This window comes from Euphorbia lathyris, chromosome 4, assembly GCF_963576675.1.
Source record: "Euphorbia lathyris chromosome 4, ddEupLath1.1, whole genome shotgun sequence".
NCBI classification, from domain to species: domain Eukaryota; kingdom Viridiplantae; phylum Streptophyta; class Magnoliopsida; order Malpighiales; family Euphorbiaceae; genus Euphorbia; species Euphorbia lathyris.
In genome coordinates this window covers 43677670-43749758 of record NC_088913.1, presented here as the reverse complement: position 1 = coordinate 43749758, position 72089 = coordinate 43677670, and the positions used below count along the sequence as shown (strand labels likewise).

Below are 72089 nucleotides of genomic sequence, written 5' to 3'. Positions count from 1 at the left end.
TGAAGATCCTCTGCATTTTTTTTTGGTTATACATGTTGATTGAGGAGGGCGAGCCTTGGCGCAACGGTAAACGTTGTTGTCGTTTGACTGAGAGGTCACGGGTTCGAGTCTTAGGAGCAGCCTCTTGCCAAATAAATTGGCATGGGAAGGCTTGCCCCCATTACACCCTTGTGGTGGGACCCCTCCCCAGACCCTCGCTTAGCGGGGACACGTAGTGCACCGGGCCGCAGCATAGGTATATTTATTGATCAAAGTGTAATTTTACATTTCGAGTTTACGTCCTGATGCTTCTGAATATCAGCTGCCAGTTAAATACATAGTTCATTTTTTTTTGGGATCTTCAGCATGCATTCCATAGTTAGTTAGCTATGATTTAGATTTTTTTTTTTTTTTTTTTGTCTGAATCTATTTTCAATCATGTGAGATACTGAAACATATTCATGCATGCTTTTGGTAGCATCGTTTTTCAACTTGATGTCATTTAACTAAAATAAAACCTTTGCAGATTGGTGTAGGCTTGACAAATGTATTGATCAATGCAAGAAAGGTTTTGGATAAATCTTTTGCTGGTGAAGCCGAGGATGTGCCCATATTGTCCACCAGTGCTGCATATGGAGTCTATATGGCAGTTTCTAGCAATCTAAGGTAATCTTCATCCAATTTATTATTCATAATGGTAATATTAGGATTAGAATCTTTATAAGTTTTTGATTAATATCAAACAAATCAAGGAAATATTAAGAGTAAAATTACTGATATGCAAAACTTATCCTTCATCAATGTCATTGACATCTTTGTTTCCCAAAATATATCGAGCAAGATCAATGAGAAATATGCAGTAGTTGATTATAATATACTTCTATTGCAAAAAGAAACTGAAACATACCATTGTTTCAGGATACACTAGTGATAAAGAGACCACTTTTGGAATTATAAAAAAAATATATTGATATATCACCAGCTAGGATTGCATTATGTTGGTACATCTACTGGTAATCGTTGCAGATACGAATCATGGTTCTAAGCAGCAGTTTTTTTCAAAATAAAGAAAAAATAAAAAGAAACAAAATGTAGGATATTTGAATGAGTGAGAATATCTAACAAGGATTGTTGAACAGGTACCAAATACTTGCTGGAGTTATTGAACAAAGAATTTTGGAGCCATTGTTGCACCAGCATAAGTTGTTTCTAAGTGCAATTTGCTTTGCTGTTCGAACGGGCAATACCTTCTTGGGATCATTGATGTAAGATAGAATAGAACTGTTTCTTTTGTGTGTGTTGCATTTGCTGTTATTCTGAAACAGTTTTAGATTGAAACTCTGGATGTGATTTGTTGTAGGTGGGTGGATTATGCACGTTGGATTGGAATTCAGAAGGAAAGAGAGTGAATTTATAGGCTCTGTTGCTTATTATTGTCAATTAATTGTATCTATAATAATTTTAGATGACCTACTGGAATTATGTAATTGATTCATTGTGTTATAGTCAATTGTTGAATATTTCAATTGGTTCGTTTTTGGTATTGTTATAATTTGATTTTTGCAAGTGGACGATGGTTGAATTTGTCATAACTGATAATCAAGTACAAGGCCACTAAGGATTTCGTATCCTAGATATTATCCATTTCAATTTGGCTGGGGATTCAACAAATGTAATCATATTCATTTTTCTATAGAAAGAGGTGTAACTGCACATTCTGACAATAATATTGAGCATGTATTACATTAAGTAAACAATGGTGAAAATATGTATGAACAAAAAACAATGGCGAGAATATCTGGTCATTAACTCAATTTTCCTTGACAAATTTAACCATTCTCGCACAGCTTTAAAACCTACCTTGATGAGCCTTGTCTATGTCATTAGGTTACATTGACTCGTATCAGTTCGAGGTTACTTTGAATCAAAATTTATTATTGTTGTGAAAAAAGGTGTTACATAATATATCTTAAATTAAAGCAACGGCAAACTTTCAATAGTTTCTCAATAGACAGTTTGGTTGAATAGGTTTCCAAACCATATAAAGGTTACTACCTATAATATTCCGGTCGTAGTTAATTGTGATGGTCAATCTATTATTATTTTCATTAAGTATCAGAGATATCATAACAAGACAATTGTACGCAAGGAAGTTAGTATGAAGTATGTATCAACTCATGATATGGTTGTGGATTCGCTTGCCATACATGTCAACAAAGATGTTTATACAAAGCATATTAGATCCCAAAGATTGTGTATGATCTAAGCATATTTCTGTTCTTCATGTATTTTGTGAACATGATTTATGAATAAAGGTTTCATGAATTTTTTCCAATACACGAGTGTGGATATTTTTTTTGTTAATGTTCGTTGTTCTATAATACAATGCATTTCTGATAGAAAATGAGCATTTACTATTGTTTTGTCATATGGTTAAAATATAGAAGGATGAGGCTGTTTTTGAACAATTCGAGAGTGTGTTCAATAACAGAAGTCACCTTGAAGAAGGTATAAAAGCAATTTCATCATGGTGCAAGATGATAACATTAGACCTCGGCATGGGCCGGGCCGGGCCTGTCGGGCTTTTAATAAAATCTGACAAGCTCAAGTCCAGTCCAAGCCCACACTGATTAGAGTCGGGCTCGGGTCTAAAAAAGGAATCCCAAGCCCGCCCGCCCAAGTCCATAACTATATTAAAAAAAATTCAATTAAAATGAAATACTAACTTTTTTTAATAAAAAATAATAAACACAATAGTTAATAAGTCTTAAAAAATTATAATAAACTAATAGTTAATCTCCCCTCAACTCAAAACAGCATTTCTTAGAACCTCATTCAGAATATGATCGACAAAATAATTCCAGCTCCTTTAATACAAATTGATTCTTGTTACTTTTCTTACCAAAAAAACTAATAGGCCGGTCGGTTGAGGGGCGGTTGAGGGGCGGCGATCGGTTGTTGAGGGGCGGCAGTCGGTTGTTGAGGGGAGGGAGTTGTGTGAGATGAGATGAGGAAGTTCAGGGGCGGCGGTCGTTTGGTGAGGGGCGGAGTTGTGTGAGATGAGGGAGTTGATGTGTCTGTGTGTCAAAGATGAAGGAGGGAGGCGTGCATTTAGGGTTAGGAGGAGATGGATTGGAGAGTATATATATGAGGGTAAATAAATATTATATATAATTTATAAATATATATAGAGAGAACGGGCCGGGCGGGGCCAGGCCAGGCGGGTATTTATATAGCCCAAGCCCGCCCATTTTCTAGACGGGTTTATTCGGGCTTGGGTCGGGTCGGGCCTCGCTAATTTTATGTGTCCAGGCCCGGCTAAATGGGCCTGGGCTCAGGCCGAGCAGGCGGGCTCATCGGCTATACCGAGGTCTAGATAACATATACTACATGTGTATGAAATAGATTAAGTGTAATCTAAATGACAAGTTTGAGACAACTTAATACCTTTTGTTTAAACAGTCTGAAGTAATCACTATATGTAGTGAACTAAAGTTAAATGTTTTGATACATTTGAACCTATGCTTCTATATGGTGTTAAGATGAGACATGCTCCTCTTTCCAAGAAAGAATTGAACATTATAACACAAGTTTTATACCATGTGTGCTTTAACGACCACAAGATGGAAGAGAGACGATCTTGCCATTTTCCTAGTGTAAGACTTACATCATGAAATTAGGATTTCTCAATATTTCTTGTCTTTAAGACCCTTAACTTATTCTAGAAATATAGTTTGATGTGGCTACCTTGGAAGGTTCATCTTTAGGTTGATGTGATAATGCCAACCAAAAAGAATCCTACTGGAAACTATGATGGAAGGAATAAAGTAGGAGGGAAAGATGTCCATTAAGTTCACATCTTTAGAGTTTCTATATTTCACTATTCGGACACTTATGCACATGTGCATATTTGTGAAAAACAGAAGAACTATAGAGATCAATGTTATTACAGTGGATATGATGTGGAATCTAGGATAAAGCATACTTGGTAAACACAGAGTAAGTAGAACTTGATTAGCTAGTCTCCTTTGGATGACCTTTTCTGTAACATCCCCAAAACCCTAACATATGAGTCTTACCACATTCATATATGTTTTCATGATTGAATACATACATTTTAGATTCATCCCATTGTCATTAGAAGTTTCATATGCATAATGCGATTATCGTGCGATTAGGAGGTGATTAGTGTGTCGTTAAGATGTAACGATTGGTTAATTGAGTTAGGACTTAAATGAATGAATGAATGCATATGTCCTAAATTGATTAACTTACACTTTAGGAGGGCTGAATTTGATGTTTATGAGCAAGCACCTCAATAAAGCACGAGGTGTCACCCAAGGTAAGACAAACTACACCTCTTCATCTTTAAAAGGATGTACAAGGCTCCATCCTTATTATTTTCAGCCATATTTTCGAAAAGAGCTGCAACAAACCTTCCTTTTTCATATCCTAACACCCTCCAAAGAAAAATTTACCAATTTCTTCCATTTTCAAGCCAAACAAGTCAAGTTAGGAAGCATACTGGGTGATAGACACAAGTTGAAGGAGGGTAAGGTGCAATTGAACGCACACCCGATCGTGTTGAATAGATCGAACCAAGTGCGACGGTAAGCATATTGCTTATACATGTGTATGAATGTATTGTGGCTTGTGACTTGTTGAGTGTGAGATGTGGTTGAATCTGATGTGAATAATGTTTGAGTGTTTGCGATACGTTGTGATAGATATGAAAGTGGTATGATTGAGTATGTTGCAGTGTTATGAGTAAATACGACATGTTGAGCCTTGTGCACATATTGGAACTGGATAATGGTTGGATTATAAATGAATATGAGCTTGCTTAGATGGATATGTGAAATGGTCCAAGTTGAGAGTGCTATCCGAATATTGTGAGCCGGAAGCACATGTGTTGAGATATATGAGTACGTGAGTTGAGTTTAACTCCTCCGTAGCACAGATGATTGTATTCTGAATTTAGTGAGCCGAAATACAGATTGGGCCCAAGGACCATTTTATATATATTGTCTAAGTATAGCAAGGCCTTTCTAAAATAAGTATTACTATACTAAGTGAAACAAGTGAATATCTTTCTATTGAAAATTCTAACTTGGTACTGATGATATATTTTGATTTGTGCTCTTTACATTACTTTTGTATATACATATATGCATAATATGTTTATTGAGTAGGCAACTCACCCCTTGCTAACAGATTTTACAGGTTAAGTGGAGTTCTTCTTGCTTAATGTCGCACCGGCAGTGTCAGTCCATTCTCATCTAGGCATTTTGTAGTCTTGTGATGTACTTTTGTTTTGTAAATCCTCTATGTAGGATAATGACTTAAACGTGTATTGTAAATTGTAAATGCTTTCTCTTATGTATAATACATAAAGTTTATATGAGATTGAAGTTTATATGATTGAGAATTGAAAGCATGTCTATAACTGATATTGTGTGAGATATCATGTGATCCTAGTGAGGGGGTTACATTTAGTGGTATCAGAGCGGGTCTACTTTCCTAGGGATTAGGCTGTGTATGACTTGTTTTGGATTCCTAGGTTAAGACCACATAATCATATTTTCTTATTCTAAAGCATGTTGACATGGTCATGTTTCATGTAGGGTTATGGTTCAGTTGGTCATGTTCATATGTCTGGGGGCACAGAACATATAGGAGCTTCAGGACATGCAGATTATCCTCAGGGTTACAACCAGTTTGAACAGATGATGGGAATCTATTTGGCTCAAGGTCAGCCTCAGCCACGTGTTCAAGCTCGTTGAGATGCGCCAGTCTTTGATAAAAAATTTGAAAGGCTTAAAAAGATGGGTGCAACAGAGTTTGAGGGTAGCACAAATCCTGATATAGCTGATAAATGGTGGGCCGAGATTGAAGATGTACTTGAGAACACAGAATGTCGACTAGACTCAATGGTCAAATATGTTTCTAATCTTTTCACTAGTGAAGCTTTAGAATGGTGGAGATCTATAAAAAGGACAAGAATTAGAACTGAAATAACATGGGATATTTTCAAGAAGTTGTTCACTAATAAATACATGCCAATGATATATAAAGATAGGAAACAAACAGAGTTTTTAACCCTTATGCAGGAGGATATATCTGTGGCTGAATACGAGCTTAAGTTTAACACTTTAGCCAAATATGCACCTGCAAATGTGGCTACAGAAGAAGCAAAATGTCGTAAGTTTGAACATGGTCTACACCCAGATGTTAGAATGGGGATTCATGCATATGAAATGAGCTTTAGATTGTTAGTAGAATCTGCACTCAGAGCTGAGGAAATTGTGAAAGATAGAAAACAACTTTTTGTAACCAAAAGGGCTAGATTTGATACAGAGGGCCAGTCTAGCAGGCCATCAAAGAGAGGTGGATTCTCAATTTCTTCTAGAGGCTATTCTCAACAATTTAGAGGTAGTAGTAGTATCCATCGTGGTGGGACTAGATCGCGGGGCGGATTTGGAGATGTTTTGAGTAGTGCTCCATCTGTTGGTAGTAACAGATTTTCAGGTGGTCAGTTTAATAGTAAAAATTCCAAGAGGACATTCGGAGAAGTCCATTCTTGATGCCGCTGACAACAAGCTGATGATAAGAGATCAGCTTAGAAAGTATCTCGGGAATGTTGCATTCGTCTCAGTAAATAAGCCAAAGAACTTCGCAGATGCTGAGCACGATGAATATTGGATCAATGTTATGCAAGAAGAGCTTGATCAATTCACAAGAAATGAGGTATGGGATTTAGTACCAAAACCTAGGAATCAAAAGACCATAGGAACTAAGCGGGTCTTTAGAAATAAACTAGATGAGCAAGGCAACGTAGTCAGAAACAAAGCCCGACTTGTAGCCCAAGGCTATAGTCAGCAAGAGGGCATCGACTATGGTGAGACCTTTGCTCCTGTTGCTAGGTTAGAGGGTATACGTATATTGTGTGCATATGCTAGCTATATGAACTTTAAACTATATCAAATGGATGTTAAAAGTGCTTTTCTTAATGGCTTTATAAACGAAGAGGTATATGTTAGTCAGCCTCCAGGGTTTGAAGATCCAAAATTTCCAAACCACGTTTATAAACTCAAGAAGGCCCTGTATGGCCTAAAGCAAGCACCATATGCTTGGTATGAGAGGTTGACCAATTTCCTGCTGACCAGGAATTATGTGAGAGGCAAAGCTGACACAACCTTGTTCATTAAGAAAAAGGGTAAAAATACCTTACTAGCACAAATTTACGTAGATGATATAATCTTTGGTGCTACTGACGAATCTATGTGCAAAGAATTTAGTAAACAGATGCAAACTGAGTTCGAGATGTCTATGATGGGCGAACTCAACTTCTTGTTGGGGTTTTAGTGTCCTATAGACAATTGTTCTAGGATACAGACTTAATGTAAATGAAGTGTTCTTTATATCATTTGTTTTAATGAGATATATGTTTTATAACTATATAAAGGCAAACCCTTTTAAGCACTAAATAAAGTCTAATAAAAGGAAATCCGTAAGTTTGTTTAAAGTGATTATAAAGTGTTCATACAAGCATGAAGTGAGACAAAACTTTATAATAAACTAATAAACTTAAAACCACCCCAAGTCAAGCAATATGTTTAGGATTGACATATCGCGGTTGAGACTTGCATGTAACAATGTCTTCTGTCCGACAGAAAGCTGATCTCACAAGCTTCATATATATAGATATCTGGACAGTTACATGGATCCGATGAAAGGTAGTTCATTAGGATTGGGGACCCGACTTGAGATAACAGGATGGGTAGATTCTTCCTTGTCACCTGTTCATCTCATTGGTATTAATAGGTATAAATAATCCTCAGACTCAAAGGAATGTTAATTGGTATTCTGGATTACGGAATGTGACGCTTTGACTCTGGTGTAACACGATCCTTAACAGAGATGACTCTGGGGTGTGAACAGCAGACGTTGGGTATCACAGGAAGTGATTGCGGGATCGTTATACATTGGATTTAACCCTGAAAAAGTAAAGGTGGTGTTAGAAATGAAGCCACCAAAGAACCTTCGAGAGGTGCAGCGCCTGAACGGGCGGATCATTGCTCTGGGAAGATTCATATCTTGCTCCGTTAGACGATGCCTCCCCTTCTATGAAGTGATTAAGAAGCAAAAATCTTTTGATTGGAATGATGATTGCCAACAAGCCTTTGAAGTAATAAAGGAGTTCCTGTCTAAACCACCGCTGATGAGTAGGCCAACTAAAGGTGAGGACTGTTGGTCCCGTGTGATTAGTTCCAAAGGGGGGGGGGGTTAGGAACTAATATAACTTTTTCTCTAATTTAAGCTGAGTTAATATATTTTCTTGAGTTTGTTAACTCGGCTTTGGTCAGCACGGCCAATTGTAGCGTAAGATAGCTTTAGTCAGATGTTGACTAGAACTATTTTACATATGAGTTGGGAGTTGACACTTTTGTGGTCAGCTTCCAACTCAACACTCTTATTTACTCAGTGTCAATTTAAACAATTTATATGCCGAGTAAATATAACAAGCAACATATACATACATATATATATATATATATATATATATATATATATATATATATTGAGAGAGTTAGAGATTACTCAGCACGACTTATCCTGGTTCGGCCTCTCCGCCTACGTCCAGTCCCCAAAATCCCTCCGGGCTTTTTAAATCCAATACTGAGCTCTTTAAAGGTAGAGCACAAACCGTTTACAAGGCAGTTGAATATGCAAGAGTATCGTCCTCTATTCGTCTACTCAACTCCTACTAAGTGCTATAACCAAACACCTAGATTTCTCTACCACTAAGCACTCAACACCGAGTACTCAGCATAACACTCTCTATTTTACAATTGATACAAATTGTTCTTTTTGGATGAAGAACACTTTAGATGATTACAGAAAATCAATCTAGCTTTTACACAAGAATAGAAATTTGGTGTAAGATCTCTTTTGGTTTTTTTGTGTGCTTTGTATGTATGCTATTTTTCTCTTGTTGTATTCGACTAATGATCCAAGAATGATCATGTCCTTTTATAGTTGAGGTCTGAAGCAGAAATGGTTTGAATCTTGGATTTGTCTGTTGATCCAAACGACTCCTTTTTGAGACAAAGCCCTAGTCAGCTTCAGGTTTGCAGGCCAATCCTATCGTCTGAATTTCCACAGTCGTCAGGTTTGTCTTCTTCTTGCAGGTTTCATCTTCTTGTCCCAGTTTGTCTTTTTGCTAACGAACAGTTGACCCATGCATCTCGAAATTGGTTTTTGCGTAATTCCAAGGTTCTGGATTGGTGCAGATAGTTGTCGGATCTTATCTTTTAGCGAACGGATCATTCATGCTGTCCTGAAGATCACTCAGCTTGATTTTAATAGTCGTTGTCTTTGATTGTTGTCAATTCATATACTGAGTTCTCTTTTACTCAGCTTCCATGGTCAGCTTCGTTCTGCAAGACATAGTTCTTAAGAAGACTTTTCTACTTTTGATACTGAGTTTTGTTCCACTCAGCTTCGTTGATTAGCTTGATCTTTAAGCTTCTGTTCTGAAGACAACTTATCTTCTTTCATGCTGAGTTGCACTCTACTTAGCTTGTGCTGCGATCTTATGTTGACTTCGTCATGTCTTACTTTTTATTTCTATTTGTATTTATATTTATACTCAACATTGAACAAACATGTTAGTACAATTAAATCAAAGCACTTAAATTTAATTGTCCCTTAATCATGGATTAATTTAAATAATTTTGTCAAATCAAAATCATGTGAAAAGGTGTTTCAACAAACTCCCCCATTTTGATGTTGGCAAAATATTCAATTGATGGAACTCAGCATTGAGATTCCCCATGATTGAAATTCTTTTTAAGCTTCTGAATTCACTCCCCCATAAGGGTTGCATCTCCTTGGCGATTAATGATATAGCCTAGAAATTTTCCAGATGTGGCACCAAACGTGCATTTTTCCGGGTTAAGCTTAATATTATGAATTTTTAATACATCGAGTACCTCTTTGATGTCCGCCGCATGTTCCTTCATGGTTTTGCTTTTGATGATCATGTCATCAACGTATATGGAGAAGTTATCACCCTTCTTATCCTCCAAGATCTTGTTCATCATGCGTTGATACGTGGCCCCTGCATTTTTTAAGCCAAAAGGCATCACTTTAAAACAATATGTCGCCTGATGTGTGATAAATGATGTCTTGATTCTGTCCTCAGGATGCATAGGTATCTGGTGATAGCTGGATTTCACATCTGTGAAAGAGTAAACCTCGTGCCCTGCCGTTCCATCCACCAAAATATCAATACATGGTAGAGGATAATTGTCCTTCAGGCATGCTTTGTTTAAGTCCGTGAAGTCGACACACATTCTGTATGCTCCGCCAGCTTTCTTAACTAGAACCACATTCGCTAGCCATTCAGTATAAATGACTTCTTCTATCGCATCTGCCTTTTTAAGTTTTGCGATTTCTTCCTCTATCGCCTTCTGTCTCTCTGGCCCATGATTTCTTCTTTTTTGTGTGACCGGTGTAACTTCATCCATTGTATTGAGTTTGTGAGTAATGAGATCCGGGCTTACTCCTCTTAGTATTTCACCATCACCTGCAAAAACCTCTTCGCATTCAACAAGTGTTTGCATAATTGCCTCCTTGATCTCTGGGTGAAGCCCCTTTGCAATTTTTACTCTTTTCCTTCAGGGATGAGGCATGTCTCGGTCTCTCCTAGAGCGGCTGTGTTCATATTCTCCTCCTCTTCTTGTTCATCATTATCTTCTTATGGGCGTATGGTTAGAGATGCCGTATAAGTTTCTTAAGCCGTTTTTTGGCTCCCCTTGACCATTATTCCGCCTCTTTCAGTTGGAACGTACATATTTAAATAGCGTGCCGATATTAGGGCGGCAGCTTCTGAGAGGAAAGTTCTTCCCAAGATAACATTATACGCCAGCCGGCCATCTAGGATGGTAAATTCTTGATCTCCCCTCCAAGTCTAGTTTCCGTCCGTGATCTCACATTCCAGCATTACTTGTCCCTTGGTTTGGACAGTATGCCCCGTCACCCCTAGGATGTCCACAATGGTAGCTTCCACCTGCATTAGATCTATTTTTAATTTGGCTAATGCACTTCTTGTGATTACATTGCACGAACTTCCGGTGTCAATCATGACACGCTTCATATCCCATACTTCAATGTTCATCATGATTACTAGCGCATCGGCGTGAGGCCCATTAGGGATCCAATTTCGGCAAAAGGTTTATTGAGAGCCACCTTATCAGAATCCTGCATCCTTGCCCTTTTAACAAGCGATTGATATCCAGGTCCCCCTGCAATAACGTTGATCACTCCCTTGCCTTTGCTTTTGCCTCCTTCTTTTTCTTTTCCCTCACTTTGTTCATTTTGAACGAACTTGTCGAGCACTCCTCATTCAAATAATTTTTCAATCTCTTTATCCAGCACAAGGCACCTATTAGTATCATGGCCCTGCCTTCTATGGAACTTGCAATATGCCTTTACATTTTTTCCCACCGAGATGTGATGTTTGCCTTTAAAATCAGGGTACGTGACGTCTGTTGAAACACCTTTCCACATGATTTTGATTTGACAAAATTATTTAACAAGAATTAAATCTCCATGATAAAAATATTCCAACATATTAAGTTTAAATGCTTTGATTTATTCATACTAATGTGTTTGTTCAATGTTGAGTTACATAATCTATAAGACATTAAGTTGTAAGGCCCAAAGGCCCACAAGAGAAAGTCAAGCCCAAGTCAACGGATGAAAGCCTCACAGCCCAAGATCAAAACGCAGCCTGTACTGAGTAAAACGCAAGCCCAGCAATGAGAAGGATCGAGAAGCCTTCGACTAAAAGCTCCAAGACGAAGCTGCTGAGTTAAGCGACAAGAAAGTCAGGCCAGCGGCTGACCTGAATAAACTTGAAGACAAAGTATTTCTAGTTTGGGTAAAGTTTAGAAGACGCAGAAAGCTGTCTGTAAGACTTTACCATAAATGTGGAGACATTATGTCTTGTCTGATGGAAAGCTGATGAGCACTGCCGAAGACAGAAGATACAAGAATTTGATTGGCCGAGGACGCTGAGCATGTACTGAGTGAAAGCGAAAGGAAGCCGTTTCCCTCCAACGGTTATTTCAAAATTCGAAATTACCGGTGCATCAAGTGTCACTATAAATAGGCCACTCAAACGCTTCATTCGATGCAGATCTTCAATCAAGTCGAAACGCTGACCAAATTGATATTCGAAGTTCTGTGAGAAAAGCAAAGCAAATCTTACACCAATTCCAATCCTGTGTAAAAGTCTAGAGTGATCTAAATCATCTAAAGTGTCTTATCAATTGTTGTTTAGGACAAACAAACACTTATCATTTCTAGAAGTATAGAAAGGAGAAGCTGAGTACTCGGTCATAGTACTCAGCGGTAGAAATAGGAGTGAGTAGAGGAATAGAGGAAGGTATTCTTGTATACTCAGCTTTCTATTGTAAAAGGTTTGTGCTCTACCTTTAAAGAGCTCAGTAGAGGATTCTGAAAAGCTCGGAAGGAATTCCGGGGACTGGACGTAGGCGGAGAGGCTGAACCAGGATACGTCTGCTGAGTAATATCTTTCTAACCCTTATCTCCTTAAATTATTGCTTGCTATAACATTGCCTAGTTAAACGCTAAAAAGAACATAAGCTGAGTTGAGTGAACTGAGAAGCTGAGTTCAGGAATAGACTCAAGTGCTATCTCCTGACTCAAGGACAGATTCAGACTTAGTCACCTGTTGACTAAGCTTGTATCTAAAACTTACTCAGTTTCACCGTGCTAAAAGACTTCGAGAAAGTCTGAGGTAAAAATTAAGAGTCAGCCATACATGAAATTTTTTAAATAGTTCCTAACCCCCCCCCTTTGGAACTAATATTGTCACGTTACACGGGACCAACAACGTCTCTTTTGAATCTACTCTTCTCTAGCCATAATAGGACCTCACTCTTAGGAGTGTTAGAGGTGTGAAATGAGATCCGCCTTTGGAGGGGCGCTTGGTTCTTTGATCCGTCCATTTGCTATCAGTCCATCTGTTCTCACGTCTACTGGGCCTGGCATCCGCCCATTTATTCTCGCGCCTGCTAGATCCGCCAAAGTCTCTTCTTTCTGGTGAATTATGGCCTGACGATTCATTATTTCTGTTGATGTCATCAATTTCCATAAATCTTTTGCAACGTTCAACTAATTCCACCATCATGTTTGGTTTATGGATAACCAATTTTTCCTGCAGTCTTTTACAACTCATGTTTTTTATTATGGCCTCTACAGCCGTATTTACATCAACGTCTGTTATATCTGTACACAAGTCATTGAATTGATTGATGTAGGTTCTTAGTGGCTCGCCCTCCTTATGCTTTAGATCATATAGTGTTCTGCTAGACACATTGCAGGGGATGCTACCTGCAAACTTCACACAGAATTCTCGGCTTAATTCTTCCCAACTATTTATGGATCCGGCCGCTAGGGATTCGAACCATCCATAGGCTGATCCGCTCAATATTGTAGAAAACATTCTACAAAGGATCCTTTCATTTGCTCCTCCTAGGTCCATCAGTTCCCTGTATTTTCTTACGTGTGCTTCAGGGTTTTCTGCTTTTTTGTACTGTGGCAAGTTGGAGGTTTTGTAGCGTCCATCCGTTTTGAATCCCATAATATAGACGGTGAAAGGTGAATGCCTATTCACTTGATGAGCATATCGTTCCTCATTCTGTTTTTGCTTTCGGGATTCCTCTTGGAATCGCGCCTCTACCGCCGCTGTAAACCTTTCCGGGGAGAGGGATCCGCCATGTCAACACTTATTATTGTTTTCTTGTGGTCTGGGTGAACGTCCGTAACGTGATCTTGATCTATCCCTTGGTTCAAAATTATTCATTGCTGGACCTGCACTAGCGGCGCCTCCTTGGGGTTGTTGTTGCGTAAGCACCCTTCTAGCCCGCTCTGTTACATCGTTTCTATTGAGGATATCACACGCTTTATTAGCCGATTCGTTGCCCAGTTCCCGTCGAACAGATTCCACCATCTGGTCAAGAAATGACTCGGGAGACCATTCATGTGAAGGTTGCACCGTGCCATCAGGATGTGGCACAATTTGTTCAAGGGGGCTATCATTGAGGTCCTCATCAGTAGGGACATTCCTCGTGGGATTATTTGAAGACATGTTTGAATGTTCGTCGTGTAACCCTATTAATATTAGGATTCCACGCTCATCGCACCAATTGATATTGTGTAGATTCTGCAGCACCGTAAAGCATCCCTGGGAGGCGTCGTTGGGATCGGCCGGGGGCACTCCGATGCCTAAGTCAGTAAACTTCTTGAGGGAATAGACTGTAATGACAAAGCAAAGCTTTAAGAAGAGTGTGTAAGCGTACCTCTACTGTCATGTTACAAGGGTATTTATACAAGTTTGAGTGATAACTGTAATAACCTTCTCTTTAATGTCCCTTTAATGAAGAGTAATGCTCTTTCAATGTAGTTTCACTCCATCCTCTAACCTCCAAGCTTTGGCAGGTTCTGAGCTATCATTAATGCTAGTTAAATGATAGTGAGTTACGTCATATAATCCTCTACTTCTTCTGGAGGCGGATTGCCATATGAGGCGAATCCCCTTTTTGCCCCTCTTAGGCAGATCTTTGTAAGAATCCCTGGCACGACACCGTATTTCCAACTAAGGGGTATCATAAGTGGAGCTCTATGAGATGACATCGTATTCCTGTCATGTGCTATGTGGCGGATCGTGAGAAGGAATGCTCAAGACGACACCGTATCTTTGTCTGTACGCCATATATATCTTGGAGGCGGGCCTTTTCTCTCTTTAAGCCCTCTTTGCTAGGGAATATCTCCAGCTTAGTCCTTCATGTTTCATGGCGGATGTTATCACTCTTCATACTAGCCACAATATCAACACTCTTTCTACTCAAAGCATCTGCAACCACATTAGCCTTTCATGGATGGTAATCTATTGTACAATCATAATCTTTTAATAGCTCAATCCATCTCCTTTGTCTTAGGTTCAGCTCCTTTTGTCTAAAGATGTACTTCAAACTCTTGTGATCAGTGAGAATCTGAAATGTCTCCCCATATAGGTAATGTCTCCATACCTTCAATGCATGGATGACTGCTGCCAACTCTAAGTCGTGTGTGGGGTAATTCATCTCATGAGGTCTCAGTTGCCTAGAAGCATATGCAATGACTTTCCCATTTTGCATTAGAACACATCCCAAACCTTGTCTCGAGGTATCTGTATAAACAACAAAGCCACCACCTTTAGAAGGTAACACTAACACTGGTGCAGAAGTCAATCTCTTCTTTAGTTCCTCAAAGCTTTGGTGACATTTATCATTCCATTGGAATACAACTCCTTTTCTTAGCAATTTAGTTAATGGACCTGTAATCAGAGAAAACCCCTCTACAAATCTCCTGTAATAACCAGCTAACCTAAGAAAAATCCTAAGCTCTGTAACGTTCTTTGTCGGTTCCCACTCATCAATAGCTTTAATTTTGGAAGGGTCAAGCTGAACCCCTTCACCTGACACCACATGACCAAGGAATACAACTTCATCCATCCAAAATTCACATTTGCTCAGCTTTGCATACATCTGATTATCTCTTAAAATTTTTAAAACAATTCTCAAATGTTGTTCATGTTCACCCACAGTCCTTGAGTACACTAGGATATCATCAATGAACACCACAACAAACTTATCTAGATATGGCTGAAAAATCTTGTTCATTAATGCCATGAAAGCTGCAATAGCATTAGTCAAGCCAAAAGGCATCACAAGAAACTCAAAATGACCATTTATTATACACTCTATATGCTTTACTGTTAGTTGAGTACCCTAAAAAGATCGCTTCGTCAGCTTTAACATCAAATTTTGCAAGGTTATCTTTTGTATTGAGTATAAAACATTTACACCCAAAGGCATGAAAGTAGCCAATGTTGGGCTTTCGTCCTTTCCAAAGTTCGTATGGGGTTTTCTTAAGAATAGGTCTAACTAAAGGCCTATTGAGCATGTAGCATGCTGTGTGGACAGCTTCACCCCAGAAATACTTTGGAAGCCTATTTTCGCTCAGCATTGTCCTAGCAATTTCGACAATTGTTCTGTTCTTCCTTTCAACCACCCCATTTTGTTGAGGCGTTCTAGGAGCAGAGAAATTGTGGTCAATACCACCAGCTTCACAGAATTCGTCAAACTGTTGGTTTTTGAATTCTCCGCCATTGTCACTTCTAATATGAGCTACTTTTAGGTTTTTGTCATTTTCAAGCTTTTTAATCAATGTTGTGAACATCTCAAAAGTTTCATCCTTGCTACTCAGCAAGATGATCCAAGTATACCGAGAGAAATCGTCTACAATGACTAAGGAGAATTTCTTACCGCCCAAGCTGAGTGGCTGGACAGGTCCAAAAAGGTCCAAATGTAGTAATTCCAATGGTCTCTTGGTTGAGACAATGTTCTTACTTTGAAAAGACTTTTTCGTTTGTTTACCTTGCTGACAAGCATTGCATAATTGATCTTTTTCAAATTTTAATTTGGGCAATCCCTCAACTAGTTGCTTTCTAGCTAATTTGGCTAGGAGGTCCATGCTTACATGACCAAGTCTCCTATGCCATAGCCAAGAGTTATCCTCTTTAGACACTAAGCATATATTTTTGGAAAACTGTTTTTCTAAACTCAACATATATACATTGTCAACACGAGGGGCAGTTAAAATCAATTTGTTTGTTTTTCCCTCGACTATTTGACACTGAGTAGCATTAAATACAACCTGTCTGTCGTTGTCACATAGCTGAGCTACGCTCAATAGATTGTATTTGAGACCCTTAACTAAGGAGACTGACTCAATAGTGGGATTACCTCCGATAGTACCTGATCCTACTATCTTTCCCTTTTTATTGTCTCCAAAGCTTACATTTCCACCTCGTTTAAGCTCAAGTGTGATGAACTGAGTTTCATCACCAGTCATATGCCTCGAGCATGCGCTGTCAATATACCAAAGCTTTGACTTCTCCACACACCTCAGGCTCACCTGTATTTTGAATCATTCATCTTTAGGTACCCAATTCTTTTTGGGTCCTCGTTTGTTAGCATAAACAGGTGCAAAGTCATGTTTTAATTTGTGATGGCATACTTTTATTGTGTGGCCAGCTTTACCACAGAAGTCATAAAATGCTACCCTTTTGGGGTGACTTTGTTTTTGGTCAGCACCATTGTGCTGAGCATGCCAACATACCTTAGTGGTATGTCCTTTCTTTCTGCAGAAGTCACATTGGACAATCCGCTTGTTGTACCAATACACATCTGTTGTGTGTCCCCTTTTTCCACAACAGTCACACTAAGTGACCTGTCTGTGCTGACCAGTACCTGAGTACTCAGCCTGGGATTTGGTTGAACCTTTTATTTGGTTATGTAGGTTTGTGACATCCTTTCTCAGTTTCTTTGAATCTGATTGGACATCCGAGACAAACTTGTTCATAATTTCCATGTTACTATGCAAAGTTGAGTTGTCTTAGAGAAGATATCGAAGGTCACTGAGTTTGACCTCTTCGATCTCGTCATATCGCCTGCTGAGTGCCTTTATTTTCTTGTTACACTTTTTAGTCAGTATATATAAATCACTCAGGGCGTTAATCATTTTATTTCTAAGCAAGTGTAAGGATGTTACCTCATTTGAGTACTCCTCCTATTCAGATTCTTCAGAGAGGTCAGCTTGCTCAGATCGAATGTGGTCAGCAGCGTCATCGGCCATGAAGCATATGTTTGCTGACTCGGTGGCATCAGCTTCAGATGATGTTGACTCATCGCTGTCACTCCATGTGGCCACCATTGCCTTTTTGCTTCCCTTCTTATCTTTCTTTAGATTAGGGCAGCTTGACTTAATGTGCCTAGTTTGATGGCACTCAAAGCACGTGACAGATTTGGAGCTGTCCTTTTTGTATTTGTCACTAGACTCAGCTTTGTACCTATCACCTCTTCTGAATGTCCTCTTGCTGTTCTTTTCATTCTTTCTGAACAGCTTCTTCATCTTCCTCGTGAACATGACCATTTCCTCATCATCTTATGAGTCGGCTTCATTTGAGTCAGCTTTCATGACAAGTAATTTTTGTTTCTTGTCTTCTGACTTTTCTTTTGCTTTAAAATTTTTCATAGAGATCTCATGAGTCAGCAGAGATCTGATCATCTCGTCGTATTTATATGTGGTCAAGTCTTGAGCTTCCTCCACGGCAGTTTTCTTAGCTTGCCAGCTCTTGGGTAAGCTTCTCAGGATTTTCTTCACCTGCTCTTCTTCAGTGAAGTTCTTGCCGAGCCTCTTTAGCTCATTTATGATGTTGGTGAATCTAGCGTTCATTCTAGAGATGTCCTCATTGTCGTTCATCTCGAACAGCTCGTACAATCTCATATGTTGGTTCACCTTTGATTCCTTGACCTTGCTTGTACCTTCATAGGTGACTTCAAGCTTTTTCCAAATCTCCTGTGCTGACTCGCAACCTGAAATCTTATTATATTCTGCAGCATCTAACGCACAGTGAAGCATATTGATAGCTGAAGCATTGTTTTGTAATTTTTTAAGGCCATCTTCTGACCACTCAGTTTCACTCTTAACAATTTTCTCATTGTCAATAGTTTTATAAGGCACATATGGGCCTTGAACTATTGCAAGCCATGCACTCATATTTGTGGCTTGAATAAAGTCCTTCATCCTATTCTTCCAAAATGTATAATTGGATCCAAAGAATAGGGGAGGCCGACTAATTGATAATCCCTCTGGAAGTATCTGTGTTGTTTGGTTCCCTGGAAGGAAACGAGTGCTGTTCTCAGCCATTTATCGGGATCAGCTCAAGATTGTTAAATCTTTGAATAGTGAGATATTAAGCTCTGATACCACTTTTTGGTCCCGTGTGATTAGTTCCAAAGAGGGGGGGGGGGGGGGTTAGGAACTAATATAACTTTTTCTCTAATTTAAACTGACTTAATATATTTTCTTGAGTTTGTTAACTCAGCTTTGGTCAGCACGGCCAATTGTAGCGTAAGATAGATTTAGTCAGATGTTGACTAGAACTATTTTACATATGAGTTGGGAATTGACACTTTTGTGGTCAGTTTCCAACTCAGTACTCTTATTTACTCAGTGTCAATTTAAATTTAAACAATTTATATGCCGAGTAAATATAACAAGCAACACACACACACACACACACACACACACACACACACACACACACACACACATATATATATATATATATATATATATATATATATATATTGAGAGAGTTAGAGATTACTCATCACGACTTATCCTGGTTCGGCCTCTCCGCCTACGTCCAGTCCCCAAAATCCCTCCGGGCTTTTTAAATCCAATACTGAGCTCTTTAAAGGTAGAGCACAAACCGTTTACAAGGCAGTTGAATATGCAAGAGTACCGTCCTCTATTCATCTACTCAACTCCTACTAAGTGCTATAACCAAACACCTAGATTTCTCTACCACTAAGCACTCAACACCGAGTACTCAGCACAACACTCTCTATTTTATAATTGATACAAATTGTTCTTTTTGGATGAAGAACACTTTAGATGATTACAGAAAATCAATCTAGCTTTTACACAAGAATAGAAATTTGGTGTAAGATCTCTTTTGGTTTTTTTTGTGTGCTTTGTATGTATGCTATTTTTCTCTTGTTGTATTCGACTAATGATCCAAGAATGATCATGTCCTTTTATAGTTGAGGTCTGAAGCAGAAATGGTTTGAATCTTGGATTTGTCCGTTGATCCAAACGGCTCCTTTTTGAGACAAAGCCCTAGTCAGCTTCAGGTTTGCAGGCCAATCCTGTCGTCTGAATTTCCACAGTCGTCAGACTTGTCTTCTTCTTGCAGGTTTCGTCTTCTTGTCCCAGTTTGTCTTTTTGCTAACGAACAGTTGACCCATGCATCTCGAAATTGGTTTTTGCGTAATTCCAAGGTTCTGGATTGGTGCATATAGTTGTCGGATCTTGTCTTTTAGCGAACGGATCATTCATGCTGTCCTGAAGATCACTCAGCTTCAATAGTTTTATAAGGCACATATGGGCCTTGAACTATTGCAAGCCATGCACTCATATTTGTGGCTTGAATAAAGTCCTTCATCCTATTCTTCCAAAATGTATAATTGGATCCAAAGAATAGGGGAGGCCGACTAATTGATAATCCCTCTGGAAGTATCTGTGTTGTTTGGTTCCCTGGAAGGAAACGAGTGCTGTTCTCAGCCATTTATCGGGATCAGCTCAAGATTGTTAAATCTTTGAATAGTGAGATATTAAGCTCTGATACCACTTTTTGGTCTCGTGTGATTAGTTCCAAAGAGGGGGGGGGGGTTAGGAACTAATATAACTTTTTCTCTAATTTAAACTGACTTAATATATTTTCTTGAGTTTGTTAACTCAGCTTTGGTCAGCACGGCCAATTGTAGCGTAAGATAGATTTAGTCAGATGTTGACTAGAACTATTTTACATATGAGTTGGGAATTGACACTTTTGTGGTCAGTTTCCAACTCAGTACTCTTATTTACTCAGTGTCAATTTAAATTTAAACAATTTATATGCCGAGTAAATATAACAAGCAACACACACACACACACACACACACACACACACACACACATATATATATATATATATATATATATATATATATAGAGAGTTAGAGATTACTCATCACGACTTATCCTGGTTCGGCCTCTCCGCCTACGTCCAGTCCCCAAAATCCCTCCGGGCTTTTTAAATCCAATACTGAGCTCTTTAAAGGTAGAGCACAAACCGTTTACAAGGCAGTTGAATATGCAAGAGTACCGTCCTCTATTCATCTACTCAACTCCTACTAAGTGCTATAACCAAACACCTAGATTTCTCTACCACTAAGCACTCAACACCGAGTACTCAGCACAACACTCTCTATTTTATAATTGATACAAATTGTTCTTTTTGGATGAAGAACACTTTAGATGATTACAGAAAATCAATCTAGCTTTTACACAAGAATAGAAATTTGGTGTAAGATCTCTTTTGGTTTTTTTTGTGTGCTTTGTATGTATGCTATTTTTCTCTTGTTGTATTCGACTAATGATCCAAGAATGATAATGTCCTTTTATAGTTGAGGTCTGAAGCAGAAATGGTTTGAATCTTGGATTTGTCCGTTGATCCAAACGGCTCCTTTTTGAGACAAAGCCCTGGTCAGCTTCAGGTTTGCAGGCCAATCCTGTCGTCTGAATTTCCACAGTCGTCAGACTTGTCTTCTTCTTGCAGGTTTCGTCTTCTTGTCCCAGTTTGTCTTTTTGCTAACGAACAGTTGACCCATGCATCTCGAAATTGGTTTTTGCGTAATTCCAAGGTTCTGGATTGGTGCATATAGTTGTCGGATCTTGTCTTTTAGCGAACGGATCATTCATGCTGTCCTGAAGATCACTCAGCTTGATTTTAATAGTCGTTGTCTTTGATTGTTGTCAATTCATATACTGAGTTCTCTTTTACTCAGCTTCCATGGTCAGCTTCGTTCTGCAAGACATAGTTCTTAAGAAGACTTTTCTACTTTTGATACTGAGTTTCGTTCCACTCAGCTTCGTTGATTAGCTTGATCTTTAAGCTTCTGTTCTGAAGACAACTTATCTTCTTTCATGCTGAGTTGCACTCTACTCAGCTTGTGTTGTGATCTTATGCTGACTTCGTCCAATCTTACTTTTTATTTCTATTTGTATTTATATTTATACTCAACATTGAACAAACATGTTAGTACAATTAAATCAAAGCACTTAAATTTAATTATCCCTTAATCATGGATTAACTTAAATAATTTTGTCAAATCAAAATCATGTGGAAAGGTGTTTCAACATTGAAAACATCACAGTAACGGACCCAAATTCCTGAACCTTAGAGCTAGTTAATCACCTTAAGTTTGTGCAACTCAGATTAAGTCATCTTCAATATGGTAGCGCCACTGACAAATCAGGATGATTCCATTATTTGGCATTTCACTTCTAACGGCATATATACTGCAAAATCGGGCTACTACCGGCTCGATTTGATTCATTTAGTGAAAGCACATCATATGAGATGGAAGCGGATTTGGGCATTGGAAATTCCCCAAAAACGGTGTATATTTTTATGGAGTCTTTGCACAAAGTTCCTTCCCTTGCGTATTCGACTCGCACAACGACGTATCCTTGTACCACTTGAGTGCATGGTTTACTATAGGGACGTTGAGCATGGGCGGCACCTTTTTGCTAGGTGCGAGTTCGCGACTTCATGATGGCAGAATGCAGGGTTGGATGCTCTGGGAATTGTGTGGGAGTGGATCGAAGAATGGCCCCTTAATATGCTGGCAATGGTTTCAACTGATATTGTAGGAAAGTATGCTACTGTACTTTGGTCTATATGGAATTACATGAATAAAAAATTGTGGAATGGCCAGGGAGGGGATGTAGGAGTTGCAGTCGAGCAAGTCGGGAAGTTGGTAAATGAATGGAAGGAAGAGACTTGCGGTCCGAAGAGATGCAGCGAGGTGCCAAGAACTCAGGCTAGGGTGAAATGGAAAAAGCCAGCTGACGGAAAACTCAAATGTAATGTCGACGCCTCCCTGTTTTCTGAAACGGACCAATTCGGAGCAGAGGCAGTAGTGAGGAATCATTCCGGGAATTTATTGGCGTGTTATAGTAAGTTTGGGTTAAGAAGTGTTTCGGTTCCGCTGGCTGAGGCACTATCAATCAGGCAGGCTATGGAGTGGTGTATTTCTATGTCGTATACCAATGTGATTTTTGAGTCTGATGCAAAGCTCATTACGGACAGGATACTTTTACCACATATTGATTGTTCGGAGATTAGGGGTGTTATTGAAGATATCTGTAGGGTATTACTTGAACATCTAGATTTTATAGTGACTTTTGTCCCGCGATTAGCGAACGGTGCGGCTCACGCTATGGTTAGGCATGCTCGTTCCAATGCTAATTGTTATAGTGATTTTTTTGCACTAAGCTATTTGGCTCCAATTCTTTGTAATGATTTAATTTCGAGTTAATAAGATTCTTGCTTTTGTTTCAACAAAAAAAAAAAAAAATTAAATGTTTTAATTTTTAATTTTTTTTGGTAATCGGAGGAGGGTGAAAACCCAAACAAAATAAAGAAAAGAAAACTAATTAACGATATGAAAATAATTATTTTATTTATGTTTGGTTAAATTGGCAACTTATTTAATTTGTGTTGATTTTTTACAAATAAGATCATAAATATCCACGAATTAAATGAAAGGGGACCAAAATTCAAAATATATGCCGATAATATAATAGAATGAATAATTCTAAAAATAAAAGCCCATGTGGAATTATGACTCATGTGGATACCAACACATTCGCAATTTCTAGTTTTAATTTAAAATTAAGAAATAAATGTATATTTAGTTCTGTGGTATTTAAGATCTTACTTCTCTAGTACTATTTGATAATATTTATTTCTTGTGACATTTAATCCATTTTGAATGAAAATATAATTGATTTGTTAGTTATTTTCATATAACATAATTTTTGAAATGTGATATGTATACGTAACAATTGTTTAATTTTTTTCCTATAGACTTTGTATATGGATAAATAAGAAAACAATTAATTTCTTACTTATCTACGTATTAAGTCTATATGGAAAGAAAATTAAAACAATTGCTATATTTAGATGTCATATGGAAAGAAAATATAGACTTCATATGTCAAAAATTAATAAATCAGTTAATTTTTCATCCAAAATGAGTTAATGTCATAAATTCAAATATGCAAGAGAGCAAACGCTACCAAATGATACCACCATAAATAAATTTTGGAAATCATATAGGCCAAATGAAGGTTTAATTCTAAAATTAAGGGTGAATATAAGAGTTTGGAAAGAACAATAAAGACTTAGTATCTCTTCAACCTTTTCAATTTGTCTTTTCTTGTCACTTAGTCCTATATTTAAGGGTGTTGTTAAACCCAGCCCCATTTTCCCACCCCTAGCCCCGTGAAAGGACGAAAATGCCCTTTCATGGGTTTTGGGAGGAAAAAAGCTATTTTTTTTTTGCCAATTCGACACGCGGACGTGTGGCCATCACGCCTCACCTCGCGGTCGGACGTGATAGCCTCACGCCTCACCGCGCGGTCGACCGTGACAGCCACATGAATAATATAAGTTAATTAATAAATATTATTAATCACAACATATAAAACTAATATAATCTAGTCCAAGCCTCTCTCCTTTCAGCGTATAGATTCTCCAAGTGACGAACACTCTGATGACAAAATAATCGCCATTGGGTGGCAATGGGAGGCACTGGAAACGAAGGATGTAAATAAAGACGTATCTAGTGACGATAACTCCCCAAATGACAAATCACAATCTCTCGCTCAGGTGGTCTTCCATCGTCCGAACGCATCGGCAGTATAGTGCAACATCCTAATTGTTCTGTAGTAAAGAGGAAAATTACTGCGGTCAATACAGATGCAGTAGCAAATAAGTCATCCGGACTCACCATCCAGTGGGACTCACCACAACCCGCTCCTGCCCATTTAATACGTGCGAGGGCAGCATCAAATCCGTTCTCGTACACTGGCGCATACAGATCACGGTTTGCCCGCATCTCAATCTCTATAAGCACTCTCATCAGCTTCCACTCCTCTTGGTTATAGGTGATTGCATCGGCTAAAACACGAAATCCACAGTTACCATCTGCTACAACATCATGAAATCCAGTAATAAATGGTACGATGAGACCTTGAACCCGATGTAAATGGTGATAACTGGCGATATCCTCATCAAATCTGACTGAAAATATTAATATATGAAATTTATCAATAAAAATATATTTACTTTAACTTCAACATATATATAAATGAAATAAAATATACCCGGCATCTAGCTGTTATGCACAGATGAGGATGAAGAACGGCCTCGACTACGACTACTCCTCGAACCTGAGGACCGTGCTCGACCTCGTGGTGACTGATTGTACTCCCATGCACTCGGATTTCGTTTTGTTGATGAATTTCCCTTTGGTCTACCCCTAACAGTGTCTTTGACCTCAGGTTCTTTAAAGCCACTTTGTTCCGGGTTTATCTGATCATGAATGTACATCGATATGCTACGCACCATTGAAGGATCTAATTTTTCAACATTTTCCACAAGAGATTGAAAAAATCGGTGATCCTCAGACCCGTCAGCATATACTGGAGCAGTAATTGGTATGTCACTCAACCCTTCAAACGCAAGAGATCTCCAAAAAGGATGGATACGGTCAACACGGACCGATTCATTTGTGTCAATATATGTTTTAAGCTCACATGCACACGGAATGCCATGAGTCATGGGCAACACGCATCCGCATTCAGTTACCACATCCATACTCAATCCGTGCATACGCTTGAGCTCATCATTTAGTACAGCCAAGCAGTAATGTGAAACGTGTGAGTCGAGATACGTGAAAGGTTCTCCATAGTGATTCACCGCAGATCTTCTTCTCGAGTCCTCGAGTGAGTATCTGATTATATACAATGACGGATTACAAAACTAATGTATTAAATTTTAAAAGATTAAAGCAAATAACAGAATAAATGTCTTACTTGATCGCCTCGATCTGAGCCTCAATGTCCTTGTGCACCTTCGCCCACACTGTATCAAGTGCACCAGTAGATGAATTCAACCACTGTTTCAACTGTGCATGTGAACTCTCCACTCGACAAGTTGTGGTGTTTCCTAAGAGCAACACCTTGTTCGTCCATGCTCGACAAAACTTCTCTTTATGCACTAGCCACGTGGTCTCCACGTACTGAATCACACCAGGCCAGTTGCCAGTAGTATTCTTCATGGCTACCATTGCCGCCTCATATTCAGCTTCTGTCGGGGCTTCAATTATACGTTTCCATTTGGAATTTTTAAAAATTTCACCAAACTTCTTCATTCCACTCAACTTGCCAACTCTATCCTCCACATCTTTATTAATATGCCATGTGTACAATAAATGATGAGAATGAGGAAATACCTCACGAACCGGCTGCATCAGTCCTAACTCCCGGTCTGTAGCAATGACTGTCGGATGCACATCAGGTTGGAGCAAAAGCTTCAATTTTTGTAACACCCACATGTAACTACCCTCGGTTTCATCCTTCATGATTGCATAGGCGATCAAGAAGTTTTTGTTAGAAGGCGTCATTCCAATGATTTCAAAGAATGACATCTTATACTTGTTTGTTTTATATGTTGAATCCATACCAACAAACAAGTAATAAGATCGAAATAGTGTGATCGATGTTGGATGTGCCATAAATAAGTGAGTCACGACATTGCTGCCCGGCACCGCTTGCGTCCAATGTATATAGTCCTTATCTATAGCAAGCCGATAAAACTGACCGATTACATCCCGACCCTCAAAGCTCTCAGTCCTGATTTTCTCCCTGTAGTTATAGATATGTCTTTGTGTCGGGCAATCCTCCGGATGTTTTTCTTTGATTGCAGCAAAAATAGCACAAGGCTTAGCTTGAGCTGAACTCATTTCACGAACAAGTTTTTTGGAAGCCGGGCTTAGTCCGCTCATCTGTCTGTAGCCCTGACGATATACAACCAACTGATGACAGTGCTGTCCTCTATCTCCAGGAATCCCATTCACCACCCAACCGCCCAATTCGCCGATTTCCATAACCTTTATCTGGAATTTGCAACCACAGTACTTTGTTTTTTTATTCTTCCGCAGTATAACATCCATATCCACATCCTTTGTCCTTTTATAATTCTTAACACCACGAGCACATTTAACCAATATCCACTTTGACTTGCGCCCCGTCTTGTGCGACGATGTGGTTAACTCAAACCCGATCCCAATTGCCGTATGTTTTGCCCAGTTAACAGCTTCATGATATGTTTGAAATGTTTGTTTGGGAAAAAACTGCGAGCTGTAATCTATGCCGTTTCCGTCAAATTCTTCCCACGAAACCTCCTGTAAATGATTAATAACGAACATTACATTCCAAAACGTGATATTTCTATAGCGTTTCGGTGTCTAAACCCGAAAAACAGCCACAAATATGCTCGGGCGTGTGAGCATCACGCCCCACCACATGGTGGGGCGTATGAACATCACGCCCCACCTCATGGTGGGGCGTATGAGCATCACGTCCCACCTCATGGTGAGACGTGTGGCTATCACGCCCCACCACATGGTGGGACGTGATTCTCATACGCCCCACCATGTGGTGGGGCGTGATGCTCACACGCCCGAGTGCCAAACCAGATTTTTTTTTCCAATTCAAATTACAAAAATGCAAGGAAGTTAAATCGGAAAAATACCTCGAATTCGGACGTAGCATCACTCCCGTCTACTCTCGGTGATAACGGATTGTCTTCCATCAAACGTGTTGTCTTTGATTCGGATGAAAATGACTTTGAGAGAGTTTGGGAGGGATTCAAATTTTCAGTTTTTGTTCAAAGAGCGGTTAGGTCTTTTTTCGGACCTGGAAGTGTGAATATGGGGCTGGGTTTAGTAACCCACATATTTAATGGTCAACCTTTTAACCTCCTAAACTCAATAATTGTGATACATTTTAACTTTTTTTCCTTACATAGCAGTGACATCGCATATATGTTAAACTCAATCATTGTAATACATTTTAGTTTTTTTCCCTCCATGATAATGTCGTGGTACATGTTAGGGGCTGAAATATTAGGTATACTTAGGGGCTGAAAGATAGGGTACTAAGTATACGAAAATTAAGTGATAAAAATGGTATGGGAGATATTAAGCCAACAATAAACTATTATTCTCTAGGCTTAATACACAAATAACCTCCTAAAATACAAAAACTGCAATATTCGTGGAGTGTGATAATCAGATCTTTGGTGTGATACGAATTTGGAGAAACGTTTTTACGGTTGCTTCAAGTACAGGGTAAAAAAATTTCCAATTTGGGGTTATGTTTTATAATTGGACAAGTTTAAGGGATAAGTTGTTACAATTGAAAGTTGGAAGGGGCAGTTGCAATATTTAGACAAGTTTAGGGGTTATTTGTGTATTAGGTCTATTCTCTATAGTATGAGCCGCTTGAGAAAAACCACAACGTTTTGGAGCTTTTGTTTTGTGAAGAAACAAATTAGTTCAGCAAATACAAAACCCTAAAACTAGAACTGGGGTAGCAGCGAAGGTGAAAAGGCAGTAACAATGACGCAGAAGGGAAATCTATTCAAAGGAAAACAAAAAAACAAAACAATTCCTCTTAATCGGCATGGCAAAGCCCCTGTTACCCGGAAAGGTATATTATTTTCTCCCTCCTAATTTTGAATTTGTTTGTTCTTTTGTTTAATTATTTCTGTTTATTGTCTTTTTAGGGAAGCGATTTGTGAAGCCATTGAAGGTTTCAAAAGAGATGGATGCTGATAGAGTAACTTCTCTTTCTCTGATAATTAGCATTCATAACCATATTTTAGTTTTTCTATTGACATAAATTTGCTCAAATATGGTTATGTTAAAATACCCAATTTGTTAATTGCTCAAAAGCATAGGTCAACTATGTGGTAGAAACCATTGAATATGAGTTCTGTTGAGCTGGGAATTATGTGATTTTGCAACCCAACCCAACCCAACCCAACCATCTTTCTTCTTTTTATCTTTCTGTTATTGAGCATGCTTAGTTAGGAAAGAGGCCTCTCTTGTATCCTTACGCCAAAGCTTTTCCATTTGTTTTTACTGTTTTAGAATCATAAACTTGGGATGGGATGGGATGGGATGATGATTGTGTCTGCAAATTTTCCTTTTTCAAATCCAAAATGATGTTCTGTTCCTAGTTCATCTTTTGTGTATCTCATTTGTCATTTCTAGTTCTTGGCATTGTTGATTTGTTCATCTCCTTTCCTTTGAGTATGTATTGATTGCTAAATGATGTGGGTGTAGGAGTTGAGCAAGTTTATAAACCAGTGCAACGAGGTGAAAACAGCAAATATTGCTAACAAAGAAGGAGGGCAGCTAAGTATTGTGAAAACACCAAAAGAATCTGCTGCGGATTCAAAGAAATAAGAATATTGGGTGAGGTATTGTCTTACCCAGTTCTTTTAATTGTGACTTTGAGCAAGCTTTTCAATTTGTTAACTTGTGTTTTGAAACAAGACTTGTGTTATGTAGTTTTATGCTGAATGAATGCACATAATAATTTGTCCCTTAACTTGCCTTCCAAATTTTAAATTTTATGTCACATGTTAACTGTTAATGTTGACATGTATTGTACTTAAAGTTCATACAACTGCTGAGATGTTGGAGTGTTTCAGGGACTACAATAAGATTTATTTTATTTAGGTTCAATGAGTCTATCAACTTTAAGGATGTCTCATTAGCCCTTTGAACTTGTTTAAAGTAAAGTAAGAGGCAATTTGGACAAGTTGAAACATGTATCACTTTAACCATGTTAAGAGGAGGGATAGTAGTTCAGTTTAAATAGGTTATGAGACTAATAGATCATAAAATTTTATGTAAGTTCAGAAGTTTAATAAGTCATTTTAAGAAAGTTCAGAAAGCCAATTAGCAAGCCTTTCATTTCTTATGTATTTGTTTGTTTGTTTGTTGAGAAAAGGTTATACTTAAATGTTGTATGAGCAGATAGAAGATAGGTTTTGGTTTACATTCAGTTTATAAATTTAATTTCAAGTTTGTAATAGGGAGGGATAAACAATCCTAACATCGAATGAGGTGATTTGAAAATTAAGATTAAGTAATGGTATATACACCTTAGGCCTGATAGCCATGTAATCGAGCTTTGGCATGTTCATGCTCGAAATGTGACGAGCTCCAACTCAATATTTTATTCGCAAATAGCTTTGCGAGTTTGTTAGCGAGCTTGTTCACGAACTTTGCTCACGAGCAACTCGTTAATTCAGTTCATGAACTTAGCTCGCAAACAACTCATTAATTATATTGATTTTTTTTTTTAACATACTACGTTGTTTTACATTTCTTCTTTATAGAAATATTATTATTAAAAAAATAATTGAACTGAGCTTGGTTCATGAACATTATAATCGAATTTCGTGTGAGTTTGTTCATGAACTCATAATAGAGCTTGTACTTTCGACTTGAGTTTCGATCGATGTAGCAATTTATTAGTAGGGAACTTATGTTTGGCTGCATTAAATTAGTAGGGGATTAACGTAAGAAATAGTCTTTGTAATGATATCCATTTCCTAGCTAGGGTCGGATGCTTACTATCACTCTTCAGTCTTCATTATATAAAACATTTGTCACTAATTTCCTATTAAGAGGTCAAATACTCCTAACCATCTATTCAAACAAATGGTTTACTCAATTTGTTATAAGTTAGCATATCCAAGATGCCCTCTTATACGACGTTTGTTAGTATAACCAATTTTATCGATATATTTTTTTTTTATGTATTATCGATTTATTACCTTATCTTAAAAGATATTTATGAACTTATCTTAAAAGATATTTATGAATAGAATCTCATTAACATCGATTTCTATTCATCACCAATTTGTAATAAGTTACAAATTAGTTATATATGATAACAAAGATTGTTTACGCATAAATATCTAGTTAATATTAGGTCCAACGTTAGAGTATAAAGAGCAGCTCATTTTGGTCTCAAGTTTGAACCGAAATCTAGTGTAAAAATTTCATTAGGTAGATACGGGTTGCTAGAAATCTATTACAAGTTCGAATCGTGCAATTCCATTGTAGATCAAGTTTGAACAATATCATCAACTAGGAAATCTATAATAACTGAACTTAGCAAAGACATGAGACCACTGTTCAAAACTAAGGCCGCCTAGACCTTCGAAATTGAGAATCCACACCATTTTCTCCGATTAGTCTCTTTTGGCCCCTATACGATTTTTTAACCGCTTGGTCACACGACAACAACGTTTACCGTTGCGCCAAGGCTCGCCCTCAACAACAACAAAAATTGAAATACTTTTAAAATATATCTATATTAGGTTATTATCTCAGCAATAATAAAAAAATTTGAACTTGTAAAATCAAATATATATATATATATTTATTTATTTATATATATATATAAAACAATGTAGAATATGCGTAATTTGGTGCGGTTCGGATTTTTTACATTTTTTTATCAAACTGAACCGAACCGAATACCGAAATAGACTTAAAATTAAAACCGATGTCGAACCGAATTGTTAAAAAACCAAACCGAAAAACTGAATTCAATCGGTTCGGTTTGGTATGCGGTTTAAACCGCACCGATGCACACCCCTAGTTTACACACCTTTAAAGATTTATGTTACAAATATACATATATTTAGATAGTATATTACATATTTTAATTGAATTTATATAACAATTTTTTTATTTACAAATAAAAAAATATAAACTTGATCCCGATTAATCCTCAAGGGCCCTGTCCTCCCAACTAGCGCCTAGTGTTTTTTTACAACCTTACCTGAAACTGAATGAGGATAACTATGAAGTATTAAAATTAAGTATGGGTTGGAAGAACAAGATGTTCTTGATGCTTTGGAGAGAGTTATGGCTGAACCTGAAGAAGATACTACTTCACAAGATAAGAGGGATAAATGGTTATTTTACGTGGGAGAATAAGGATTCCGCATCCTACATCCTCCTCCTTATTGTTTGCACAAATATGCAGGAGCTAAAACAGACTAGGGAGTTGAAGAAAGAGATATAAACTTGCGGGTTGGAAACGGAGCAAAGGTTGTTGCACTTGCAATTGGAGATTATGTCTTGACATTGCCATCTAGACTTGTAATAGAATTAAAGAACTGTTTATATGTTCCTGAGATGTCTAGAAACATTATTTCTATTAGCTGTCTTGTGGATGATGGTTTTAAAGTTTCTATAAAGGATTCAAATTTTGATTTCTATAGAGATGAGATTTTCTATTTTTAGGAATATCATTAAATGGCATTTATATATTGAATGATAAAGTTTATGTTTGCACAATCCATACAAAAGACAAATGATAGATAATTCTACTTACTTCTGGCATTATCGTCTAGGCCATATAAATAAGAGTCGCATGCTTAAGCTACATCAAGATGGGCTTATAGATCCAATTGATTGTGAATCAATGGGAACATATGAATCATGTTAAGAAGGAAAGATGACAAAGACACCCTTTAGCAATAAATGAGTGTGTGTATCATACGCTGTAGGATTAATACATTCATATGTATGCGGTCCTATGTCAGTCCAAGTAAGAGGAGGATATAGATACTTCATTAGCTTCATAGATGATCATACTAGATATGGTTATATCTATTTGATGAAGCATAAATTAGAAGCTTTTGAGAAATTCAAATGTTTCAAGAATGAAGTAGAAAATCAAACAAGAAATACTATTAAAGTATTTCGATCAGATCGAGGTGGAGAATATCTTTTAGATGATTTCCTGAATTATCTAGACAAATGTAGAATTGGATCACAATGGACTCCTCCATATACACCACAACACAATGGTGTATCCAAAAGGAGAAATCATACTCTAGTAGATATGGTATGATCTATGATGAGCATGCAATCTTCCAAATGCATTCTAGGGCTATGCCTTAGAAACTGCTCTATTTACCCTAAATTGAGTTCTCACCAAAACCGCCAGTTCTACTCCATTCGAACCGTTCATGGAAAAGAAACCCAAATTTTCATTTCGATTGCTATTGTCGCTCATTTCGATTATGAGATTTGGCAAATGGATGTGAAAACAGCTTTCCTAAATGGAAACCTACTTGATGATATATATATGATGCAATCTGAAGGTTTCACGTCGAAGGATGCAACTAAAGTTTGCAAACTTCAGAGGTCCATTTATGGACTCAAGTAAACATCTAGGAGTTGGAACAAATGTTTTGATGAAACCATAAAACAATTTGGTTTCGAGCAAAACTCCGAAGAGGCTTGTGTTTACAAGAAGTTTAGTGGGAGCTCAATTGTTTTCATTGTATTATATGTCGATGAGATATTACTAATGGAAAACGATTTAGCTATGCTGCAATTGGTGAAAGTCTAGTTATCTGGTAATTTCTCCATGAAAGACTTTGGGAGAAGAAGCTTACATCTTAGAGATTAAGATCTATAGAGATAGATCAAGAAGAGTGCTTGGACTCTCCCAATCTACATATATTGATAAGGAGTTAAAGTGCTTTAACATGCATGAATCGAAAATGGGTAACTTACCCATGCTACATGGGATTAAGTTAACTAATCATCAATGTTCAAAAACGAAAGATGATAAGAAATGCATGGCTATAATTCCTTACTCAGTGTGATTAGTTCGATCATGTATGCCATGCTCTACACAAGGCCTGATGTAGCGTTTGCATTGAGCATGACAAGTTGCTATCAAGGAAATCCAGGAAACGATCACTAGATTGCTGTCAAGAACATTCTTAAGTACTTGAGAAGGACTAAAGATATGTTCCTCGTGTATGGAGGTGGACAACTGAAAATTGAAGGGTTTCAGATGCTAGTTATCTAACAGATGAGAATGATTATAGCTCCCAAACATGATACATGTTTATCCTAAATGGGGGTTCGGTCAGTTGGAAGAGTTCCAAACAAGGAAGCGTTGCTTTCTCCTCGACCGAATTAGAGTACATCGTAGCTGTAGAAGTAGCAAACGAGACTGTTTGGATTAAGAAGTTCATGACAGAACTAGGAGTGATGCCTATCATTGTGAATCCCATTACTTTGTATTGTGATAACAATGGAGCCATTACACAAGCAGAGGACAACACTGTAAATCCGTTAACGAAGGCCTTAACCCAACGAGTTCATGATTGTCATTTGAATTCTTTAGGGATTAGTTTCAGAAACAATTGGTTTTAGTCCAAGTGGGAGATGTTGGGGTTTAGTGTCCTATAGACAATTGCTATAAGATATAAACTATTTGTAAATGAATCGTGTTGAAACACAATTTTCAAGAGTTTTTTATTCTTACAAAAATAAATTAATTAAGGAAATTAGATACCCAAAATATTAAAGTCAAAGAAATTAAATTAAAATTGATTTGAGCTGACTATGTTTGTTCATTGTATTTATTCACAAAGCTTTAAAATCAATTGATAAAGCAATGAAAGAAATGCCCATTAGTTGATCCAATAGAAGATAAAAGCCCAAAAGCAATAGAAATGGACAATTGGCATTGACTATATCACGTCCATGCTTATTCCCCAGAACTGGCATAAAGAACAAGCTACAACAACATTGTTCCCTCAACATCTTTATGGACACGCCCAAGTTAGAAAGGCGGCAGATCGTACGTCTGTTTAGTTAGAAGCGCGGCTCAAGACAAAAGAGCTCACCCTTCTACAACGGATAACTTTTCATCAAAAGAACAGAAGTTAGAGGCTGATAGTGACAGATACATTTTCCCTCCAAATGGCTAATTTCGAAATTCAAACGAAAGCTCTATTAAGCCACTACTATAAATACCCACGTAGTGAGGCGTGATGTTCACATGCCCACGTGTGAATTTTTTTCCCAATTTTACATTTTAATTATCATTATTTTAAACAATTATAATTATTATAATTATTCTAAAAAATTGTAAATATTATAATTATTAACATTATAATTTGAATTATAATTAAATAATATACATGAAGTATCAAATATGTATTAAAATGTGTTAAAACAATAAGTTTTAAAGAATTCTAAACATTAAAAAATTACAACAAGTCAATTCGTCCGGTTCCATTCTTCCATGGATCGGTGTGTGATAGATTTAAGAAAGACTGTTTACATGCCCACGTGTGAATTTGTTTTCCAATTTTACATTTTAATTATTATTATTCTAAACAATTATAAATATTATAATTAAGAAAGATTGTTCACATGTCCACGTGTGAATTTTTTTTCCCAATTTTACATTTTACTTATTATTATTCTAAACAATTATAAATATTATAATTATTCTAAAAAATTCTAAATATTTTAATTATTAACATTATAATTTGAATTATAATTATTAATAATATAATTAAATAATATATATGAAGTATCAAATATATATTAAAATATGTTAAAAAAAATAAGTTCTAAAGAATTCTAAATATTAAAAAATTACAACAAGTCAATTCGTCCGGTTCCATTCCTCTATGGATCGGTGTGTGATAGATTTAAGAAAGACTATTCACATGCCCACGTGTGAATTTTTTTTTAATTTTATATTTTAATTATTATTATTCTAAACAATTATAAATATTATAATTATTCTAAAAAATTCTAAATATTTTAATTATTAACATTATAATTTGAGTTATAATTATTAATATTATAATTAAATAATATACATAAGTATCAAATATGAAGTATCTAATCCGGACTAATTTGGTAAAGAAAAAACATAGGAAATGACTAATGATACGTAATTTTGTTCGAAAATATGTTTTATTTACGGTTGTTTATAATAAAATAGAATGATTTTAAAAAAACTGATTTTTCGGTGTCGGAGCATATGAACAATATGTCTCCACCACAGGTGGGAAGTATGAACATCACACCCCACCACAAGTGGAGGCATGTGAACAATATGCCTCCACCACATGTGGGGCGTATGAACATCACGCCCTACCACAGGTGGAGGCATGTGAATAATATGCCTCCACCACAGGTGGGGCGTATGAAATTTTCATTAACTCTTCGAATTTTTTATTTTGAGCCAGTGAACGGTAGTTTTGAGGTGTTGAGTGACCACCGGTGTTAAAAAGTGTAAAGTTTGGTGGCTATATTGTTAATAATTGAAGTTCAGTGACCACAATGTTAAAATGGTAAAGTTCAGTGGCCATGGCTGTAATTTACCCACCCTTTAACCCTAAATAAAATATAGACATTAAATATAATTATCCTTTCGTGTAATTTTATACAAACAGTTATCAACAAACAACAACAACAACATCAAAGCCTTAGTCCCGAAATGATTCGGGGTCGGCTAACATGAACCATCATATAAAACCGTGAAATCAAGTCGGATTAGCGACATAAATTCTCCCCCTCCACTCTGTCCTATCCACTACCATATTTTCCTTAATCCCCAATAAACTCATATCACTATCGATCACCCTCCTCCAAGTTTGCTTAGGTCTTCCCCTACCCCTCACCACTACATCCCTTTGCCACTCTTCAGTCCTTCTAACCGGCGCATCAAGCGCTCTTCGTCTTACATGGCCAAACCACCTTAGTCGGGTTTCCCTCATTTTATTTTCAATAGGTGTAACCCCTACTTTTGTCCTAATTATTTCATTACTCATCCGATCCTTTCTCGTATGACTACACATCCATCTCAACATACGCATCTCCGCCACCGACATCTTATGAGTGTGATAGTGTTTCACTGCCCAACACTCCGTGCCATATAACGGTGCGGGTCTGATTGCCGTGCGGTAGAATTTTCCCTTCAATCTATTTGGCATGCCAGGGTCACAAAGAAAACCCGTAGCACTCTTCCAATTTTGCCCAACCAGATTTAATCCTATGAGCAACATCTCCATCTACTTCTCCATCCGTTTGGATAATAGATCCTAAATACTGAAAGCACTCCGTTGCCTGAGCAACTCTCCCATCTAGGGTGATTGTCCCTGCCTCCCTACTCCTATCACCGCTAAACTTGCACTCTAGACATTCTGTCTTACTTCGGCTCAACTTAAAGCCTCTAGATTCTAAAGTTTGTCTGCATGGTTCCAACTTCCTCTCCACGCCTTCTTTCGCCTCATCAACTAACACAATATCATCTGCAAACAACATGCACCATGGTATACCATCTTGAAGTGAACTCGTTAGTTCATCTATAACGATGCCAAAAAGAAATGGGCTTAATGCAGAACCTTGATGCACTCCAATCGTAATAGGGAACTCTTCAGTCTTCCCAACACCGGTGCGTACACTCGTGCATGCTCCCTCATACATGTCCTTTATGATGTCAACATATTTTCGCGAAATGTCTTTCCTTATTAAGGCCCACCAAAGTACTTCCCTTGGTACCTTATCATATGCCTTCTCCAAGTCAATGAAAACCATATGCAAGTCTTTTTTCTTATTTCGACAGTGCTCCATTAATTGTCTCATTAGATGGATGACTTCCATAGTTGATCTTCCTGGCATAAAGCCAAACTGGTTTTCCGAGATCTTCACCGTCCTCTTTAGCCTTTGTTCGATCACTCGCTCCCACAGTTTCATAGTGTGACTCATTAATTTGATTCCTCAATAGTTGGCACAATCTTGGAAATCGCCTTTGTTCTTATACAATGGGATTAAGATACTTTTCCTCCATTCGGATGGCATCTTATTGTTTCTCCAAATTTTGTTGAAGAACGTCGTCAACCATTCGATTCCTCTCTCTCCCAAACATCTCCAAATCTCAATAGGGATGCCATCAGGTCCTACTGCTTTCTTCAATCTCATGAGGGATACTTATATCTCCTACCTCTTGTCCGCGATCTCCATTAAATAAGTTATCAAAATAGGACCTCCATCGTTCCTTGATATCCTTATTTCCAACTAGGACTTTTTGGTTCACATCCTTCACACATTTAACTTTTCCGAGATCTCGCGTCTTCCTATCTCTCATCCGAGCAATTCTATATATGTCTCTTTCCCCTTCTTTCGTATCCAATCTTGTGTACAGATCCCGATTCACCTTTGCTCTAGCATCTCATATGACCTTCTTTACTTCCCTTTTAGCCTCTTTGTACTTTTCGTAGTTCTCATCACTCCTGCACTTCCCTAATATTTTATAGGATTCTCTCTTACTCTTTACTGCTTGTCGTACTTCTTCTGTCCACCAAGATGTGTCCTTACCTGGTGGCATGCTACCTTTAGATTCTCCTAAAACTTCCTTCGCTACTTCCCTTATACTATGCTTTATCTTAGTCCATATCGAATCTATATCTAAATCCATATTACAAGTCCAAATATCTTTTTTGGCCATCTCATCCATAAATTTTTGTTGATTCTCCGCTTGCAGTTTCCACCACTTAATCTTAGTCTCCACTTGTGGTGTTCGTTTTCTCATACATCTCCTACTTCGAAAGTCAAGCACCACTACTCTATGTTGGGTTATCGTACTCTCACCAGGGATCACCTTACAATCAATATAACTCTTTCTCCAAGAACTCCTTACTAGGAAGAAGTCAATTTGGCTCGCATTACCGCCACTCCGATAGGTCACTAAGTGGGATGTTCTTTTCATAAACCATGTGTTCATGATACTCAAGTCATAGGCTGATGTGAATTCCAAGATATAATTTCCTGCTTCATTTTTATCTCCAAAACCATACCCTCCATGAACACTCTCAAACCCATCTCGCCTAAACCCTACGTGTCCATTGAGATCACCACCTAGTACCATCTTTTCATCGCTAGGAACCTGTTGCACCACTTCCACCAAGTCCTCCCAAAAAGCTTGTCTTATAGAGACATCTAATCCTATTTGTGGCGCATATGCACTTATGACATTCACAACCTCATCTCCTATCACAAGCTTAACACTCATAATTCTATCACTCTTCCTAGACACCGCTACTACATCATCAATATACTCCATATCAATAAGAATACCTACTCCATTTCTACCCTTATCCTTTCCTGAGTATCACAATTTATAACCCCAAGGAGCTATCTCTCTAGCCTTGGCTCCAACGCACTTGGTTTCTTGTAGGCACATTATACTTATTCTCCTCCTCTTCATAACATCTACAATTTCAACTAATTTTCTTGTCAAAGAGCTTATGTTCCATGTCCCAAAGCGTAACCTATTACCCCTACCCCTACCATTACCGTTACCATGGACTAGCTTATTTACCCGCAACCCTTACATATTTGACACCGCCCCCGGGTCCTAGGGTGGCGCGCCGCTTTGGGGCGACGACCTAGCAACCCTTGCATATTTTTCACTACACCCGGGTCTAAGAAGTGCAACGCGTCGCTGAGTAGGGAACGCCCCCACGATATTTATATTCTGGTTCATGTCAAAAGATGTGGCTAAGTTTTACGCTGGCCGCCACAAACCTACCACAACCCTCCTCCTTTGTCCGGGCTTGGGACCGACTGTAAATGCCACCAAGTGACCCTCACAGGCGGAGTTACAAATAGTTATCAACAATCAACTAAATTTTACCAAATAAATTTATCCTGCGAGTCAAATCAGCTAGTAAAAAAATAAGGGTAAATTTCAAATAAAAGCCATGTGGTTTCACTAATTTTCAGATAAAGGACTGTGGTTTACTTTTTGTCAAAACGAGGATTGGGGTAAATTTTATCAATGGTGTATAACCTTTGTCCAATTTCACACTTTGGTGTACAACCTTTAATTTGTCTCACTAATATGTACGAACTTATAGGTGACCTCCCACTATGGTGTACAGCAGGTAAAAATGACCGGTCAATACTCAGTCAACGCGCCACCTCAACTTTGACCGGTCAAAAAGTCAAAAAAATTCAACCATTTAATATAAAATTACTTCTATGTCCCTATCTCTATATCTATTCATCTTCTTCCTTTCCTTTCTTCTATATCTTCAAATTTCTCTAAGTAACAGAGCCTTAGTTGGAAAACTGGTAAATCTTTAAACTTGTGATGGTGTTTATGCTGGAGAATTAGGGATTGCTAAAGAATTGGGGAAATTAACCCAATTGCAAAAACTTGTTGTAAAACGAGTTACTGAAGATCATGCTTCTGAGCTTTCTGCAGCTATTATGAAAATGGAGAATCTTGTTTCCCTTTCATTAGAAGCAGAGGAAGCAGATCAAGTTCGAGTCTTTTGCCGGAATTTGAAGCCTTTTCTCCTTCGCCTCTTATTGAAGAGGTGATTTTATCAGGTGGGTTAATTGAAATCCTAATTGGGTTTTCGCCATTAGAGAACTGAAAATACTGAGTTTATCGGATTCTAATTTGTTGAATTCGATTTCAATGCTTCAATTTCTTGGGAAGCATCTTGCTCTCTACAATGCCTGCAAGATGAAGATTATTGGTAGAGAATTTTGCGAGAATGGTGGTTTTCCGAAACTGGAAAGTCTGAATGTTTTAACACTTGAAGAATTGAGCTTGATGCCATCGTATAATAATTTAGGAAGAAGATTGAAAGGTGAAGAGAATTACCGGGGCGTTTGATATTCTATTGGGATAGGGATAAGGATAAAAATATGATAGGGACAAGGATAAATTGTTGGGATAAGGATAAAAATATGATAGTCGAGAATTATTATTCAATGTTTGGTACGTGGGATTGGGATAGGGATAAAATAATACATTTTACTATTTTAACCTTATTTAAACTACATAACATTAATTTGAGGGATAAGATGGACTTTTCCATCCTATTAAAATCGCAGGAGCTTATCCCACCTCCTTATACCACCCCCCTCCTAGGTATAGGATTTGAGGGATAAGAGACTTATCCCTCCTCTGTCTCACTCTTCTATCTCCCAAACAAACACGGGATAACTTATCTCGTATTTTTTATCCCTATCTCACCTCCTATATCCCTTCTAATAAACACCCCGTACAAGATCAAGCACATTCCCAATGTTATAATTCGTGATCTATATTGAACACTTTCACCATTTTCTTTTCTTTTTTCTTTTGAGTTTTTGATTTTTTTTAAGAAATAAAATTGATATTAAGTGTTTTGATTTTAATTTTTTTTTTTTACTTTTTGACCGGTCAAAGCTGAGGTGGCGCGTTGACCGAGCATTTTTACCTGTTGTACACCGTAGTGGGAGGTCACCTATAAGTTCGTACATATTAGTGAGACAAATTGAAGGTTATATACCAAAGTGTGAAATGAGGCAAATGTTGTACATCATTGATGAAATTTACCCCAAGGATTGAGGTTTTCAACTTTAGCAAAATAAGGACTTTTTCGATTGATACTATTAAAATCACCATTGACGACTTCAAAAATGACATATTTTAAGAACTACTAATATTTTAAGCAACTTTAATTTTTCAACTTTTTTATTTTAAGATTATTTAGATGATGTTTGGTAAAGAGAGAGAAAGTTAATGTTTAGAAAGAGAAAGTTCCAAAAAAGATGATTTTTGAAAATCGAAAATGTAGTTCCATAAAAAATATGACATTGAACAACTTTAATTCTTGAAAATTTTCATTTTCAGGATGTTAAAGATGGTTTTAATAGCATTAATCCAAGTGTGAAACCTCAATCATCGTTTTGATAAAAAGTAAACCACAGTTCTTTATCTGAAAATTAATGAAACCACATGGGTTTTATTTGAAATTTACAAAAAAAAAAAAAAAAAAAAAAAGAAAAAATCACCTATGAGCTAATGAAATTAGTTGACAAACAAAACATTAATTATTATTTTAAAATAATAATACAAGATTAAAGTATGGGTTTTGGCAAGTGGATGGCAATAAAAGAGGTGAGGGAAACCCTAATGGCAATGGCATGAAAGGAAAAGAAAGGCTTCAAAACAAAAGACACATGTGTCCCTTTTTCATTTTATATTGTTTGTAGTTTCCTACACGACCTGTATTCCTTTACAAAGTCAAATCAAGTCTCCCCATATCTCATCCGTTCATCATATCCTTTTCCATTTTCTTACCCTGCATGTCACATACACGGAACTTACAATCTTCCACGTGCTTTGTCCTTCCCTGACACACTTTCACTCCCATTGGTGCGTCCAATTCACACGAATACGAAGCGCGTTGATATTACATCCTACAAAATGTATTTTAAAAGAAAAAGTCCGTTAGCCACCACCTAATTAATTCAGAATTACAAAATCCAACAACAGTTTTATCACTTTTCATTACATCACTTTTATCTCAGCCATCACCGTCGCCGCCGCCACCGTCTCCGTCTCCGTCTCCACCATGGGGGCTACAGAACCTGTAAGAGAACCATATAATTTGTGTTTCTCAAATTTTTGTTCCTTGTACAGCTGATAATTTAATTAACAGTTTCAATAATGTGCTGTTTAGGAGGTGCAGAGGGAGCATGAGAGAGAAGAAGAAGAAGAAAAAGTAAATGTTGATGATGAAAATCAAAGAAATTTGAATATTTCGATGATGCAAAGATTAAACCCATCAAACCCATTGAGACTTGTAATTAATAGTTCTACTAGAGTTGCTACTCCTTCTCCTTCACAAACATCTCTTCCTCGCTCTACACCTACTCCACAAGTAAGTTTTTCCCAAAAACAAATCTCAATTTAGGCAATTAGTACTAATGTTAATTTTGTTGAGCAGACCACAACCACAACAATGAATTCAAGGAAGTACACCAACAAAATATCTCTGTTTGTATTTGTGATCCACATGATATTAGCAATTGGGCTAGTAAGTTTTCTTATATACAAGGCAATTCAAGGACTTGTGGAAGCATCAGATTCAATTAAAAGAAAAGAAAAAAGGGTATTGAAGTATTTCCTCCCTCAAGTTGAAGCAGCATCTCTATTGAGTGTTACTCTTGCTATAGTATGGCAAAAGGCAGTTAGAGTATGGCCAACGTTCATGATTCATTTCATATTGTGGAGTTGTTTCTTCATGTCTTTATCTTCTGGAATTCTCTTGATTTGCTTCCAAAAAGCTCCCACTGATGCTCTTGGTGTTTGCCTTATTGCCTTTGCTATTGGTAATGGTTTATATGCTTGTTGGGTTAATCAGAGAATCAAATTTTCAACTAAAATCTTGATTAAATCGATTGAACCTGTTCCCAAATTCGGTGACTTAAACGATCCTACTTACTGGATGCTTGGGGTTGGATTCTTGTGGATGTCTCTATGGATTTTCGCTGTCCTTGGAGCTTTGAATTTTTACTTTCCACCATTGATCATTGTTTTATTAGGATTCAGCTTGGCTTGGACAACAGAGGTTATGAGGAATGTAGTTAATTTGACAGTTAGTAGAGTGATTTCTCTGTATTATCTGAGAGGAATGCAAGCTAGTACTCAATTTTGTTTCCAAAGAGCTCTGACTAGGAACCTTGGAAGTGCTTGTCTAGGATCTGTATTTGTTCCAACCATTGAGGCATTGAGAATTGTTGCAAGAGGGTTGAATTTGCTCGAGGGAGAGGATGAATTCATGTTTTCATGTGCTCATTGTTGTCTTGGAGTAATGAACTCTATCTTCAAATATGGCAATGGCTGGGCCTTTGTACAGGTAAACATTGTTGTTGCGTTTGCCTTGAATGCTACTTTTCAGTATGTTAAAAGAGAATGAGTTTTATTGCAGATAGGTGCATATGGAAAGGGGTTTGTGCAGGCATCACAAGACATTTGGGCACTCTTTGAAAGACAAGAAATGGAAGAGATTGTTGATTCAGACATTACAAGTTCAATTTGTTTTCTAGCTGGAGTATGCAGTGGATCCATTTGTGTAATTGTTGTGGCTGCTTGGACTGCTAAAGTTCATCAATCCTTTACAGCTACCCTCTCCCTTCTAGCATTCTTCATTGGATACCTTATGGTTAGTTGACCAAACATTAACAATTGGCTATTTTTATAATCTTAGCAGTTTATTACTTTGAATGTGATTTGGCAGACAAGGATAGCAATGGCATTGCCTCATGCCTGTGTAAGCTGCTACTATGTTTGCTATGCAGAAAATCCTGACAGCAGATTGTTTGATAAAACCATCAGAGAACGTCAGGATTTGATCAAATCGGGCCGTGATGTGGTGGTTCCGACGCCACGAGTACCCCGTCGCTTTACAACATAGCTATAGCTAATGGAAAAGGGCTCACAATTTGTCTAGTAGTGCTCCAAGGACTGCTCTGCTTCTTATGATGAATTATTGCTGCTGAACCCAACTGGACACTTGTGTATATTATTGCATATACTTTTAGGATATTCCATCACTCACTCTTTTTTTTTTGGTAATTAATTTATTAGTCCCTATATTTTGACAAAACACACTGTTTAGTCCCTGTATTTTCAAAAACACACACTAAAGTCCCTAACGTTTTTCTCGGTGAACTGTTTAGTCCCTAATGTTTTTCTTGGTGAACTGTTTAGTCCCTGCCGTTAGACTCTCATGAAGATTCTGTTAGTCAATTTGGATTTGTGTTCTTCTTTTCCTTTATTTTGCTTTCCTTTAAACTCTAATGCATCTGAAATCAACTTTGAGTGTTCTTGTTCTTAATTTTCTTCTTAATCGTTCAAATTCGTAAGCGTTGAGTCTGTTCTTTTTATTGTTCTCCATGCAAATAGCTTCTTCTTCTAAATTGGATTACTCTTCTGAAGTTTGAAGGTAAATAGTAAAGGGTAATTTAGTCATTTCCGAAGTCATAAACGGTAAAAAATGTAACAAACAGACGGAAGGACTAAACAGTTCACTGAGAAAAAGGTTAGGGATCTTATCATGTGTTTTTGAAAATACAGGGACTAAACAGTGTGTTTTGTCAAAATATAGGGACTAATAAATTAATTACTTTTTTTTTTAAAATATAATCCATTATTTAATTTAATTGTCTTCCTGGGTTGTAATGGACACTTTCTTTCTTATCTTAATAAAGAATTGAATTTCAATAGGCAATGTACACACTTTGAGCACCTTCAACAACCTTATATCATTAGAAGCCTTTCTATCATCTTTGTTATTAATAGTTAGTGTCTTTTTATTTCATTTTTTTTATTAATAATTTATCATTGAAGAGTCTCCTTTCCTATTGTTCTAACTGTCGGTAAATATAACAATAATCAATAATGTTAATGATAAAATAATAAATAAGGAGTGAATATAAAAAGTATTGTTGAAAAATAATTTGTATTAGTTAGTCTTAAGTCACTAAAAACCAACCAATTGAGGAGCCCTATCATGAGGAGATTTTACCCTGCGGCGGCACCAAACTGCAGTTAGGGTTTCTTGCCGAATTTCTGGTTATCTTTTCCGGCGTCAGTCCGGCTCACTAGACACATTGAAATACAGCTACGTAAAATGGAGGGGATTGAGAAACAATGGAGCAGAATGAAGCTGACGGATATAGAGGAAGAGACAATTTCGTTAGAAAGCGAAATTGGGAATAGAAGAGTAGACAACTCCAAAAAGGTGATCGGGAGATTAATATCAGCAAAGCCTCCGAACATCAGAGCTATGGCTAACGCGTTCAACGCAGTGTGGAGAACTCAGAAGGGGTTTAAGATTAATGAGAGTGGCGATGGGCTATTCATTATCGAATTCCAATCAACTAAGGATAAAGAGAAGGTCCTAGTCGAATCACATTGGCACTATGATAGGCACCTGGTCGTCCTAGCGGACATTGAGGGAATCTCTCAAATCTCGAAGCTGAACCTGAACAGGTGTGAGTTCTGGATTCGGATGATTGATATCCCGTTGGAGTGGAGAAACTCTGGATTAATTGCTAAGCTAGCAAGTAGGGTTGGAGAGGTGGTCGATATAGACGAAACCAACATGGAGATGACAGCGAAGTATGTCAGGGTAAGGGTCAGTCTCGACATAACCAAATCACTTATCCGGGGAATTAAAGTTCAACATACTAAAAACGAAATAATTTGGATCTCTCTGAAGTACGAGAAGCTTCCTAATTTCTGCTATCGTTGTGGAATCATCGGGCATGTGTTTGATGATTGTGAGTCGGAGGATGTATCAGAGGAGCTAGATGAATGGCCGTATGACCCGAGTATGCGGGCTACACCGTCCAGGATTCGGGTTTATAACTGTGGATTTAACGAGCGAAGGCAGACTGAGCCGCCAAAAAGCCGCAGCACTGCTCGGAAACTATTTGAAGATGAATCTGACGAAAGTACGACTAGAAGTGCAGAAGTGGGCGAGCAGCTAGTTAAGAAAGTGAGGGAGGAAGAATCACAACACCAAAATCTCAGCAGTTCGAAGTGTAAAAACGCGACCAGGAAGGGGGTCCAGAATGAGGGGTCGGCATTACCGGAGGAGGACCTTGGGGACGAACTGCTAGCCCAGGAGCCCATAGAAACAGACATTATGCAGCAACACAATGCTGTGATTCTGCAGCAGGCAAAAGTTAGCAGCGAGGTGCTTGCAAAAGGCAAAGGTATTGGATCCCCCAAACTTCAGAAAAAATTCAAATATAAACAGGCTGCCAGACAGATCAACAGAGAACACGTGCAGAGGGTAAATGTCAACCTGGAGAATGAATTACAAAAAAGGAAACGGGACTGCAACCAGGACAGTACGGACAATGAAACAGTAACAAGGATGAAAAAAGCTAAAAGCGATGCTAGAGACCAGAGGGTGGGTGCCGTTGATCGGGCCCATCCTATACTATGAAAATCCTCAGTTGGAATGTCCAAGGGATGGGCAATCCTTGGACTTTCCGTACACTACAACGCTTGATTAACAACAATTGCCCAGACGTGTTCTTCCTAATGGAAACTAGACTGAGGAAGAATGATCACAGTAAGCTTTATCATTGTTTTAGCAATTTCAATTTTTTCTTCATTGATCCTGTGGGCCTGAGTGGTGGGCTGATTCTGGGATGGAACAAGGATCTAGATTTACGCATCTTGAACTATTCAAACCACTGTCTTTATTTCACGCTGCACCTAAATGAATTGAGTTGGAGGAATCTAGCGGTTTATGGGTGGCCTGAAAAGCATAATAAAAAGTTGACATGGGAATTGATTAACCATTTTGGGTCGCTGGATACCCTACCGTTGGTCTGCTTTGGGGACTTTAATGAAATATTATGGATGTCGGAGAAAAAAGGGGGACTAATTAGGGACAATTCTGACATGCAATGCTTTCATGATTGCCTTGAACAGTGTAACCTGGTGGATGTTAACAGTGCATGATCTCTATATACATGGCATAACAAACGGGCCGGAACTGACGCTGTTTGGGAAAGACTTGATAGAGTTGTAGCAACGCCTGAATGGCTTACACTATTCCCCAATCTCGAAGTCAAAGTGCTTCCGCGATTATCCTCAGATCACAACCCGCTCCTGCTCGACACAAACGGACTAAACGGAAGATGGCGGAGACAGAGACAATTCCGGTTCGAGGCCTACTGGGCAGCGGACAGTAGCTGCAAATCACTAATTGCCGCAAAATGGAATGAATTGACGGGCAGCCAACAGGTTCAGAGTAAAATCCAATCGGTTGCCGAGGCGCTAACAGAATGGAACCGGGAGAAATTCGAAAACGTCAGGAAAAGACTGGCTTCTGAAATACAGCAGCTAGAAGGGATTCAGCGTCGGGCTGACCCGCAGCTCTTTGAAACCGAGCAGGACCTGTCCAATTCGATTAAAGAGCTGCAAAGGATTGAGGAATGTAAATGGAAACAGCGGGCTAGAAATGAGTGGCTTAAGTTGGGCGATCAAAACACCTCATTTTTTCACGCAAAGGCCTCAGCCAGGCGCCGGAATAACTCAATCAGACAGATTAAAAACACAGACGGAGACTGGATAGAGGGGGATGAGGCGATAGAAGGCGTGGTAATCCAGCACTTCAGGGATTTGTTTACCAGCTCGAATCCTGATAACTTTGAACCATTTGTGGGGGAGATCTCCAACCACCTAACACAGGCACGGCAGCATGCTCTGGTTCAGCAGTACTCGAGAGAAGAAATATTCACGGCAATTAAACAAATCAGCCCGTCAAAAGCACCAGGACCCGATGGTATGTCAGCTCTTTTCTTCCAAACTTACTGGGACATTATTGGGGATGATGTTGTTAATATGGTGCTTAACATTCTTGAAACGGGAATTATGCCCGACAAATTAAACCATACCCTAGTAGCCTTAATTCCCAAGGTGAAGAATCCCTCCGCAATGAAGGACCTCCGCCCAATTGCTCTATGCAATGTCTTGTATAAGCTCATCTCCAAAGTCTTAGCCAACAGACTTAAAAGTGTGCTTCCTAATGTGATCTATGATACCCAATCTGCATTTGTCCCTGGTCGGGTCATTACTGACAACGCCATCATTGGCTTTGAAGCCTTTCATAGCATGCAAACGCGTATTAAAGGCAAAAGAGGGAATTTTGCCTTGAAACTTGACATGAGTAAAGCATATGACCGAATTGAATGGGCATTCCTCCAGAAAGTCCTTGAACACATGCTATTCCCTCCTCAGTTTATTGCTTTAATTATGATGTGTATTTCTTCTGTTTCATTGTCGTATCTGATAAATGGCCAACCAAGAGGGTTTCTAAAGCCGGAAAGAGGCTTGCGCCAAGGGGATCCTATCTCCCCTTACTTGTTCATTATTTGTGCAGAAGCGTTCTCAGCAAATATCAGAAAAGCGGAAAATGAAAGAAGATTACACGGTGTTAAGGCTAGCTGTGACGGTCCTAGTATATCCCACTTGTTTTTTGCAGATGATTCCTTGATTTTTGGGAGAGCAAATGTAGCTGAGATTGGTGTTGTACAGAATATACTCAGTGAATACGAGCGTGTGTCAGGGCAGGTGATCAATCTGGACAAATCTGAAGTGTTCTACAGCTGCGGGGTTGATTCTGAAAGGAAACGGCTGCTTACTAGCACTCTCAAGGTTAGAGAGACTGGGGCTTTCCCTCGGTACCTTGGGCTGCCAACAATCATTGGTCGATCACGACGGGAGGTATTCTCTGTAATAAAGGAAAGAATTAATCGTCGACTGAGAGGGTGGGAGGAACGAAAACTATCAGCTGGCGGCAAAGAGGTACTAGTCAAATCTGTCATTCAGTCCATTCCTACATACATAATGTCTTGCTTCTTGCTTCCAGATTACTTCTGTAAGGACATTCAGAGCGCAATTAGCCGATTCTGGTGGGGTGGTACGGCTAATAGAAGGCCAATCTACTGGCTGTCCTGGGACAGTGCATGTAAATCAAAATACGACGGTGGGCTGGGCTTTCGGAATATGCGTTCCTTCAATTTGGCTTTACTATCAAAACAGTGCTGGCGCATATTAAGCAACCCGGACTCGCTATGTGCCAAAGTTCTCAAGGCGAAATACTTCCCCATGCACAACTTTCTTGACGCCCCATGGTGCTCTGGACCGAGCTATTTCTGGCGAGGTGTTCTTTCTGCAAGGGAAACTATGCGTAAAGGCTTATTTTGGAGGATAGGGAATGGGCTGAGTACAAATATATGGTCTGATAACTAGGTTCCGTCGCTGAATGCGCGCCATCCCCTTATTGCACTTGACGCTCCGAGACCAGTAATGGTGCACGAGCTGATTGATCATGAGAATAGATGTTGGAATCGGGCAGTGCTACACCGGTTCTTCCAATTTGATGACATTGCTGCAATAAGCAAGATCAACATTAGTTTTCGCTTTCCACCAGATAGGCTGTATTGGAGCCTTACGAATTCTGGTGTATTTTCAGTTAAAAGCTGTTATCACCTCGCGGAGAATGCACGGATCTCGGGCAACAGCTCGTCGTCGGGCAATTCTCTGGATTGGCCAACCTATAAGAAGCTCTGGAATCTGAATCTTCCCCTTAAACTCAAGCACTTCCTGTGGCGGTTAGCGCGGGATAAACTGCCTACCGGAGTAAATCTGTCTCACCGTGGCATGACAGCAGAACCAATGTGCCCCTGCTGCAATTTTGGTTATGAAGACCTGCAGCACTGCTTCATCACATGCCGATTCTCCAAAGACGTCTGGCGCAAAGTACCTGGACTGCACCGCATCGTCAAAACAGGTATGATAAACCCACTAACTTGGTTGCATTTCTGTTTCAGCAATCTCCAACGCATGGAAGTTGAACTTGTGGTAGTAGTTGCTTGGTGGCTCTGGTATAGGCGTAATATTTGGAAGCATGATCATGTTTGGATACCGGACGACACGCTCATAACAAAAGCTAATAATTTTCTTACAGAGTGGCATCATTCCAGCACACAGGGAGGGAATAACTTATCCGCATGTAGTGGCGCTCCTGAACAGTCCCTTATCCCTAAGAAATCTTGGTGTCGCCCCCCTCCTGGTGTCATAAAAATCAACTGTGATGCCTCAATGGGGGATAATGACTGGGATTGCAGGGTGGGATTGGTCGCGAGAGACACAAATGGGTTAGTTATGGCCTCCGCTGGGATCCCTGGCGGGCATGTAGCCTCAGTAACGGCTGCTGAAGCAAGGGCGATTCTGGAGGCGCTGATTTGGGCACAGGAATTAGGGCTTGCAGCAATTATAATTGAATCCGATGCGAAGACTGTCGTTGACACGATTAACTCGGGGTCACCACCGAACACGGCTCTTCAGGACCTCTACATTGATATATCTACTGTTGCTCTTAGGTTCACTAGCTGCTTATTCGAATTTGTTCCCAGAACCTGTAATTTAGTTGCTGATGCTATTGCAAAATGGGTTAGGGACTTAATTCCCCGGTTTTCTTGATTGAGGAAGCCCCCAACGTTGTCTGGCAATTGTTATGTAAGGATGCTTTTCTTTCTGATATCAATTAGAAGCTATTTTTCTCAAAAAAAAAAAAAAAGTCACTAAAAATCAATTATTTATATTAGAGAGTGGATTAAAAATTTATTGGAAACTTTATTCTAAAATAAAGTAGAGGAACCACCAATAACTAGCACATGAATGTTGCATTATTAATAAATCAACCATAAAATATTAAAATATAAATGAACCAAGTGTTAATTGTATATTCAGCAAGTGCTAATCTCTTCATTCTCACATTTTGGCGCATTTTAACGTATTATAAAAAACTAGTCGAAAACCCGTGCGATGCATGGGTATGAAACTTTTATATAATTTAGATAAATAAATAAATTGACATATTTACTTTTAAATAATTTTATATCATGCTATGAAAAAAAATTTATATTATGTATATTTGAAATTAATATATATTTTTTAATGATAATTCAAATTAAATTAATTTTAAAAATAATTGACTACTTTTTTTATAGAATTTTAACTAAAGATGAATGATTTATTTATTTTTACAAAATTCAATGATTTGTACTTTTTAGGAATTTTAATACATTTTCATATTCCAAATATTCTATGAAACAATAATAATAAAATAGCAGATTAATTAAGAAATATATTAGAATATAATAAAAAACCAAAAATTGAATTAAACTATAATTAAAATTAAATATTATATTTACGATACAAAATAATTACAATATAGGTTAAACAAAAATTGAATTAAACTACAATTAAAATTAAATATTATATCTACGATAAAAAAGAATTACAATCTATGTTAAAATGGAAGCATCATCAATATATTATTCTATAAACTATTACAATCAATACTTTTCTAATGTTGCATATGAAGAAACTTTATCAATTCAATATGTTACATATGAAAAAATAAAATTCGTAAGAATTAGTCACAAATTCAGCTTGATGATAATTATTTTGGTTGATGGAATTTCATGATCACCAAGTATTCGAATTCAATTATTCATTCTGCTACAATAACCCAATATATCTAATTGAATCAGTTTAATATGATGATTTCTCCTATTTTCATCTCGTAATATCTCATCAAGACATTCGATCAATTTGTTCTTCATTCTTTCACTATATAGAATATCAGCCATACTCGCAGATATCACTTATTTGACTTCATTAATATTTTCTAATAATTATATATTCTTGAATTTTGTCAGTAAGAAAAACAAACAAAAGAATTGAAAAAAAATGAAGGGACGAAAAAGATAATTAGGAGAGAACCATCTTCCTATCGGGTTTTTTTTTTTTGAAAATAAGAGAGAATGTCGAGACATAAGCGTATAAAGAGGAGAGTGAATGTCACGTCCGTGTCTAAATTTTTAAAATTTATTAGTATATATGATAATTATTGGGTGTATGATTTTTATTTGGTGTTATAGGAAAAGTTTGGGGTTAATTCGATGGTTTTAAGTGTAAATTAAAAGTTTAGGATAATGTTTAAAAGATTATATAAAGATGGAGGACCAAACTGGATATTCGCCAGATTTGGTATATATAAATGGAAATCTACGATTCGTCTCTAAATTCTGTCTAAGACGTTTCCCTCCAAACACTGTCGAAACTCAAAAACTCTTCGGTTAGGACTTATAATGATAGTTTCTTACTGAGATTTTTTACTGCCGAAATTCGTCTCTTTGGTTTTTATAGCTGATAGTTTCTTACTGAGATTTTTGTCTCACGTTTTTAAATGTTTTAATGTTATAGAGAAGGTTACCGACCGAGTAGGCGAGGATTGAAAGTTGTTGCTTATTGTTAGAATTATGGTTAGAACTTTAGTATTTAATTGTAATATAATGATATTTGGTTAAATTGGAGACTCCTAAGTATTGATTATGATCTTTCTATTTCACGCCGGATGCCGATTAAGGTCGTTTAGGGTCGGGTGTGACAGTGAAAATATTTTTTGCCCATTAATTAAACATTTTATTTTTTCTTAATGAAGTATTAAGTCCATAAATTAATTTTAGTTAAATAGAATTAAATCGCAATTGTAACAACTCAGTACAAAAAAAAACGTTTTATAATTAATATGTGAAATTAATTATATTAATTAGAATCATTATGCTCAACATTTGAGAATTTGAAGAGATTCAAATAATAATATTTTCTTAATTAATATTTTTCAATCATTTGTCCTATTCATATATTTCATTTTCATCTGTTAAAAACTCTTGAAATACTAACAATTTTGTACGAACCATAATATAATAGTTAAAAATTATATAAGCCAATGTTGTAAAAGCAATTATCTCAATATCCATAATTAATGTACATTTTTAGGATTTTGAGCATCAAAATTTATTTTTATTTACCTTGATTTTGAATTCGTATCTAGCATAATCCACATTCTTCAACAATAAACATCTTATCAAGCGTATTAGACGCTTACAATCTCATTGTCTAGAAAATTGAGAAAAAATAACTTCTTGATAATAATAATAATAATAATATAACATAATTTATATTGAAATAAACTTCATTGCAAGTATAATATTCCAATATCTCTTTAATATTTTATTTAATATGTCTCAAACTTCAATGAACAACTATCGTGTGAAACTTTATATCTATTTGTACCAAAATGCATAAAAATAAAAAATACAATCCATATCAATTAGCTAAACTCAAACTAAAAAAATGAGTGGATTTCAACATGTTCCGAATTAGAAAAATTAATCTAACTTCAATTAAAACTAAAAATTGAGTTCATAAAAAGCCGAAAATCTAAATTTTAGTTAGAGTTAACAATCAAAATAATAACACCTAGAAACATATACTAAAAAAGAATTCAAATATACAAAATCTTTATTTTAGTCATTTTGAAAAATAAATAAATAAAAAAGAAAACATGGATAAGGTAGCGAGAGGTATGGAATCTGGATAACGATAGAAATGAAATTTCATCTCTGAAAGATGAAACTATAGCAACAATTGTTTAATAAAAATAAAACAATAGCACAATTGAGAAAGCCAAAAATTGAGTTCATATAAAGCCGAAAATCTAAATTTTAGTTAAGAGTTAGCAATCGAAACGATAACACCTAGCAACATATACTAAAAAAGAATACAAATTTACAAAATCTTTATTTTAGTCATTTTGAAAAAAAAAGACAAATAAAAAAAACATGGATAAGGTAGCGAGAGGTATGGAACCTGGGTAACGACTTCATCTCTGAAAAATGAAACTATAACAACTATTGTTTAATAAAAAGAAAATAACAACACAATTGAGAACAAAAATAACTACAACATATAAAAAAAATCGAATAATTACCTTGAGAAACATAAGAATTTCTTGTAATTTTTGACACTTTTGTGTTTTCCGATTTTAGTTGTTCATATATCTTCTATTTCTATCGGATTTCTTCAATTGAAGCTATCAGTTTGGAAAAAAAAAACAAATAAAAAAGAAAACACGGATAAGATAGCGAGAGGTATAGAACCTGGGTAACAACAGAAATGAATCTGAAAGATGAAACTATAACAACTATTGTTTAATAAAAATAAAACAACAACATAATTGAGAACAAAATAACTACAACATATGAAAAAAATCGAATATTTACCTTCAGAAATATAATACTATCTATCGTGACCAATGAATATAATGGTGAAATATTATCTATCATGCTTTATATAGAAGTTTCTTTGTGACTTTTGAATTTCCTTTGCTTTGTGTTTTTTTCATCTTCCCGTAACTCTTGCTTTCTTTTATTATTTTAATTAATAGGCTAGTAATTATTTAATATATTATAAATATAAATTTGTTATTTTTAATTAATTAAATATATTATTCAAAAAGACCTCTAAAACACTTCTTCTCATTTCTCTCTGCTTCCGTAATTATATATAGTATAGACACGGGCCGATATCTGGGACTGCCTTCACTAATTGGACGGTCTAAACGTCGGATATTCGCTTTCCTGGTTGATAGGCTGAGGAAGAAGTTTGGTGCTTGGGGACTGAAATTCTTATCCCAGGCTGGGAAGGAGGTGTTGCTTAAGTCAGTGGCTCAGGCTCTACCTACCTTTTGTATGAGTACGTTTCTTTTACCCTTATCTATCTGTGATGAGCTGCAAAAGCTAATGAATTCTTTTTGGTGGGGTATGAAACCTGGGGGGAAAAGAAATATCCATTGGTTTGATTGGGGAAAACTATGTATGCCAAAAGACCTAGGAGGGATGGGTTTCAAAGACTTACACATGTTTAATTTGGCAATGCTAGGAAAGCAGGGGTGGAAACTTATAAGATACCCAAATACTATAGTAAGCAGAATGTTCAAAGCGAAATATTTTCCTAAGGAAGACTTACTTTTCTCTAAATTAGGCAATAATCCTAGTATGGTTTGGAGAAGTATCTGGGGAGGCATTAGCATACTTAGAAAAGGGCTAAGATGGAAGGTAGGGAATGGAAGATCTATTAGAGTTTGGGAGGATGCATGGGTACCCAATCTAGATGATTTTTGTATAAACTCTTTTATGGTTCCTGGAATGGAGGATTTAAAGGTTGCTGATTTGTTGCTTGAGAATGGTAGAGGGTGGGACTTGGATAGACTAAAGGGGTGCTTTAGTGAAGCTGAAGTGCATGCCATTAGTGATATTATCCTACCATTCAATGTTGGGGAGGATATGAGAATCTGGCACTGGTCAAAAGATGGGTTCTATAATGTGCGTTCGGGTTACCTGACGGGAATGGGGATTGAAGAGGGAAGCAGAGTGCATGAGGGTTGGAAAAGTCTATGGAAATTGATGATTCCCCCGAAGCTTAAACAGTTTATATGGCGGATCTGTTCGGGGTGTTTACCAACTCGAGCTAGGTTGGCCCAAAGAAGAGTCCCTATCACAGTTGAATGCCCGGTGTGTGTCGAGCAGGATGAAACGGATAACCATTTATTTGCTGAATGTTGTTTTGCAGGTGATATTTGGCAAATAGCTGGAATTTCAGCTCCACAAGTGGGCGATCTGAACTTTGCTGATTGGCTACTAACAGAGATTTGTGGTTCGAATCAGGATACCATTGTCCGGATTTGCTGCGCGCTAAAGACAATCTGGGACCACAGAAATAGAGTGCTGTGGCATATGATTTGGTGGCCGGCGGACACTAGTTGGCGGATAGAATTGGACGAGGTTCGTGTTTGGAGGGCCTATCACCAAGGTATACAGCCAAGAGACAACAGACAACCGGATCAGCGAACCCGTGACACCATTACTGGGATGCAACTTGACGATGGATCCCAGCAACCGGCTCAGGACGGCCTTGTTGAACCCGCAGCATCCTTACCATGCAGCACTGTCGAGCGACGGCAGCAGCAGCTTCACAACGGCGGAACGACAGCGCTTGATCCTAGAACATCGTCGGCAGGTGCAACGAACGGTGTGGAACAGCTGCGCCAGATCCCGGAACACCGTCGACCCCGGCCGAACAGCAACGACACACTCCACACAGTAGCACCCCCCTACAACAGACTCCCGGTGCGTACAGTGGCTAATCAGAAATGGAAGCCACCTGATTCCGGTTCACTCAAGTGTAATATTGACGGAGCCATCTTCAAGGAATTGGGGAGTAGCGGTATGGGAGCAGTAATTAGAGATGAAGTGGGAACATTCCTATTTTGTAGTAGCAGCTTTATCCCAAGTACAAAAGAGCCACAAGTAATCGAGGCACTGGCTATTCGCACTAGCATGATTTGGCTCGCTACTATGAGGTACACGAATGTTGAATTCGAATCTGATGCTAAGATGGTTGTTGATGCAATTCAGTCTGAAAAACAGGATATCTCAGAGTTTGGATCGCTTATTCATGATTGTCGAGCTATTTTACGATCCAACTCTTCTTTTAAATTGTCTTTTATTTCTCGTTTAGCGAACAGGGCGGCACATTTGGTAGCTAGGCAATCCTGTTCCAATGCTAGCGATTTTTTGTCAACAATGGTACCGGATTGGTTATCAAACGTTATGTTTGAAGATGCCAATCCAAATTATATATGAGATTCTTTTTCAGGTTCAAAAAAAAAAAATAAAATAAAAAAACAATTTCACCTTTAAACATAACATTCAAGGCCTATTTGGTTCAGCTGTTAGCTAATAGCTGTTGCGGTTGCTGTTTGCAGTTGCAGTAAGCTGTTAGCTGTTTGTTATTAACTGTTTAATTATTAGTGTTTGGTAAAATTATATTGAACTGTTGCTGTTCGGATTTAAAATGTCTAAAATGGACATGTTTTAAATTAATCAACGATGAAATTATAAAAGGGAAAATGTGAAAAAAATGCACATAACGTTTACAACTAGGAATAATTTTACTCGTAACGTCTAAAATAGTGTAATTTTACCCATAATATTGACAGCTAAAAGCAATTTTACCCCTAACATCGGCGATTTCAGATATTATTAGAAAACATAGATATTTTGTTTCTTATTCTACATTAGTTGCTCCTAGCTATAAATGTTAGGGGTATTTTTGCACCTTATCCTATTATAAAATAAAAAATGTGTTACACAAATTAATAAAAATAATCTATATAAAAAATAAAAAATTATTGAATGCAACAAAACCTTGTTCTTCCGGTAATCATGTTGTAGAGATATAAATAATATTAAAGAATAAACATATTTTGTGGAAATAAGAAGGATAATTTTGTCAATAACATATAACCACAAACAACTGTTTATGAAAAGCTCCAAATAAGAGCTTTTCGTGAAACGCTCCAGAACGATGCAGTTTCCAGAGAAAACGCTAAACGCTGCGGTTATATAAACATAACCAAATGCTACATTTCCTGCGGTTTGGAGTGAAACGCTAAACTCTCATCTGAAAAGCTAAAACAAACACCCTCTCAATTAATATAATGTTATTTGTTTCAGTAATGTTCAAATTTTACATTTTTAACAGATCTTAATGCCCAAGATATAAGCTGCTTCTCTCAAGTCTTTCATGGATAAATTATTAGATAACTAGATTTTCACCGAGTGTAGCATAGCTACATCGTTTCCCATTAGTAATATATCATCGACATATAATACAAGAAAAACGACCAAGCTCTCTCTTACCTTCTTGTAAACAAAAGCTCTTCGCAGTTTTGCTCGAAATCAAATAGTTTTATGGTCTCATCAAAACGTTTATTCCAGCTCCTAGATGCTTGCTTGAGTCCATAAATGGATCTCTGAAGTTTGCAAACTTTAGTTGCATTATTCGATGTGAAACCTTCAGGTTGTATCATGTATACATCCTCAAGTAGGTTTCCATTCAAGAAAACTATTTTCACATCCATTTGCCAAATCTTATAATCGAATATGAGCGGCAATAACGAGCAAACTTCTGATGGACTTGAACATGGATACTGGTGAGAAAGTCTCGTCATAGTCAACTCATTGCCTTTGACGATAACCTTTTGCTACAAACCTAGCTTTGTAGGTACTAACCTTTCCATCTATGTTTGTCTTCTTCTTGAAGATCCACTTGCATCCAATGGGTTTTATCCCTTCAGGTGGATCAATCAAAGTCCACACTTAGTTAGTGTACATAGAGTCCATTTCAGAATTCATGGCTTTAAGCCATGCTTTGGAATCTGGACTGACAAGAGCCTCTTCGTAGGTTTCGAGTTCATCATCTAATACGGGAACCTCTTCATCGTCTCCCACTAGAAATCCAAATCTCTTTGGGAGTTGACAAACTCTTTCAAACCTACAAGATAGTAATGTTATAAGAGTCTCACCTAATGGGACTGGTTCGGGTTCCACTATTGCTTCCGCAGTTTCAGCCGAAGCTTCTTCTTGAACTTCTTCAAGTTCAATCATGCTTCTTGTTCGTGTTTTTTCTAGAAACTCTTTCTCCAGAAACACATCATGCTTGGATAATATTACCTTCTGTTTCACCCTTAATTTAATTTGGGATAATTATGTATTTAATGTACTTAATTTGGTCCAAATTAGTAAAGTTAATGGAATTAGGGACCATTGTTCAACCCATATTTTAATCTGGGCCGATTCCATAATTAATTACTTCATCTAGCCAAAATTGGTTAAACTAAAGGAAATGGGGTCCAATTGGATGATTTCAATGTTTATGCCGGTTGGAATGTGATATTAGCCCTTCAAATACACTTTTTCTGTCAAAATATGGGGAAGATGGAAGATTCGGGGACCGGGTTGGTAATTGTCCATGTTTGTTGGCTATATTGGAGTTATTGTCCAGCCACATTTGCAATAAATTCGGATAAGGAAAGTGGGAGGAGACGTGGGATGGTGGAGCAGTTGGGAACTTCCTTGTCGGGCGTTTGGAGCAGCCTCACTAGTCAAGGATCTTTCTTGTTTAGATTAGAACTTCCTTGCTGAATGAAGCTCACATAAGATATTAGTAATGGGGAAGCGGTTACAGGATAAGAGTAGTGGGGAAGATAGTTATTTCTGCCAATAGGTGGAAATTTACACTTTAAAAAGGATATTTCATGACAGGGGAGGACACATAAACAATCACACAAAAACCAGACAGAATTTCAGAAATTCTTTAATGGAGATTTAGATTATTTACTTCCTGCAAACGTAGCTTTTATTAGTCTGTTCATCCATTATTATAAGTTCTGAGTTTTCTGTCATTTTTTTTTATTCAAATTCAATTTAAGTAATTCGATTTTCCATTTCTTGGCGCTATTTCAACACAGTTAATACAAATTCTATAGGTTTAGTTGCGAACTCTCAGCTTTTTAATGAAGTATCTGAATCCTCCTATTGCTTGGACTGACATAGGACCACATACATCTGAATGTATTAATCCTAGAGTGTCTGATACACGCTCACCTTTATTGCTAAAGGGTGTCTTTGTCATTTTTCCTTTTAAACACGCTTCACATGTTTCCATTGATTCACAATCAATTGAATCTATAAGCCATCTTGATGTAACTTCAACATGCATCTTTTGTTTATATGGCCTAAACGACAATGCCACAAGTAAGTTGAATTATCTAGCCTATGTCTTTTGGTATCAATTGTGAATACATAAATCTTATCATCTAAAACATAAATCCCATTTAATGATATTCCTGAAAAATAGAAAATCCCATTTCTATAAAACTTACAAATTTTATTCTTTATTGAAATATTAAAGCCATCGTCAACAAGACATCTAATAGAAATAATGTTTCTAGACATCTCTGGAACATACAAACAGTTCCTTCTTGCTATTACAAGCCGAGAAGGCAAACTTAAAACATAATCTTCAATTGCGAGCACTGCAACTCTTGCTCCATTCCCAACTCGCACGTTTATGCTTCCTTTCTTTAATTCCTTAGTCCGTCTTAGTTCTTGCATTTTTGTACAAATAAGAGATCCACATCTGGTATCCAATACCCAAGATCCAGACTGTGAAATTGTATTTATTTCAATATAAAACATACCAGATATAGAAGCACCATCTTTTCCCTTCTTGAGGGAGGCTAGGTACTCCTTGCAGTTCCTTCTCCAAAGCCCGTCTTTACCACAGAAGTGGCACTCTCCTTTGGGCTTCTTCATTTGCTTCCCCTTAGCTTTAGTGGGCATGGCCCTCTTGCCATTCTTGGGATGTTTAGGATTGGGAGGGTTCCCTTTTCTCTTCCTTAATCCCTCAATGACAAGAGCCGGTATTGCCTTGTCTTTCTTCATATTGGGCTCAACCGTTTTGAGCATGTTTGTAAGCTCTTCAAGCGAGGTTTGCAAGTCATTCATTTGGTAGTTCATGATGAACTATGAATAACTCTCTAGGAGGGATTGAAAAAGTAAGTCTACACTTAGTTCATGATCCATCGCGAATCCAATATTAGAAAGCTTTGTAATATAGCCAATCATCTTGACACAATGTGTCATCATAGATGTGCCCTCTTGCATCCTGCATTGATACAACAACTTTGATATCTCGTAGCGTTCGCACCGAGTCTGTTTCCCAAACAACTCTTTCAGGTGCACGGCAGTGGAATAGGCATCCATCTCCTCATGTTGCCTTTGCAATTCTGGTGTCATTGATGCAAGTATGATGCATCCTGCGTGATCGTCATCGGACTTATGCTTCTGATAAGCATCGATCTCTTCGATGGGAGCATCATCAGCTGGGGTAGGGGGTATCGATGTATCAAGTACATACCCTATTTTATCGAACTTCAAAACGATTTTAAGATTGCGATACGAGTCTGGTAAAGTTTGAACCATTCAACTTGTTATCGGTAAGTATATTTTGGAGATTGGTTTTAGTCATAATTTTAGGAGTGTGTTTTAATTTAACCTGAGAGTGAGAAAGAGTAAACGTATGTTATTCATTTGCTTTAAAGTATATCAATTTAAAATTATAGGTCTTTTAATTTTATTCTAAATTGCTCCCACTATTTTGCCAAATTAATAGCCCTCCATATTAATTCGAAGAATTTCACAAATCCTTTAGTGAGCTAGGATCCTAACCCCTGAAATTTCACATTGAGTTTGCTTAACAAGCTAGTCCCATTTGTTAGGTAGATTCATGTAATCGATCACATCAATAATGTGATTCCTAGGTTATTGGGTTACTAACCACATTAGTAACTAATATGCATTCATATTAATCCCAACCATATTGCCCATTAGTTTATAACAACATGAGTTTGCTCATCCAATTATCATAATCTAATTTAAGTATTACCCCATATTCGTGAAAACAATTTTCAATAATCCAGGTGTTACCCATAAGACCCGAGCTTGAGTTTGCTCAACAACCCAAAGTCCCAGATACTACCGGCTGAATTATAATATTAGGGAAGGGCAACCGATTTTAATAACTTGCTTATTTACTTAACTTTTAATTAGTGAGGGATTTTTATTTTAAGTCTCATAATCTAACCTAGTCTTGATTTGCTTTAGCATACATCAGACACATACAATTTACATTGGTAGTTATGGACATATTATCTAAATTATTCTGTTGAGCCAGAAACGGAATAAAAGGTCAAACCTAGGGAAATACTAATTATTACATATTTCTCTTTAGGTCCTCCGTCTTCTCCATGACGCCTTGAAAATTACATCAATATCAATTTATATACTACTAAAGAAAACTTCAACTAATTTGAAGGGAATTAGATGGGAGGAGAAATTACAATAGATAGTAGATAGACAAGACACACATGCCCCATTTTCCAAAAATACCAAAAGATTTAAATAGAGGGTCCAAATATGCACATAACTCCAAACATGCATAGACTCAATTAAATAAATTTAATTGGTTGAGTACATAAATTATTTATGTAATATTTAGGTTAATCACATTAACTTGTGAAATTAACTTTCATCCAATTTTAATTCTATTAATTTTGTATCTCCTATATCTAATCTAATCAAACTTGTAACAGTTACATATTAGATCAATATAACTATACAAAAAATCATATTATGCATATCCCAATTAATTTGTATAATTCATTTAACACTTTGATTTACATATATCAAATATTAAGTAAAACAAACCTTTAAATAAATTCATTTTATTTGATAATAAAAAACAGAAAACTTTTTTATTTCTGAAACGTATATATATATATTTAAAAACATTTTATTTTAAAAACAATTTTTAAAACATATATACCGTCGGGCCAGGCCCGTAAAGGGCCCGACCCTAATTGGCTGCTGCCGTTCGGCAGCAGCACTGTGGCTGGCCCGCTGCTGCCTTGGGGCAGCGTCGGCCAGTCGCGCCTGGTTGCTGCCGCGAGGCAGCAACCGCCGAACAACAGTTCGGGTTGTTGCCTCGCGGCGCAACCCGAGCTGTTGTTCCATTTTTATTTAAATATATATATTTGATTTAAAACGATTTTAAAACAATTTTCAGAATATCAGAAAACTTTTAAAAAATTTCTGTTTTGTATTTTAGAATTAAGAAAACTAACTTTTATTAATCTAACCATCAAACAATTAGTTTTTGTTACAATGATTATCAACCAAATTAATCAGGAACTTATGCATAATCAGTTTTAATTATCAGGTAATCAAAAACTCTTTTATCTTTAGACTAATTAACCAAAACAATTTTATTAATTAACCTAACAATAAATATTTATTCAATCTAATTGAAAACCCCTTTTATTTTCATATATGAAATAACGGATTTAACGCAGTCTCTGATACCACTGAAGGAAAATAGGCAAACGTTTGGCAGCGGAAATATAAAAATTTTAAGCTATTTCCTTTTCCCAAGATCCGTTAATCGTTATTTCATACAAAGAAGGATAGAATGAAATACCTTTTAGAAGAACTATCTACTATTGCTAGCGAAGTGCCTTCAACTCTAGTTCCGAGTTCACGAGCACAAACTAAAAGACAAGATCAAACAAGTTAGAATATCAACCGATGAATAGCAACTAAAATAGATTGCCTCTAATAAATCAACACAAGATCAAGGATAAAGAGAAAGATATGAAAATCAATTGAATGGAAGCAAGCGGTGGAAAATCGATCCTCTACGGTAGGGGTCGAATTTCTCTCTCCTCGGGATGGTTAGGGTTGGTCGAAATATGCAGGGGGGGGGGGGTATTTATAACCTCTTGTATCTAAACCCTAGTTAGATAAAATTAGGTTATTAATTAAGAGTTGTATCCGGAATAAAACTCTTATTTATTATTATCTATAATTATCCAGTTAACCGATGATTGGGTGAAACTGCTTGCCTTCTTCTTTGAATTTCCCTCTAAAACTAAGTTGAGCACAACTTTTGTGCCTACTCCTGGTGCCTAAAGCATCCAAATATTAATTATAAGATGATATTAATTTATTTAATAGGATAATAATTAGACGTAGTATAATCACAATAAACCTTCTAATTAAATTATCCTATAATTAATTTAATCAACAATTATAATCTAATTAAAATTGTCACAATTAAATTAATCCCACATGTGTCTAATACACATGGATTTTTGCCCCCCCCCCCTTATATTTGGGCCTTAGTGGACTTAGTTGGGCTTCCATCAATTAATTAACATTCATTCCTCTTTTTGGGTCCAAGTCTTATGTGTGACCCATTAGGTTCTTATTACTACTGTCCGTATACAACCATTAAATTAATTTTCCAAAATTACATTTAATCTTTGTATAACGGAATGAGTGCGAGGACTGTGATAGGCAGAACCGTAAACATTCCCCCAGAGTTATAAAAAGACAGGTTGATTCCGTCGTTGACCTTTCCATATTAGTTACTACATCCTTGAACAGAATCTTATGACTATGGATCATGTCAAGTCACATATAGCAAGACGTTCGTTTTACTTGTACATGCCGAGTTAACTCCGAATAGATAGGTTAAGTGAAATCTCTATTTCAAGTCTTAAGCTATCACCTTGCAAGGATTTAGAGTTAAGTCTTTCACAAGCGATCCTTGGACGTATCTCCCATTTATCAGGAGTGACAAATGCTCAATCCAATGTTAACTATCCTACAATTACTTCCTATGATACCCAACGCCTGCCCAGATACACCCCAGAGTCATCTCTGTTATGGACCGTGTTTGAACAGAGTTAAAGCATCACATTTCATAATCCAGAATCACTAATTAACATTCCTTTGAGTCTGAGGATTACTTATACCTATTAATACCAATGTGATGAACAGGTGACAATGATAAATCCATCCATTCTGTTATCTCAAGTCGGGTCCCTGGTCCTAATGAACTCCTTCACTAGATCCATGTAACTGTCCAGATATCTGCATATCTAAAGCTTGTGAGATCAGCTCTCTGTCTCAATAGAAATCATTGTTACATGCAAGTCTCTACAGTATTATGTCAATCCCTATTCAAAACATATTACTTTACTTGGGATGATTTTAAGTTTATTAGTTTATTATAATGTTTGTCTCACTTCATGCTTGTATGAACACTTTATAATCACTTTAAATAAACTTGAGGATTTCCTTTTATTATACTTATTTAGTTCTCAAAAGTAATTGCCTTTATACAGTTTGAAAACCATATCTTATTAAAACAAATGATATAAAGAACAATTCATTTACAGCTGGTTTATATCCTAGAACAATTGACTATAGGACACTAAACCCCAGCAAAAAGCCCATCTTCTATATAAACTTAGATTAATATTCAGATTTATGAAAAACTCAACCACCAATCCAAACATGCACAAATATCAAAATCATACGAAGAGAGATGAAATTGAAATCAAATTCAAATTAAAGATGGACAATAGTAATAATATTCACAACCAATTCAAATCCAGAAATATCTTACAAATTAACTAAGGACAAAGGAGAGAAAATCGCCATTGGAACTTTGCCAATTCGAGCAATCGTCGTTTGAATCAAAGGAGAAACCTTGTTTGCTTGTTGAATTTGATGGAGGATTGGAAGATTGAGATGAGAGATGAATCTGGAGGAAGTGATGACTGCTTCTAAAGGGAAGGTTGAAAGCTAATAGTTATCGTTGGATGCCTTGGAAAAAATGAACAACCCAAGGTCTCTAAATAGAAACTAAAGCTAAATGTCACAACTTAAAAATTCCAGCTCGACGAGCTGGGATGCAGATCGTCTGGGCACACAGAATCTTCTTAAATCTTAGTCAAAAGCTTCCTTGATTGCCTTAATCTCCTCAAAACATGCCAAAGCTTATCGAATCACATTAAATCTCCATCCAATCACCAATTAACTACCCAATCTTCCTCCATCCACAGTAACAATAAGTCAAACAATGGAGATTTGGTAAGTTAATCCATGATTGGGTATAAATTAAGCTTTAATTTAATCTGAAAATTAAATTAATAATAATCTAGTATAAAAATAACATAAATAACTTAACAAAGATGAAAATAACTAAAAAAGTGATAAAAGATACGAAATAATCCTAAAAACTATAATAAAAGATAGAGATAAAATATGAGATTAGCAATCTTCTCCTATAACATGGCCTCATCAAAATCAAATATGATATTGGGCTTGTCATCCTAAAACTTGGAGTTATCATAGACAAGTTGAACCTGAAGGACTAACTTCTTGTGTGACATTATTTTGTCCATCTCCGCCTTCTGATGAGATAAGTCAGCTTTGAAATCTTCATTTTTCTCATGCATCTTCCTCTCAAAAGGCCAAGTTGGATTCAACGAGGAAGCAATAATCATGTCACGATCATTTGAATAGAATCTGGCCATCGATATCTACATATCCTTTCAGCTCTTCTTTGTTCAGTTTCCTCTTTTCAGGCTCCTCCTGGGCAACATTCAACTAAAAGCTCATTCTCATTGATACAACAAAACTAGCTAACTTTTATTCTCCTCTCCTTAACTACATTGTTGTGCTGATCATTCTAATTATTTCCTACAGGGAAACATTTCCCTCACCACATCCATCATCATTTGCAAGAAATAAGGAAACACATGAAGGAAAATAGACAAGCCTATACGCATCGGAATTATAAAATTTTATCTATTTTCCTTTTCTCAAGATCCATTAATCGTTATTTCATATAAAGAGGGATTAAACAAGTGTACCTTTTCTGAAGATCAATCTACTGTTGCAAACGAAGTTCTCACAACTTCTAATCCGTATATCACAAACAATAATAACAACAGAAAAGAAAACAGTTAATAATCAACCAATGAATAGCAATCTAAATTGATTGCCTCTAAAGGAATCAACACGAGATCAAAGAGAGAGTAAACGAAAGAGTAATTAAGACGTAATGATTTCAGAAGAACTCCTAGCCTCCAATATTTGTGTTGGCCGAAATACTAATGGGGGGCTATTTATACTCTCCTCAAATCCTAACCCTAGTTGTATTAGTTTAATTAATTAATTAGAATCAAATTCGGAATAGGATTACTAATTAGATAATTAAATAAATACTTATTATTATCTTAATCATATCCTAATATAATTAGATCATAATTCTAATCCAATTAGATATTAATTTATGTTAGGGATAATTAATTAGAGTTATAATCACATTAAAATTTCTAATTAACATTATCACATAATCATATAATTTAATTTACAATTATAATCCAATTACAGTTATTAATTAAATTATCTAATCCCTATTTAATTATAAATTTTGGCCCATATAGATAAGTCCCTCTAAATTACAATTCTTTCCTCTAGTTCCAAGTCCCATGTGCGACCTATTCGGTTCTTATTGCTACTAGTCGTATATATTTATTGGAATTAATTCAACTTTGATTAATTTCAACTTATATATAACGGAATGACTTCGTGAGATGTTACTAGCAGAACCTTAGACATTCCCTCAGTGCAATAAGAAGCGAGGTTGAATACTGACGTTTACCTTTCCGTATTAGGTCCAGTATAATTCGATCCTTCATCAATTATATCCTTCAGACAATTCTTATAACCATGGAACGTGTCATGTTACATATAACGAATAATCTGTTATACTTGTCCAGGTGGAATTAACTCTGAAAGATAAGATAAGTGAAATCTCCATTTCTACTATTGACTCTGTCACCTTGCAAGGATTTTAGTCAATTCACCACAAGCGGCATTTTGAATATATCTCCTACTTGTCAAGAGTGACGAATGCTCAATCTATCATTAACTATCCTGCAATTACTTTATGTAATACTCAACCCTGCTCTCACACACCCTAGGGCCTCCCATGTAGTGGACCGTGCTCGCACATAATCAAAGCATCACACTCTATAATCCAGAATCACTAATTAATGATTGTTTGAGTCTAAGGATTACTTATACTTACTAACACCAATGAGATGAACAGTTGACACTTAGATAAATCTATCCATAATGTTATCTCAAATCGGGTTCCAATCCTAATGAACTCCTTCACCGGATCCATGTAACTATCTAGATATCTCCATATCTAAACCTTGTGAGATCAGCTCTCTGTCTCGACAGAAAACATTGTTACATGCAAGTCACAACAGTAATATGTCAACCCCTTTAACATATTACTTGACTTGAGTTGATTTTAAGTTTATTGACTTATTATAAAGTATAGTCTCACTTCATGCTTGTATGAACACTTTATAACTACTTCAAACAAACTTGGCATTGCTTTTACTTATAAAAGATTAATGTCTTCATATATAGTTAATCATACTATATCTTATTAAAACAAACGATTTAAATAAACAATTTATTCATTAATATTTATATCCTAAAACAATTGTCTATAGGACATAAACCCCAACAACACATTACGCAGCTGCTTAGGAAATTCATGCCTCCCACCTTTCGCTTCTTTGGTATAATCTAAAATGTTATTTTGGGGCACAAGAGGTCTTTAGAGACCTTAAGCTTTCTCCTTACCAGTTGTATTAACCCCCGCACCACTACTTCCTTTCTCAATAATGCGATTATCTCCTTGATTTAGCGTTAGGGATGTAAATAGGCTAAAGATTACATTCCCTATCCCTGATTCTCATAAACCTAAATGAGGAAAATTTTATCAACATCTTTGTGGAGATCCTCATTCCCCGTTCCATTATGTTTTTTTAATATATATAACAAATTTATTCGTTTTCCCCTATTTTCTTGGCATTTAGCACACAGTATAACCACAAATAATAAGATTAACTTTAAGCTGAGGATAAAAAATAAAATTGACCTAACCTAATAATTCTAAAAAGAATCACAAAAAATATATAGGAAAAAAAATTAAAAATAAATATTAAACTGTGAATTAATCGAGGAGCCCATGGGGATCCCTGTGAGGACATATCAGGAACGGGTACGAGGATCCCCACGGGGCGTCCCACTCACGGGGGAGAAAACAATCTCCATGGGGATCCCTGTGAGGGCATATCAGGAACGGGTACGAGGATCCCCACGGGGCGTCCCACTCACGGGGGAGAAAACAATCTCCATCCCTCTCCAAGGGGATTTCTCGTCCAAGTCGGGGCCGCCCCGACGAAAGGGAATCCTCGCCCCATTTACATCCTATTTAGCGCTTTGGGGGACATAGAATTTTCCATAGGCTTTTGGACAGTCTGAATTTTGGCAAGACGAAGGATTGGAACGATTTTCCATTCAATAAGAGAGCTATTTATAAGTTTTTAGTATAAGTTTTTAGGATTACCTGCCAACGAAAGGATACAAGGCTTTCCTACACCGGTAGAAAATGGAGCCACAAGGACCTCGCCCATATTTCGCAGAATTGTAGCAAATGGTTGTAGTAATAGGAATCTCTTGCTCCACACGGTCACATACTTTTCTACTCTCGGCTTAGAAAGGGGAAAAATCACCTCACTCATAGGATTTCCCTCGCTCCCCGATTGTTTGGCTGGAGAGATATTACTTTACTTTTCCTTAACCTTCCCCCGATTGTTGAGTTTTTTCACCCCACGAGCTGAATTTTTAACTTGATGATATTATGGGGAAGGAATACTTATGAATTTCTTATCATCCTTATCCATCAAAAGGAACGTTTTGCTTAAATTTTTACTCATTGTTGATTTCCTCACCAACTTAACAATTCATTCACCATCTTTAAACGGCGGTGTTTCATTTAAGGGAAAGTTCCCTTCCTCGACATGGGCAGATTCATCGTTAATCATAATGAGTTTGTGATCTTGAATATCAGCTTTCCATTACTTAAGTTACAACGATAGTGGAAGCATTGTTCTCTCATTTTCCTTGGCCCGTGGTTGAGGCCACAACTCTGTATGTGTGATCACGACCCTCAGCATTGAAAGGGCATCACATCCAAAAAACTGTCATTGGGAACAATTAGACCTTCTCTGGCATCCATCATATCAAAGGGAAATTCAAGGGAGTCAAAGTCCACAGGTAAATCCTCCAATTCTTTGTTGGTAGATTGTCTACATCACAAGCACTAACAACACACATTATAATATTGACATGTTACCAAGATCCAAAGGGCCATATCAAGTAACTTTTACTATGCCAGCCTCCATATCTAATATGTTTCGTGGGGTCAACCCTTATCCCTCTAACCATTCCCTCATATCTTCCTGAGTCATCTATAAATATCTAATATAAATTATTCTAATTAACTTATATTTTATTACAAAATTAAGTAACATAATCTAATTCAGATGCATGGGGAGGGATAAGTGGTGGAAATTGCAAGGGGAGAATCAACAAAAATTTGTGGATGAGATGACCAAAAAAGATATTTGGACTTGCAATATGGATTCAGATATAGATTCGATATGGAATAAGATGGAGCAGAGTATAAGGGAAGTATCGAAGGAAGTTCTAGGGGAATCTAAAGGTAGCATGCCACTGGGTAAGGACACATCTTGGTGGACAGAAGAAGTACGACAAGCAGTAAAGAGTAAGAGAGAATCCTATAAACTATTGGGGAAATGTAGGAGTGACGAGAACTACGAAAAATACAAAGAGGCTAAAAGGGAAGTAAAGAAGGTCATACGAGATGCTAGAGCAAAGGTGAATCGGGATCTGTATACAAGATTGGATACGAAAGAAGGGGAAAGAGACATATATAGAATTGCTCGGATGAGAGATAGGAAGACGCGAGATCTCGGAAAAGTTAAATGTGTGAAGGATGTGGACCAGAAAGTCCTAGTTGGAGATAAGGATATCAAGGAACGATGGAGGTCCTATTTTGATGACTTATTTAATGGAGATCGCCAACAAGATGTTGGAGATATAAGTATCCATCACGATATGATAAATCACGAATGCCTGCGGAGAATTCAAAAGGGTGAAGTCAAAATGGCATTAAGTAAGATGAAGTTGAAGAAAGCAGTAGGACTTGATGGCATCCCTATTGAGATTTGGAGATGTTTGGGAGAAAGAGGAATTGAATGGTTGACGACGTTCTTCAACAAAATTTGGAGAAACAATAAGATGCCATCAGAATGGAGGAAAAGTACCTTAATCCCTTTGTATAAGAACAAAGGCGATGTCCAAGATTGTGCCAACTATCGGGGAATCGAATTAATGAGTCACACTATGAAACTTTGGGAGCGAGTGATCGAACAAAGGTTAAGGAGGACGGTGAAGATCTCGGAAAACCAGTTTGGCTTTATGCCGGGAAGATCAACTATGGAAGCCATCCATCTAATGAGACAATTAATGGAGCACTATCGAAATAAGAAGAAAGACTTGCATATGGTTTTCATTGACTTGGAGAAAGCATATGATAAGGTACCAAGGGAAGTACTTTGGTGGGCCTTGATAAGGAAAGGCATTTCGCGGAAATATATTGACATCATAAAGGACATGTATGAGGGAGTATGCACGAGTGTACGTACTAGTGTTGGGAAGACTGAAGAGTTTCCTATTACGATTGGAGTGCATCAAGGTTCCGCACTAAGCCCATTTCTTTTTGCCATCGTTATGGATGAACTAACAAGTTCACTTCAAGATGGTATACCATGGTGCATGCTGTTTGCAGATGATATCGTGTTGGTTGATGAGACGAAAGAAGGAGTGGAGAGGAAGTTGGAACTATGGAGACAAACTCTAGAATCTAGAGGCTTTAAGTTGAGTCGAAGTAAGACAGAATATTTGGAGTGTAAGTTTAGCGGCCGTAGGAGTAGGGAGGCAGGGACAATCACCCTAGATGGGAGAGTTGTTCAGACCTCGGATTGCTTCCGGTATTTAGGATCTATTATCCAAACGGATGGAGAAGTAGATGGAGATGTTGCTCATAGGATTAAAGCTGGTTGGTCGAAGTGGAAGAGTGCTACGGGTTTCCTTTGTGATCCCGGCATGCCTAATAGATTGAAGGGAAAATTCTACCGGACGGCAATTAGACCAGCATTGTTATATGGTACGGAGTGTTGGGCAGTGAAACACTGCCACATCCATAAGATGTCGGTGGCGGAGATGCGTATGTTGAGATGGATGTGTGGTCATACGAGAAAGGACCGGGTGCGTAATGAAATAATTAGGACAAAAGTAGGGGTCACATCTATTGAGAATAAAATGAGAGAAAACCGACTAAGGTGATTTGGCCATGTGAGACGTAGAGCGCTTGATGCGCCGGTTAGGAGAACCGAAGAGTGGCAAAGGGATGTAGTGGTGAGGGGTAGGGGAAGACCTAAGCAAACTTGGAGGAGGGTGATCGAGAGTGATATGAGTTTACTGGGAATTGAGGAAAATATGGTAGTGGATAGGACGGATTGGAGGGAGCGAATCTGTGTCGCTGACACGACTTGACTTTCACGGTTTTATATGATGGTTCATGTTAGCCGACCCCGAATCATTTCGGGACTAAGGCTTTGTTGTTGTTGTAATCTAATTCAGATGCATGAATGAAGTTGGATCATCTAGACTTGAATAAGTAATGTTAAGCTAAACTGAATGATGTCATTGATCTTATAAATAAATACTGTTGAAAAAAACATATGTCATTGATCTTGTAAGTAAATACTGTTGAAAAAAACATAGGGATGTAGCAGGGCTTTGGTTTCCATTGTACATGTTGCTGGAAAGCATAAGAGAATTTCCTTTCTAGAGTTGATTTATCTATCCAAGAACAACAACTACTCGACTGTTCTCATAGGCAAAGACGCAATTAGCATTTCTATTGCATCTCCTCAACTTTAACAAATAAAAGTCAGTTGAAAATTTCTAAAAGAAAAAAACATCAAACTCTCAGATACTCAAGTTGAGACTTTGCTTGATGAGAAATAAAGTTGACAGCTTCAACTTCTTCACCGGCAGAAGCTGTTTCTCCTTATTGTTTCAAAAATACATATACTTTTTTTTTTTATATATGTGGTAGCCATCCATCTCTGCATTTTGATC

The 72089-nt window shown here is 37.2% G+C and overlaps 3 protein-coding genes across 4 annotated transcripts in view; all 3 read left to right on the top strand.

Moving 5' to 3' along the window:
* The window catches only part of LOC136226804 (protein RETICULATA-RELATED 4, chloroplastic-like), a 4609-nt gene extending 3104 nt beyond the window's left edge, over positions 1–1505 (top strand). The window contains exons 7-9 of the mRNA XM_066015461.1: positions 506–645; positions 1119–1244; positions 1340–1505. Coding sequence (XP_065871533.1) covers positions 506–645; positions 1119–1244; positions 1340–1388 — 315 coding nt within the window. The 3' untranslated portion in view covers positions 1389–1505. The remainder of the gene's footprint in view (positions 1–505; positions 646–1118; positions 1245–1339) is intronic.
* Positions 1506–28091: 26586 nt separating this feature from the next.
* LOC136226770 (uncharacterized) lies at positions 28092–29196 on the top strand. The gene is made up of 3 exons (XM_066015421.1): positions 28092–28290; positions 28367–28419; positions 28929–29196. Exons 1-3 carry the CDS (start codon positions 28200–28202, stop codon positions 29049–29051), a joined length of 267 nt encoding a protein of 88 aa, XP_065871493.1. The 5' UTR covers positions 28092–28199; the 3' UTR covers positions 29052–29196.
* Positions 29197–41735: 12539 nt separating this feature from the next.
* Positions 41736–44525, top strand: LOC136226525 (uncharacterized). 2 transcript variants are annotated; one of them, XM_066015056.1, is made up of 5 exons: positions 41736–41878; positions 41969–42169; positions 42236–43147; positions 43220–43453; positions 43529–44525. In XM_066015056.1, the coding sequence occupies exons 1-5, from the start codon at positions 41861–41863 to the stop codon at positions 43703–43705; spliced, it is 1542 nt and encodes a 513-aa protein (XP_065871128.1). In that variant the 5' UTR covers positions 41736–41860; the 3' UTR covers positions 43706–44525. The 2 variants fall into 2 exon arrangements, with proteins under 2 accessions (XP_065871128.1, XP_065871129.1); XM_066015057.1 differs by having other exon boundaries at positions 41760–41878; positions 41948–42169.
* Positions 44526–72089: the final 27564 nt, after the last annotated feature.

Coding starts and splice junctions, on each gene's coding strand:
- LOC136226525 (XM_066015056.1), top strand. Junction 42,170..42,235: donor GCTCTACACCTACTCCACAA/GTAAGTTTTTCC, acceptor TTTGTTGAGCAG/ACCACAACCACAACAATGAA. Junction 43,454..43,528: donor TCTTCATTGGATACCTTATG/GTTAGTTGACCA, acceptor GTGATTTGGCAG/ACAAGGATAGCAATGGCATT.
- LOC136226770 (XM_066015421.1), top strand. CDS start 28,200: ATGACGCAGAAGGGAAATCTATTCAAAGGAAAACAAAAAAACAAAACA. Junction 28,291..28,366: donor AGCCCCTGTTACCCGGAAAG/GTATATTATTTT, acceptor TTGTCTTTTTAG/GGAAGCGATTTGTGAAGCCA. Junction 28,420..28,928: donor AAGAGATGGATGCTGATAGA/GTAACTTCTCTT, acceptor ATGTGGGTGTAG/GAGTTGAGCAAGTTTATAAA.